This window comes from Chlorocebus sabaeus, chromosome 7 (genome assembly GCF_047675955.1).
Source record: "Chlorocebus sabaeus isolate Y175 chromosome 7, mChlSab1.0.hap1, whole genome shotgun sequence".
NCBI lineage: Eukaryota > Metazoa > Chordata > Mammalia > Primates > Cercopithecidae > Chlorocebus > Chlorocebus sabaeus.
In genome coordinates this window covers 20,837,778-20,909,866 of record NC_132910.1, presented here as the reverse complement: position 1 = coordinate 20,909,866, position 72,089 = coordinate 20,837,778, and the positions used below count along the sequence as shown (strand labels likewise).

The 72,089-nt window shown below is 36.9% G+C and overlaps 1 protein-coding gene across 1 annotated transcript; it reads left to right on the top strand.

Annotated features, from left to right (window-relative positions):
• The first annotated feature begins 20,687 nt into the window (after positions 1-20,687).
• On the top strand, positions 20,688-53,971 carry SULT1B1 (sulfotransferase family 1B member 1). Its single transcript, XM_007998761.3, has 7 exons — positions 20,688-20,886; positions 21,158-21,286; positions 26,237-26,334; positions 42,614-42,740; positions 43,377-43,471; positions 46,199-46,379; positions 50,146-53,971. The coding sequence occupies exons 1-7, from the start codon at positions 20,739-20,741 to the stop codon at positions 50,265-50,267; spliced, it is 900 nt and encodes a 299-aa protein (XP_007996952.1). The 5' UTR covers positions 20,688-20,738; the 3' UTR covers positions 50,268-53,971.
• The last annotated feature ends 18,118 nt before the right edge of the window (positions 53,972-72,089 follow it).

Here is a 72,089-nt window from a genome sequence, read left to right as displayed (position 1 = left end):
GATAGGTACAGGGTGTATATTAAACCACCTATGTCAGTTCAACATTGTATAGCCAGGTGACACAAAATTAACTCCAGACTCACCTCTTTGTTTCTTTAAAAATATACAAAAACCTAAAAGTTCTCATGTATCTTAAGTTATTTAATGTAAACTTGGAAAGCTCAACAGCTGTAATACATAATATCGCCTTAATTTTACTCAAACTGAAATAAATCATTATATCTTTCAAAATAATTTTATTTCCTGTGGGTAAATAAAAGCAGTCATTTATTTTGTTTTTTAAATAATCATAAAACAACCATTTTAGACTAGTCACTCTTTGATAAGTTTACCTCATCTAGCTAGGAAAGTCAAAATTCTCAAAAGATTTAATACAACTTTTAAGAAGTAAATGAAGCTAATCATCAGCAAAGGCAATTTGAGGAAAACTTAGAAGGCAGATGGATAAAAGGCAGCAAGAATCTCTTCTAATGACTTGTTCAGTGGTAAAATAATAATTTCTAAATATGTTTTTAAAAATTGATTTGGTGGTATTTTGATTCATTTGATGTATGTACAAATAACTACATTCAATCTAATACATAAACCATTCTTCGTTTGTTAAAAATTACATGAAGCAATGTATTCAATAGGGACACTGACCTAGCTGCACACTTTGATATAGTTTGGCTGTGTTTCCCCAAAATCTCATCTTGAACTGTAGTTCCCATAATCCTCACGTATTGTGGGAGGGACCTGGTAGGAAGTGATCATGTCATGGGGGTGGTTTCTCTCATGCTGTTATTGTGATGGTGAGTTAATTCTCACGAGATTTGATGGGTTTGTAAGCATCTGGCATTTCCCCTGCTTGCACTTCTCTCTTTTGCTGCCCATGAAGAAGGATGTGTTTGCTTCCCCTTATGGCATAATTGTTAAGTTTCCTTTGGCCTTGTCAGCCATGTGGAACTGTGAGTCAATTAAACCTGTTTCCTCTATAAATTACCCAGTCTTCAGTATTTCTTCATAGCAGCATGAAAATGGACTAATACAGTACATTGGTACCAGGTCGTGGGGCACTGCCATAAGGATGCCCAAAAATGTTGAAGTGACTTTGGAACTAGGTAACAGGCAAAGATTGGAACAACTTTATCAGGCTGAGAATGGATGAGGATCAGAGATGTGACCAGTATCTCCAAAGGTGAAGAGTTCACAGAGGAGGGGATAATGGGGTAAAGGTTGGAGATATTAAAGTGCAAATTACATGTTAATAAAAATATAATTTTTATGTTTTACTGAAGCCACCTAAGAGATCTCAGTGTAAAACATACTCTTTTAAGAGAGCTTTTGTTGTTTCTTTTTCATGAAATGGAAACCACAGGCAGATATATGGGCAGTGGAGGCAGCTGCTCACCTTTCCTAAGGCTACAAAAAGAATAAAAGGGCCATCTGTGTCTCCCCTTGCTTCTTTCCAACCTTGGCATAAAAAGGAGAGGTAGTCTTGCAACTCAATCCCTTTTATGGTAAAAAAGAAGCAGGTGAGCCTCCCTGTATTTTTGTAAGTTAGAGTGTGCATGTTGGTCTGATTCCCGAGGAAGTAGTAACTCTCTTATCCTCTTTTATTCAGCCGAGAAAAGGATTGTGAGTGTATGTGTGCTGTAGGTAGAATTGGGTGTGTATAAGTGGGGAAAAAACATATCTGTAAATGAGCATAAGGTAATTAGCTTTGTTATTTCCTTCTCCAGGGGCAAGAAACAGGCCAGAAGTAAATAGAAAAATTATAGTCCTCAAACAGGTCTTCTTTCTTTGGCAGCTAAGAAAGTAAGCACTCAGGTAATTCCCAAGATTACTACAATTTTGGTAGTGAGACATTCATTGTCTAGTGTTCTATAGACTTATATTTATTAACAATGAGAAAGAAAAAAATACATACCTATCTGCTTAGCCCCAAGAATCTTGTCTTGCCTAACCGGATACATCTCCTTTTCTTGAGAAAAAAGTGAATATATTGGTTGGTGGCAGTTGTGTATGAGAATTTAATTTTGTGCTCATTTTGGATTCCATTGTGTTCACACAACAAGCAACAAGTAAGTTGGAGAATCTTGATTTGAACTCAAGTCTTTTCTTTCTGATACTGGAGTTCATGATCTCACCACTGTACTACATTTGTATTGAAAGTTGATTAGTTGGTTTGGGGACAAATAAATAATTAGAGATGAAACAATTGTGATAACAATTACATGATTGTATTTACCAAGTACAATTGGCTGAAAATTCCTATTATATGTCACATAACTCTATGATTATTAACATATACCTAAAAGCCTTTCATTCAGAAATACCTTTACTGAGTACATTCTAAAGGCTAGGATCAATGTTAGTCTATAGTACCAGTGTTACAGAAAAGGGGTCCCAATCCTGACCCCAAGAGAGGGTTCTTGGATCTCACACAAAAAAGAATTCAGAGCTAGTCCACAGTACAAAGCAAAAGAAAGTTTATTAATAAAGAAAAGGAGACTGGGCTTTGGTAGCTCACACCTGTAATCCCAGCACTTTGGGAGGCCAAGGCAGGTGGATCACTTGAGGTCAGGAGTTTAAGACCAATCTGGCCAACGTGGTGAAACCCCATCTCTACTAGAAACACAAAAAATTATCCGAGCGTGGTGGAGCATGCTTGTAATCCCTGTTACTTGGGAGGATGAGGCAAGAGAATCGCTTGAACCCAGGAAGCAGAGTTTGCAGTGAGCTCAGATCATACCACTGCACTCCAGCCTGATGACAAAAAAAAAAAAAAAAAAAAAAAGTTTTTTTTTTTGTTTGTTTTTAAAGTGAAGGAATAAAAGAATGGCTACTCCAAAGTCAGAGCAGCCCTGGGGGCTGCTGGTTGCCCATTTTTCATTTTTATAGTTATTTCTTGATGATACGCTAAACAAGGGGTAGATTATTCATGCCTCACGTTTTTAGAACATATAGGGTAACATCCTGACATTGCCACAGCATTTGTAAACTGTCATAGCACTAGTAGGAACATAGCAGTGAGGATAACCAGAGGTCACTCTTGTCACCTTCTTGGCTGTGGTGAGTTTTAACTGGCTTCTTTACTGTAACCTGTTTTATCAGCAAGGTCTTTATGAACTGTATCTTGTGCCAACCTCCTGTCTCATCCTATAAGTTAGAATGCCTTAACTGTCTGGGAATGCAGCCTGGTAGGTCTCAGTCTCATTGTACCTAGCTCTTATTTAAAAGGCATGCTCCAGTTCACATGCCTCTGACATTTACCCCCTCCCCTTCATAGGAGAACCTTTTATCTTAAGAGAGCAGAGGGATGAAGATCCATCTTATGTAACTTTTTCTGCTGAATAAAGGTGATGATATTCCTGCCTAACCATGAGGGTCTCTTCTGTTTAGAATAGAGAGAAGCTCAGTCAGAAAGTGTTGGTATGGCTAGTGCCATATATAACTCCGAGTTCTGACAAAAGATGATATCTGGAAGACTAATAAGTATTCTATATAATAAAACATTCAGTAAGCTTGTCCTGAATACCTATGCAAAGAGCAAAACAGCAACATATTCCACAACAATAAAGCAAAATAAGTAAAATTATCCCAAGTAAACTAAATCATAGGGCTTTCCATGAATTGGGCAACTTTTGGAACCAAGCTGATATGGGGTTGCTAGGTGATTCCAGCATATGCCCAGGATAAGAGTACTGATCCAGATTTTTCATTACCCATCCCTCTTGCTTCTTCTGAGTAGCAGTTAGAGATCACTGGTTTGTTAACAGGAATACTCAGGATTACCATAAATTTCAGAAACATAAAAACAACTGAGGAGACTAGAATCTAAAAGCAAATATAACATAGTTCTTGAAATGTAATATTTCTCTCTCTAGTTTCCCATTTTTACTAAAGACAAATCATGGTGAGATTGATTTGCCTTATTATACTTTGCCTGATTATTTGTATAAAGTGCAGCAAGAATAATTATTTTTCATATAGGCTTTTTAAAATTGGTTTTGATGAAACCCTGTTCTATAGAAAAAAAATCTGAGATAAGACATTTTTGAAGTTGAACCCTGCTATTTGTACCCTCAAATGCCTAAGAGTTGGGTAAATTCCTCTTCCCTTGGGTCCCCAGATAACTTGGGGTTGCTGGAACTGTTCAAAAGTGAGATTCTTGGTTGGGCATGGTGGCTCATGCCTGTAATCCCAGCACTTTGGTAGGTCAAAGTGGGCGGATCACCTGAGGTCAGGAGTTCGAGACCAGCCTGCCCAATATGGTAAAACCCCGTCTCTATTAAAAATACAAAAAATTAGCTGGGCATGGTGATATACACTTGTAATCGCAGCTACTCAGGAGGCAGGAGAATTGCTTGAACCTGGGAGGTGGGGGTTGCAGTGAGCCTAGAGTGCACCACTGCACTCCAGCCTGGGTGACAAGAGTGAAACTCCATCTCAAAAAAAATAAAAATAAAAGGAAAAAAAGTGACATTCTTCACTTACCACAGTTCGGAAACCCTGTACAGAAACTGTGTAGGCAAGGTATGAGGCCAGTTCCCCAAAGGGCTTTTATTGACTTTACAACTCAAGTTTGATTCCTTAAAGGAAAGCACACCATTCCAGTCAAAGCCTTGGTAAAATGATCAATTTCTCTGTGTCGCGTTGAAAACAAAACAAAACAAAGCAAAAAACAAAACAAAAGAGATTCTTATTGCACTTACGCAAATAATTATAGTGTCATAAATTAAGATACTCACAAATAGTTACCAAATTCTGGAGAAATCAGGTAGAGAGAAACAAATATACTTCAAATTTGGTTTACAGAAGTACACTTTACTCAATTTCTACAAGCTGTAAATAGCTCAAAACTTTCCTTGACTCTGAAGAAACAAAGCAAAGGATCAGCAACATTTTAAGCAAAAAAAGTTAAAAAGTTTACTTCAGTTTTCTATTGGTTCAGTTAATTCAGTTTACTCTTATTCTGCTTGATATTCATGAACATTTCAGCTTTCTTTGAGTATTGAAAGTTTTCCCCTCTATTTTAATGTCATAATCACCAAAGATATCAGAAACCTGCATTCAAGAACACCTGCTAGAGTTTCATAGCTGATTATAAACCCACCCTCTAAAGAGGGTTAAAACAATTGTTTGTAGAAGACAAAATATCTTAGGACAGTCACTATTAAAGTCACAATTGATAAGGAAATTTGGTTACTTCTGTGGCATATAACAATTTTACATAACAATTACAACTATTAATAATATACCCTAAATCATATTAGAATTATAGGAGTTTCCCATTATTATGGAACAATACCAATAACATATTTATACAAATATAGTCCAAAGAAAGCCAAACATCATTTCATATTTGGCAATGCTTCTTGTATGATTTTTATGCCAAATAAGCCAAATTTCACTGTTCTATTAGTGCATTATTTATGTCAAACTCAATTCTTAATAAAACTTTATAGATAAATCTGTCCAAGCTAAATCAGCTTGACCATAAGGTAAGATTCTCATAAACTTTTTATAAACCTTTAAAATTTTTGTTAAAGAGTAGATCATAAGCAGATTTTTGCTCTCAGAGAAACCTGTTATGCTTTTATTTTAATGTTCAGTTTACAGAAAAACTGAATAATACCCCTTTAACTTTAGCCAATATGTTCACAGAAAGAGTTTCTTTTACAATTAATTTTTTTCATAAACCTTCCACAACTTATGCACACCTTTAGCTTTATTCTATTTAACCTAAAACCATCCTTTAACCTTTTAATTTAGGCAGGAAATCCACATTCCCATGCCTTCTTATAATCTTTTACCAAAAACACACTTCACTTTCCTTACGTGCCCTGCATGCAGAACTGTTTCTTTGGTAGTCTTAATTGTGTGTTACACTGTGAGCTCTTAGTGACTTTTACATTTAGTGAAAAGCTGTTAAGTTCAGGATTTTAATTACCTACTAGGTATGGAGCCTAGGACAGCATACGGAAGTACAGGTAAGGCCTACTCTTTCTAGTGTTTAACTCCATGTGTCCCAGGCCTTACCTAGCTGTAAAGCAGGCAGGTTGTACAATTAAGGGTCATAGTGGCATTTAATTAAACATTTAGGAGGCTTAATCACCTTTAAATTGTACAACATTTCTTGCATAAATTCCCTTTTTTAAAACAACCAGTTATTTTACTTTAAGACAAGAATGTGCCATACAAGATCCTTTCTTATATAAAATCTCTTTACTGTACAAATCTCTTTGCATAACTAGGAGGCATGGCTAATTCCCTATGTCCCCAAGCCTTATCTAGAATATAATGGTCTGAAATAAATTGAACAATTTTCAAGAGTCAAAGAAGCAGTTTATGACTTTAAAGTATTTAGCAAACCTAATATCTGAGCTGCCTAATTTAAACCAAAAGTTTACATTTTTGAAGATACTTCTATTTTACCAATAATCTTTAAAGGTATCATTGTTTACCAAATATTAATTAAGTCACATGAGCTAAATAAAAGGCATCACATTTTTACTTTTCTGACAAAATATTTGATTTAAGCTTTTATTATTAAACCAATTAAAGCTTGTTCATATGTAAACATCACACTCATAATACATAGAAGACAAAGGATCATCCCCTAAGCCAGGAATTGAACCCTGAACCAGAGGGACACCACATATACTTTATACACACACACACACACACACACACACACACACACATGCCAGAAGTCTGTCTGGTAAGAAATTCTTACCCTTTGACCAGCATGCCAAGCTTCAGGGTTCCGTTTCTCTGACCCTTCTGGGGTCCTACTGACCCTACTCACCCTTCTGGTTGCACCACAGCCCTGGAGGCCGAGTCACAACCCAAAGGAAAGTTATCTCTTTCATTTCTGGCCAGAATAAGATATCTGTGACAAAACATATACATTAGCCACTCTTCTTAGCACCCAATATCAAGCTGGCAAGGCTCAAATTTGCCCCCAGTTGGGCCCCCATCATCATTAATCCAACCTCGGACCAGGAGCTTCAACATGTGATCTCTGGGAAAGAAGGTTACCCTGAGTAGTAGAAAAGAAAAGAAAGGGAAAAGAGAGACAGTAAAGATTTGCCTTGGCAGGGTGGGGTAGGCAAAGCACTCAGGGAGGCCAGAGAAAGGCCTACCCATTGCAGTGACACTTAAATTTCAGTTGGCTGCTTGTTGGTCACAGAGGGATCTTTTCCAGCAGTCCCATCAGCTCTCAAGTTTTCCCTTTTAGGGAGGCAAAAGCTCCTCATGTCTCACGATCCTGTGCATGCCTAATCCTGTCACTCATAGCTGTCAGCAAAAAGCGCAAGGCAGATCAATCCAGAGAGAACAGCAGTTAACATCCCAGAGTGCCAAACCCATTCTCAGCTGAAAGACTTTATAGAGAGGGAGTTTACCGAGAGGAGCCTCTAACCACTGAAATTTTTGAAGGGACTCTAACCTTCCTAAGTTGGGCCTCTAACCCAAGGTCGGTGAAGCCTCCTTACCTTTTACTGAGAGGAGCCTTTAACCCACTCTGTCTTAGGAGACACTCTCTCTCCCTTAAGTTGGGCCTTTAACCCAGTCCCATCTTTTACCCGGGTACATCCACCCCACTTACCCAAAGTCATTTAATCAGTGCTGCAGTCTATTTCCTTTGGGTCGGGGTCTCCTCAGTATTGTCCCTTCAAGGCTTGCCAGAAAGATGTTACTACATCCCACCAGGTACTCAAAGTTAGCCTTTGGGTCAGGGATTTCCTTAGCATCGTCCTTTCCGAAGATGTTACAGGATAGGGGTCCCGATCCAGACCCTGAGAAAGGGTTCTTAGATCTCATACAAGAAAGAATTCAGGGCAAGTCCATAGAGTAAAGTGAAAGGAAGTTTATTAGGAGAGTAAAGGAATAAAAGAGTAGCTACTCCATAGGCAGAGCAGCCCCGAAGGCTGCTGATTGCCCATTTTTATGGTTATTTCTTGATGATATGCTAAACAAGGGGTGGTTTATTCCTGCCTACCCTTTTTAGACCATATAGGGTAACTTCCTGACATTGCTACGGCATTTGTAAACTGTCATGGTGCTGGTGGGTGCACGGCAGTGAGGATGACCAGAAGTTACTCTCATCAATCACCATCTTGGTTTCAGTGGGTTTTAGTCAGCTTCTTTATTTCATGCTGTTTTGTTAGCAAGGTCTTTATGACCTGTGTCTTGTGCCAACTTCCTATCTTATCCTGTAAGTTAGAATGCCTCAACTGTCTGGGAATGCAGCCCAGTAGATCTCAGCCTTATTTTACCTAGTTCCTATTTAAGATGGAGTAGTTCTAGTTCACAAGCCTCTGACACCAGCACTTATGATTGTGCATATTGTGCACTTCACAGTTCCAGGAAGTAAATTTCATATCACAGCACACAACATAGTGTCCCTAAGTGGGATCTTGAAAACAGTCAGTATATGAAGAGGAAAAGTCAGAGGTGTTGCCATGAAAGGACACTGAGCTAGTGTTGAGCAAATAGATTCCTTTTCTTCTGAACATATCTCAAGAAGGAAGATCCAAATTCTATGAGCCTACTTTTGAATATTTCACTTATTTTCTAATGTCAAAATTTTGTTTATTCTGGATATTACTTTATCTAACAATGTCCCTTTGCTGTTACCATCCTTCTTCCTCATTAAAGATAAGTCAGGGCATACACGGAGATCAATATTTAGATGAGAGACTTCAATTGTGCAAAAGGAAATGAGAAAAAGCATTCTGGTGACACCTGTCAGTGGAACACACCTTCAGAGAGAAAAGTAGATTCATCTTCATTCTAATCCCTGACTTCTCAGGTGGATGAGCTATGATGAAAAAAGGGAGGTCAAGGATGTGAATCTTACCACTGTTTCTATCTCAAGAGAAAAATGATAACCCTGCGGACAGGAACTTATAAGAATGCAAATAACTGCATTAAAAAATGTCTGCTTCTTTGAACTCACACATTCAGAAGAGGGGTAACTGGAAAAAAAAATGCATGTAGAATTTCCTGGTAAATGAACCAATACATTTGGAAAATTTACACATTCTATTATTAAAATGCATGTCTCTAGATGAGAAAAGTAAAGCAAATGTCCTCAAATTATAAAGTAAACTAAGAAAAACATTCTTTCTCATGTTTAGTCAACTCTAAATAGATTTTTTTTTTTTAATTCCTAGAAATTTAGTGATGTTGAAAGAATCCAAACTTCTTAAATACTTCTGTGTAGACTGGATGATATGCATTCCGGACCAACTATAGAGAAAGAAATGCATTCACTGTGAATCTTTAAGTCTTTAAAAAATCTCTTCTGTCTGTATCATTTTATTTGTTAAGCCTACATGACTTAGAAGTCACAAGTAGTTTTCTGAGCTTGACTTTTTACCTAATACTGATAAGATCTTAACCAAATCCCTTAGAATCTCTGAATATGTTTCCTACAGGTAAAATTTGAGCTATTAACAGATTGAGAATGCTGTCAATAAATTATTATTTATGAGAAATTATTATTTATGAGTTGAGGGACAAACCCAATGCCTTTTCTTCCTAATGTAGTATCTCGGAGCTGGTAAATTTGGTAACTGAATGAACAAATACATGAAAGAATGATTCATGAATGAATTAACCATAGAAATCTTTGAAGCAAGAGTGATTTTTTTATTTGTGCTTCTAAGTATGGTCCTCAAACTGGTATCTTACCATCATTTGGGAGCGAGTTGGAATTGCAAATTTTCAGAATCTTCCCTAGACCAACTGAATCAAAAACACTGAGTATCGGGGGGAAGCAGAATTCGTATTTTATCAAGCCTTTCAAGGTGATTCTGAAGCATTCTAAAATTTAAGAATCTCTTCTTTAGGTTGCTTTTCAATACTGATTTGGAGTTTAATTAGTTAATTAATAATGTGGTTTCCAGGTAACCTATGTACATTTAAGTAGAATTTTTATGTGACTAATACCTATGTCAAAGTTTGCAAACCGCACCTCCTCATGTGCCGTACAAAAGTGTTTGTCTGGTGCACGTGCTTGGTTATCAATACTTTAACACTTACTGTATGCACACTTCTCATGAAGAATCTAAATCTTTAAAATGTTGCCTTGTTGTTCTTCATGACAAGAATATGCTGGACATGGCTGAGCACAGTGGCTCACGCCTGTAATCCCAACACTTTGGGAGGCGGAGGCCGGCGAATCATGAGGTCAGGAGATCAAGACCTTCCTGGCTAACACGGTGTGAAACCCTGTCTCTACTAAAAAATAATTAAAAAAAAAATAGCCAGGCGTGGTGGCGGGCGCCTGTAGTCCCAGCTACTCGGGAGGCTGAGGCAGGAGAATGGCCTGAACCCAGGAGACAGAGCTTGCAGTGAGCCGAGATGGCGCCACCGCACTCCAGCCTGGGGGACAGAGTGAGACTCCGTCTCAAAAAAAAAAAAAAAAAAAAAAAAAAGGAACAAACCTGCATGTTGTGCACATGTACCCTAGAACATAAAGTAAAAAAAAAAAAAGAAAAAAAAGAAAATAATAATAATAAAAAAAGAATATGCTGGACTTAGCCTCTCCAGTATTATTACCATATTATTCTCCCAAAACGGAGACCATGTATCAGTTTATTGTTTTATTGTTTTGCTTGAGCTATTACTTTTCTTAATCTCAAACTGTTTCATGAATGTTCCATGAATGGATGGGCAACCCATCCTCCCAGTTTTTTTGAGGCCTAGTTTACATCTTTTGTCACCACATAATTACTCATAGCCTCTTCCTTATTCCCCAAAATATCTTGGTTCGGATGATAACTGATGGGTCACCCTATTCATAGGCATGTGTTTTTGCAACTCCAGACTTAATGTCAGCCCTGTTCAAAGTTAATATTGAAGATACTCTCTCTAATTAGAGATGAAAGTAAATGTGACTGTAGGCACGAGGAAAGGAAAGAAGAAAAGTTAAGGGGCATAGCTCAAATGACCTGTTCAAGAATAATATTTTTTGAAACATTGTATCTTTTCTTTAAATCTATGTAATATTTCCTTCTGTATTATTATATTTACTCTAAAATTAAAAGACCAGCTTTAAAATGAGAAACATAAAGGGAAAAATGTCTTTAAACTGTTTCAATCAGTTAAGGAAATGCCTTTGCACTAAGTATATTTTAAAAATTTGGCATGAATTGAAGAATAATAAACATCAGATTAAACTCCCAATCGATTTCACTTCCTTTCTTTGTCAGCACAATATCTTGAGAACCGTGGCTTTTATGAATATATGGATTAAAAATGCAATATTGTTTTCACTGGTTTATTTGTCATAAGAAGCCCTAAACATAAATGTTCACAATTTTCACAATTTTGCCAAAGACTATGCATAGCTACCAGGTGGAGGCCTTTTGGGTAGTTTCCTGATGTTGCTGAAAGGTTGCACATAAATCAGTTTGTTAGTTTTTTTTAGATATATTTATAATATTTTTCCAGCGTGGGAACATTGTTGATAGTAACATTGTTTAAGTGACACTGTAAATCTAATTTTGAGCTTCTTATAGTTTCCACAGTCAATTTTCTTCTTTCAAATATCTTAATTTGTTCTCAGGTTATTTTCTTATATAAATAAAACCATGTAGGTGTGCATTGCAGCAGTTTAGTGAAATTTTATTTTTTAATGAAAGCTCAATATGTATATTTTCTAAAGAGAAATTAATTTGTTTCCAAGAGTCTCTGATGGAAGATTATTTTTCTCATGAATAAACCCTACAATTCCACACAAATAAGGAGACCTTATAAAGTTACCATCAGTGTAGTACAGCAAGTGTTCAATGTTATTCTCATTAAAAAGAAAATAACAACAACCACCAGGATTTATATTCCTTTTTATAAAGTGTTGCTTGATTTTAACACATGTCTGCACATGTACACACACAGAGATACTACTTTTACATTTTAAATGAAATCAAATAAGTAAACAAAAATAACAAAAGCCTAATTATTGTAAGAGAAATTTCTTCATTAGGGCTTTATTTTTGCTGTATGTATTTGAGATATGCAGTTGACCTAATTTTTAGTGTCCTTGCATAACGACACATCTTTCTTTTTTGCCCAGACAGCATGGTCCATATCTGCAGCATGAAGCCTCACCATTTTCTTCCCTAAGACTCTGTGATATAACAACTCATCTTCCAAGATGATTTTAAATTTCACACCAAGTAAGAATTAAGTAATTTAAACATATTTTTTGCTAGAATTTGCTTATCCTTAAATTCATTCTAAACTTGATGCTCTCTTTTGGGTTGCAAAAGATTATTACATACTGTATGCAGGTATTAAAACTTCATAGATACTCTATAGACATAAGCATATAATGTAGTATAGACCCATGAAAATTAAATATACTTTTTAAAAATTCTACTGTTTCCTTTAAGCTTTGTAGATTGTATCTCATATGCTGCTGCTAGAATAATCAGATATAGGACTTTCTCACAGGACAGATGCTAAGGTTTCAGCTCATTTGTATCTCCGTAACAATAAACACTATATTTTAAACAAATTTTTAATTATAATGACTAAATTTCTTTGAAAGAATGTGATGGATAGGATATGTTCTAAGCGCAATATTTATATTAACTCATTTAATAATCAAAACAAGTATGTAGACAAATGGGAACTGTTGTGCATTGTTGATGGGAATGTAAAATGATATAGACAAGTAAAACAGTATGGTGGTTTCTTTAAAAAGTTAAGAACATTCTTGCAATAGTTTGCTGAGAATGATGGTTTCCAGCTGCATCCATGTCCCTACAAAGGACACGAACTCATCCTTTATTATGGCTGCATAGTATTCCATGGTGTATATGTGCCACATTTTCTTAATCCGGTCTGTCACTGATGGCCAAATACTGCATGTTCTCACTCATAGGTGGGAATTGAACAATTAGATCACTTGGACACAGGAAGGGGAACATCACACACGGGATCCTATTGTGGGGAGGGGTGGGGAGGGGAATGGGATAGCATTAGGAGATATATCTAATGTAAATGACGAGTTAATGGGTGCAGCACACCAACATGGCACATGTATACATATGTAACAAACCTGCACGTTGTTCACATGTACCCTAGAACTTAAAGTATAATAATAATAATAACAATAATAAAAAGTTAAAAACATAATTACCAGTAATCCTACTTCTTGGCACACATCCAAAGGAAATGAAAGCAAGCAAGATCTCATAAAAAAAAATTTGCATGCTCCTGTTCATAGCAGCATTATTCACAATAACCAAAAGGTAGAAGCTACCCAAGTATCCACTTTATTTTGATTACTTTTAAGAATTATAGTATCTGTAAAATATTCAGTCCTAAAAAGGAAAAAACAATCTTACGCAAGCTACAACATGAATGTACCTTAAGAACATTATGTTACATGAAATAAGCCAGTTACAAAAGGACAAATACATTCTGATTACACATTTATGAGGTATTTTGAGGAATCAAATTTATAGAAACAGAAGTACAATGGTGGTTACCAGGGATCAGAGGGAGGATAAGTTGTTCTTTAATGGGTATAGAGTTTCAGTTGTACAAGATGAAACAGTTCTGTAGATTGATTGCACTGTAGTGTGAATATACTTAACACTGCTGAACGTACACTTAAAACTCATTAAGATGGTAAATTTTATGTTATATGTATTTTCTCACATTCAAAAGAAAAAGGAGAAAACTGAAACAACTGTATAAAGAAGATGCTATTATTCCCAGTGGGGCAATGGAGGCACAGAGAGGCTAAATTTTCTGTCCCTCTCACAAGGCTGGTTAATGATTGTATTTGGGATTTAAAACCCAGGACTTGTGCTATAGCCCACCCTCTTGCTCACTAGTCCTCTCCCACTGCCTTCAGTGTGTTTTCCTATCTTCACAAATTGTGGCTGGGTTAGAATAATCACCTTGTTCACTGATAAGTTTACTTAAGAAAGCCTGAGGTACAATTCCACAGGTTTTCAAAATTTGTCAGATTTCAGGCTGTCTGAATGTATTTTATTATCTTGCCTATTGAATTGGTTGTAAATTTACACTGTAAAATAATTTTCAATAGCAGATTTATATACTCAAATGAAAATATAATTTGTTCAGCTTTTGTTTTCAGTAGTTCACTACTGCACAAAGTTGACCTATACAGACTCTACATCTATGGAATGTGTCAGTTGACTGCATGAAGGTTGGTAGGAAGGGGAGGTGGTCTGTGGGAGCCAATGGCTTTATGTGTCATCAAAAGGAGAAAAGAAAATCCTAGTTTATAAAATCACAAAATCATATTTAGAAAATAAACAAGTTAGTCTAGAAAGTTAACTTTCTAAGCTAGGGCATCTCAGAAAAGTCAAACATTTCAGGTTCTCAATCAGAGATAGATTGACATATGACAGTCACAATGCCCTCCATGTGCCTGTTACCGATTCATTTGGAGGCATAATGCTTCCCCATAAGGGCAAAAAAATACAACTATAATAGGTGAACATAAACCCCTTTTCTCTGTATTCTCTCTGTAATACACTTCCACCCTCTTTACAAAATGAAAATAAAACAACCCTGGCTGGTAAAGATTAGGAATCTGTTGGAAGCATCTTTTAAGAAGAAAACAGGCTTTACATTTCTTTAATAAATTTAAAAGTTAAACTTATGGTCTAAAGGAATGTGCTAGTTTCCCTCTGGTCTTCTTGACTTTCCCAGGCCTTCATAGGTATAACTCAGGGGCAAGAACTTGGTGGTTGTAGTTGTGTGTAAGTTTGAGACGAGCGTTCTTAACAAATGGATTGATTTCCAGTCATTTCTTGTCTATGTGATTCTGCATACCAAAAGAAGAAAAAGCCAAGAGTTGTGGAAATGATTAGAGTATTTGTGTTTCAGGTGCCAAAGTAATAAATCATTTCATCTTTAATACGTTTGATATTTAATGATATTAGAAACTCACTTTTATTTCAGATGGAAACATACACTGACACATGCACACAAACATGCAAAACCAATTTTTATTTTTGTTATGGCCAAAATTGTTAGAAGACATTCTTATAAGATATAGAGAAGCAACAGTTTTGATCCACTAACCCTTCATGTTCTTTCCCTCTGCATTTCTCAGACCCTTTGAAGCTTGCAGACAGCTTAAAATCTAAACAACCTGTGCCTGTGCTGACTTACGGCCACCACCCTGATCCATTTCCTGTCTTCCTGGCTTTGCTGGCTGTTGAAACAGTGGAGCTTGCCTCGTGTGTGTGTGTGTGTGTGTGTGTGTGTGTGTGTGTGAGATTGTGGGTGTGGGTAGTTTAACCTTTTTATATCTTAGCTGCCTGTAAACTCAGTGATTGCTAGGTTCAGATCAAACCTTGAACTTGTTTTTTTCCTGGCGCCAGGAGCCTTCCTGGGCTCCCCATTCCCTGCCGGAACCACTGCCATTTCCCATGGTTACTCTACAACAGCTTCACTGGCTGAAAATGAAAACTGAACAAAGGGATTAAATTGTGAGGTAAAATTTGCTTTTCAATTTCTTTCTTTGAAGTTTTGTCCTACCCCCACAGAATATTGTGTGCCTTAGAACAATTTCTGTTTTGAACATATTTTATAATTAGCAAGTCTTTGGCATAATTCCAATTTTCTTATAGAAAACTGTTGTTTATGCTGTCTAACATCTCTGAAGCTTTCAATGTTCAATTTTAGTTGTCTACATTTAATGGAACTGAAGCATGCAAGGAATGGAGGTCTTCTCATGAAACTGTAAACCACTTACGGAAAAAGAAATCTTTTTCAAGTTTTCGTTTCTCTGCTCCCATCTTTCATCCAGTCCCACTCACATGCATGCATGCACATACACATATGCACATACACACACCTTTAAGGTGCATTCCAGAATATAAAATATGTCATTTACTACATTTATTTAAGTAGCTGGATTTGATGTGTATCAGATAGAACTAAACTTTGTCAGGGTATGACAAATGGAAGAAATTGTTTTTTTCTAACTGAAAGAAAAATATAGTTTTAATGTTAAATGACTCAATTTCTTCTAAAACAGGCATTGTTTTTTATTTTTCTCTTTTGTTCCATTAATATTCCTTAAAGTCAATTGTAGACATTTTAATTTTCAGCCTATGGCTCATCTTAAATATGAAATCTTGAGATCCCATGTATAATTTACAACTACTTTAAATTGCCTGCTCCTTTCCAATAGAGTTTAAAATATTTTATGAACTAATTTTTAGATTTTAAAGCAAATGTCATTCATAAATCATCTTTCAGCATATCTATTTTAATTATATCAATTATTTGATATCTTCCAGTCCTCCTCTCCATACCCTTCTCCCCATATAATTCAGAACTCATCATTTATCCACTGGTCATAACGAGGTAATGCTAGTTCATGCCTAATACCCTGTAGCTTCCTGTATTGGACACACCCACTTTCCAGAGGTGACTAGCATATATTCACAATCAGTTGCCTTATTTTCATCTTCTTACTCATTCTATTCTTCTCCAGCAACATTTTTACAGCATGAAGAGCCTGACCTTTTTGTCACAGGGGATTTTCATTGTCAAAGCAAAAATCTCTTCCAATTTCTAAACACTCTTGTTTGAATGAGCTAAATCACAGACATTTTTGACTCTAGGTTGGGCCTACAGTAAATTTTCAGTATGATCACATGAACAGAGCTGGACAAACTAAAGTCTATCCCTGGGTTGCCACTCCTTTTCTGTGCTTCTTTGAGCAGGGCCTCTGAAGATCTGTTTCCTAATCTTATCCACAGAATGAAAGTAAGACTGATCTTTTCAGGGTAGGTAATGATTAGAGATCATATACACGAAGCACGTTCAACACAATTTGTTTTAAAAGACACTGAATTCATTTTGATAAATCATTTACGTGCACCCTGTATCATTAGATAATTAAAGGTAGTTTAAAGTCATTTTCTCAAGTTTTAAGTGCAAACAAATTAGTTGAGGATCTTACTAAAATGTAGATTCTGCTTCTGGGTTGAAGCCTGAGATTCTACATTTCTAACAAGTTCTCCTATAAGGCCAATAACACATGGGACTTGTACATGGACTGTAATTTGAATAGAAATTGTAAATCAATTTTATGCATATAAAAGAATAGAACAATTTAAATTAAGATGAATAAATAAAGAAAAGGCAAAGGATGAACCAAGACATGAAATGGAACCAGAAATGATGCTATAAGTATATAATATAAGCTACTTGCTACATGGGGAATAAATTTGTCTACATAATTTTAGTAGACAGTATGAAAAGGGTATCGGCTCCATCAATATTCTTTCACTTTTGCATAATATGTATGCGTTATAAGAGTTGATAAGCAAAGTTATACTGCTACTAAACATTACATTCTCAATTAATTCAGAATAGACAATTTTTGAAATGAGGTGTACTATTGATTTTTACCTTTAGATAATTTGGGAAGAAACAACTTGTTAAGAAGTTAATAAAATAAAATGTTTCAGAAAGAGCTATTTCATTTATCATGTGGAAATCAAGTCTGATATCTGAATGTACTATGTTGACTCCTGTGGGCACTCATTCCTTTATATCCAAACAGAGAAGGGGCACTATTCTTGAGATATCAAAAGATTCTGGGTGAGAAGTGGAAATCTCATCATTCATTCATTTCTTCATTCAATTTATTCAATGCAAACTTCATCCCAAGTACACTACTTACAGACTTACTTTCTTTTCTTTCAAATTCCTCCTTCTGCTGACTCCTTGACCATCCACATTAATTGTTCCTTTCTTGAGCTGCTAACATGTTCCACAGTATTTCATGCTGGAGAATATTTTCTACAAGACTATCTCCACTAACGAAATATTATAAAGACTACCTGACATTTTACTGGAAATGGAGGATAACTAAGAAGCATGTAGAAGATAAATATTTAATATAATTTTCCCAAAGGCTCCATTCACTCAGCTGTCATTGGCATCCTTGCCCCAGGGCCTCAAATGCTCTAAACTTGTCTGTGTCTAATCTATTTTGAGACTGCTTCTCCATTAATATCTTCTATTCCAGATTTCTGAGGCCTACAACTCCATTACTCAATAAACAGTATGAAAATGCAAAATTCAAGATATTTTTATTAATTTTCACTCTATTTGTAGCATAAGATGCTACATGTTTCAGGACAAACCTATTGTTGAATAATGACTTTTACTGGAAAAACAAAATAACACAGCATTTTTGTGTGAAACACATGAATGATAGTGTATAAAAATATCGTATGTAATACATGTCTTACAATATAAAATGAAAAAACATTTGCCCAGATTTCTTCCTCCTAGATTTGTGTGTGTGTGTGTGTGTGTGTGTTGATGGGGGTAGTGATGGTGGAGGAGTTGGCTTTGAAATACAAGGCTGTTATCATAACATGTTCTTCCTAGTCAAAAGCATACCTCTTTCTGTACAAATTAATGTTAGGTAAACTAGTTTAAGCTCCAACTAGCTGTTAAGTTAGTGAGTTTTGTATGTGGGTTCACAAATTACTTACAAAATATTTACCAGAAACTGTTATGCTTAATCAATTAAGAACTTTTGATTGGCAATTTTTAAAGTTATTTTACTAGAAGTAATACAATTTCCTCTAAGATATTATGCAAGTTATGCTGCAATTAGTTCAAATTCTTTCTATCCATACAATAGTAAATGTGTTCTATGTTATTAAATTAACAGGTCTTAAGAAATAAATGGAACATCGATTATGAAGGAATCTATAAATTGTAAAATAAAATAAAATTGATGTAAAATGAAAACCATTATTAAAAGCAAGGCTATGGTTTTACTTATAAAGTTCAGTGGAAATGAAATGGAAAAAATAAATAATGAGTAGATCTTTGTGATGTTAATTTTATGTGTCCAATTGATGGGGCCACGGGAAACCCAGATATTTGATCAAACATTACTTAATGTGCATGTATGTGTCTGTGTGTGTCTGTGTGTGTGTGTGTATGTGTGTCTGTGTGTGTGTGTCTGTGAGGGTGTTTTTAGATGAGATTAAAATTTTAGTTGGTAGATTGAGTACAGCAGATTGCCTTCCCTAATGTGGATGGGGCTCATGCAATCAGTTGAAGGCTGAATAGAACCAAATGGGTGACTCTCCTGGAGGTAAAGAGGAATTCTTCCTGTCTGACTGCCTTTGAACACATACATATATGACATTATTTTAGAGGTAGGTATGCAGGCATATTCCAGGATATGTAGGGTGAGCTGGCAAACTGGAGACCCAGGAGAGCTGATGGTTTAGCTCTAGTCAAAAGGCTGGCAGACTGAAGATCCAGGAAGAGTAATGTTTCAGTTTGAATCTGCAGGTAGGAATAAACAAACAAACAAAAAACAACGATGTTTTCGTTAAAGCTCAAAGGCAGTTAGGTAGAAGGAACACTCCTAGGAGCATCACGCTTTTTGCTCTACTCAGACTTCAACTAATTGGATGAAGATCACCCCCTTAGGTAGGATAATCACTCAGTCTACTAATTTAAATATTAATCTAGTCCTAAAATACCAATACAGAAACACTCTGAATAGTGTTTGGCCAAATGTCTGGGGACCCCATGGCACAGTCAGGTTGACGCAAAAAATTATCAATGACAGTTTCTAAGCAAGCAGAAGTAACAGGAGCACCAAGCATCCAATAAAAAAATTATCAGACATTTAAACAAGGAGAAAAAAGATTACCATAATGAGAAAAAAAAACCAATCAACTGAAAACAACATAGAATTACGCAGATGTTGCTGTTAACAAAGAAAAAAATTAATTAGAACTGTATTTAGTATGCTTTAAAAATTGAGAATAAAAAATATAAGTATATTGAAATTGAACATTCAGAGACTAAAACTACAAAGCCCAAGATAAAACATATTGGAAAGAAGTAAGGACAGATTAAGCACTGCAAAAGAAAAGGTTAGTAATTACAGAGACATAGCGAGAGAGAATATCCCAAATGAAACACACAGAAAAGCTTTTTAAAAAACTAAATAGATAATCTCTCAGCTGTGGGCAACTTCATATGGCCTAATATACATGTAATTATAGTCTCAGAAGGAGAGAGAGATAGAAAAAATATTTGAAGAAATAATGGCTGAAAATTATCCAAATTTGATGGAAACCATAAACTCACAATTCCAAGAAGCTCTATAAAGCTAAAATGTGCACGTGAGTGCACACACACACACACACGAAAATAACCACACCTAGCAACATTATAATCCACTTGCTCCAAATAAGTGATAAAGAAAATAATCTTAGAAGCAGACAAAGAAAGAAGATGAATTACAAACTGAAGATCAAAGGTCAGAATGACAGCAAATTTTCTTTAAGGAAAAATGAAGTATAGCTGAAGTCTTAATAATGAACGGTGGATTTATTTTGCCTTAAGTCCAGATTGTTCGGATTGTTTTTGGCATATTTCTGTGAAACATGCATTTTAACTCAAAGAAAGAGATGTAGTTTCATTTCTTTCCAAAACATCCACTACAGACCTTTGTCCTGCTTGTCACAGAGCCAGTTACTGCTCTTGCAATCTACTGCACCTAATGCCCACAAAATACGCCCTTTGTACTTAGATCTCCATGTGCCCAGAATGTAAAAGGCCAATTTTACTTTGTGACAAATTGCGGTGTCTTAAGACCAACATTAGTTACTCAGATTCTGATTTTTATTCTCTATATTTCTCCAGAACGACTGTCAATCTATTATATATTTGTACAATCTGGTATTAAAATGCTTTCCCCAAAAGATATTCTGCGAAAAGATCTGAAGTTGGTCCATGGTTGTCCCATGACCTGTGCTTTTGTGAACAACTGGGAAAAAATTGAACAGTTCCATAGCAGACCAGATGACATTGTGATAGCCACTTATCCTAAATCAGGTGAGTTCTGTGTCCTGACAAATTCAAGTCCGACCTCGATTTTTGTTTCCTGGAAATCAGCTTGTCCATAAAATAATTATCATTCTAAATAAAGTTAATATTCATTTAGTGCGGTCACCTATTTTAGTATATTAAAATTGGCATTTGGGGCATAGAAAGGGGAATTAAGTTTGTAATAGAACGTGTTAAAATGGTAGTGTTTCCAATAGATTCTTCTCCCTCTCCTGTGCAATTTGGGTAATTATTTTGAAAATGTTGCCTTTTGTCACAGGTACTACTTGGGTTAGTGAAATTACAGACATGATTCTAAATGATGGAGATATTGAAAAATGTAAGCGAGGTTTTATTACCGAAAAAGTTCCAATGTTGGAAATGACTCTCCCTGGATTAAGAATATCAGGTAAATTTAACCCACTTGGAATTATTATTTTGTAATATTATTTACACAGCATATGCATTATTGTATGTGTGACTTTCACTGAAACTGGAGTAGATTTGTTGACATAAAATGGAAGCTGGAAAACAATGTAAAACTGAGGAATATGAAGAAACTTTATTTTTGTCTGTTGTATATCCAGGTATGATATCAAAGATGAGAGTCTTACTGTACAAAACAATTACAAATTTGATTGATAAAATAAATAATACTTTTTCTATCTCATTGACTTTTGTTGGGTAGAATTTGTCAGATTAGATCAGTAAGTTCCTAATTTAGGACATTGTTGTAATTAATAAACAAGGAGCAACTTTTCTTAAAACGTAGAATTCACTAATACTATTAATTTTTCTTCCACAAGTATTTATGGAATGCTTGTAAAGAATTATTCACTGTGCTATGGTATAGATACATAATGATTAGAAATTATATATTGTATCATAGGGAGCTTACAGTAATATTGTGATGTTAAAAAGTAAATAACAGTATGTCAATGTTAGTAGTCTTGCACAGTCAAAGAATAGGGTTCTGTGGAAGCGAACGATAGGAAAGCTTACTTTAAATGGGTAATAAAGGAAAAAAACTTAGACAAATTAAAGTAAACAAGTTTAATTGAGCAAAGGACAATCACAAATCAAGCAGCCTCTTGAGCCCAAATGGCCTCAGAGATTCCAGAACAGCTACATGGTTTACGGAAGGAAGGAATGTGACACACAGAAAACAGAATTGAGATATAGAAACAGCTGGCTTAGTTACAGTTTAGTGTTTGACTTATTTGAACACAGTTTGAAGAGTTGGCCACCTTCGATTGGCCAAAACTTGATGATTGGCACAAGGTAGAATGTAATATGTTTACACATCCAGTTAGGTTACAATTCACTATGTATAGAGAAACCTTTAAGCCAAACTTAAAATGTGTAAGATGACAGCTTTAGTGTAAATTTAACAAGGGGTATCTACTCCCAATTGAATTTAAAAAGTACATACTTGGGTAAAGAATATCCCAGGATATAGTCCTGGAAAGCATATTCCAGGAAGATCTTGATGTAGCCCGGGGACTAAAATGATCCATGAAAGAAGGAAAAAGTGGGATGCAAAACAATTGGAAATTAGGCTAGGATAGATCATGTAGGACTTGTAATTATTAAAATATTTTCTCATTTTATTCCAAGAACATTGAGGAAGACATTGAAGGGTTTTATGCAAAGAAAAATTATAAGGTTTTTGTTTTTTTGTTGTTGTTTTAAATACAAAGATTCCACAAGTTGCTTGGTGGAGGCAGAATTGAGGATGCTAGAGAAGATATATTTTTGACTTGTTGATGGACTGTCAAGGAAATATGAAGGAAATGAAAGAATCAAGAATGACACAGTTTTATTTCATCAAGCAAGTGGACTGTGGAACCATTTGCTTGCAAGGAAAAGTACTTGGAGAGGAACACATTTGGGTGTAGGGTTATTAATATTTTAGTTGTGAAATGGTAACCTTGAGATGCCATTGGATATTATAATCAGTTAAAATTATAGTGAATTAAAATGATGGTATTTGGAGCTTATTAAAATATATTCATTAGGCAATGCTCAGCATAATTGGACATTGGAATCAATGTGATTGCCCAGGGAAAGCCTGTGGAGCAATATGAGAAGAGAAGGACTGAGCTGTGAAAAACATCAACATGCAGAAGTTAGGTAGAGAAAGAGCGGCTAGCAAAGGAAACTGAAAAAAAATGAGCTAAGAGGGAATGGAAGAGTATGGTGTCCTGTAGATAAATGAGAGGGGTATTCAAGAAGTGAAGCTTGACTGTCTAATGTGCTGGAATCCTGGGATAAAAATAAGTAGTAGGATGGTGATAGACCTGTATGACAATGTAAAGAGAAATATCCAAATCCTCTTCTGTAATGGAGGTGCCCCTCAGCAGACTGACTGAACTAGTTACTTCCACAGGCAGAGATGGATCAACTGGCAGGATGTCAGTCCTTCTATGTCATTGCCAGAAGTCAGAGAGCAAATGCCAATTTTTGTTTTGTTTCATGTTGTTTAAAAAATAGATTCAATTTTTCAGAGTTACAAATCTAAAATCCCAGTTCTTTCCTAAGCCATTAAGTTCAGCTTATAAATATTATTATTTTACTTATACAACAAAAAGAGTTTAATATTTGATCCAAGTTATATTTAATTAAGCTCCTTTAAACACTTGAGTGGCATTTATATAATTAGTATATTTCATTTCCTTGAGTACTTACTTTATCTGATCAAGACAAACCTTCCCAAGTACTTATACTCCAATAAATTAAGCTCATAAATACAGCAAATCTTAGCCATTTTAAATGTTTCAAAACTACATAGAAACTTAGCAATGATTCCACCACTGTACTCCAGCCTGGGAGACAGAGCAAGACTCTGTCTCTAAAAAAAATTTTAAAAAGAAAATTAGAAATTTAGCAAGATTTCAACTTAAAATTCAAGTATAAATACTCAACATTTTTTACTTAGCATTACAAAGCAAATCCGTTACTCTCACAAAGTTGTTACTCTTACATTTGTCAAGGACTTAAAATGCAAACTGCAAAGATTCTTAAAGCAAATGGTTATGATGAGATGTTCTTAAACGTGCCCATGTTATGGCTTGATGTTCTTAAACATGTCTATCCTTGGAAAGCTTGGAACTGAGGGATTATGCTGGGAGCAAGGAACCCAAATGAGTTCAAGAGTGAGGCAAGACTTCAGAGCCATAGAAAGTATGAAATGAAAAAGTGACAGAACCAAAGTAATCAGAGACGTGGGAGTAAGGGATAACAGATGGAAGGCAGGATTGGGGATAGAGAGGGAGGCTATGCAGCTTTGCCTGACAGTGAATGGCTGGAGTTCAGCAGGTGGATGAGGGTAAACTGCATCATTTAAATCTACTCTAGACCGGGCACAGTGGCTCACGCCTGTAATCCCAGCACTTTGGGAGGCCCAAGCAGGTGGATCACGAGGTCAGGAGATTGAGACCGTCCTGGCTAACATGGTGAAACCCCGTCTCTACTAAAATATACAAAAAATTAGCTAGGCGTTGTGACGGGCACCTGTAGTCCCAGCTACTCAGGAAGCTGAGGCAGGAGAATGGCCTGAACCTGGGAGGCAGAGCTTGCAGTGAGCCGAGATTGCACCACTGCACTCCAGCCTGGGGGACAGAGCGAGACTCTGTCTCAAATAATAAATAAATAAATAAATAAATAAATAAATAAATAAATAAATAAATCTACTCTAGAGAGTGAACATAGATAGTTTTATTGTCTTTACACATTGCTAACACTCATACTTGTGGATATAAAGGGTTCATTTAGAAGACTCACTTAGCAAAATGATCGCAAAACAGGGGAAATTGAGAAATCTTTCAGGGAAGCTGAATGCGGAAAAGTGAACAACAGATGTGAGAAAAACTTCTTAAAAGAAACAGACATAAGTTCATGTCATGGCCATTAAGTAATATTGAGTTGTGGAAGATTACAATTTCTCATTTTTATATGCTGGGTAAAGTGACTATAGTTGCTAGATCAGTAGAGGCATAGTAAAATCCCTGGTGGAGTTGTACGGTGATTTATGTTTACAGTCATTTATATTTGCAAATAAAATACAGGACAATTAATTAATTTGAAATTCAGATAAATATCCATTTTATTAAGTATAAAAGTACTTTTCAAATGTTGTATGGGAAATATTCATGCTAAAAACAACCTGCTATTTATCTGATAATTCAAATTTAACTTGGATTTTCACATTTTTAAATTTCCTGTCTGCCAAACCTGCCTCTACTGACGTTAAATAGTCTTCTTCATACTGACCATGTGCTAGTCACTATTCTCTATGGACATTTATTTATGAACAAAACAAGTTACATCTCTGTTCTTATGAAATCTCCATTTTAGTCTATGTTTAGGAGTGAGGTTGGGGAAGGGACATGTGGACATACAGTAAACAAACAAATAATTTAAAAATTTACTAAGTCAAAATGTGTTTTATAGAACATTAAAAGAAAAATGTTGTAATAGGCTGAATGACTTCTTAGCATATGCAGTGAATTATTGTGAACATTTCAAACAAACTATTGCTTTCAATGAGTGAGTCAGATGCAATTTTACGTGGGTTTGCCTTTGTATTCAGCGATGGCAAGATGATTTAAGATTATCAGGTATTTCAGAGTTAGACTGCGTATAAGTAATACTGTGGAACAAAAAAGAATGCATAAGAAGTTTATGTATCATCTATCTTAAGACCTTAATTTGAAACCAAGTTCTACCATATATTTGTTGTATGACTTTAAAGAGCTAAGCTAATAACTAAAGATTACACATTTTTCCTGTCCATACATATATGGAGAGACATATGACACATATAGAATATAATGAAAATATAGATACAACAGCTGATATTACACGCAAAGTTAATGTCATCTATGCTACAGTATCTGATACAACACAATAGCCAGTTTTAGACTTACTAGTTATTGATTATCTCTTTGGCATGAAGAAAACATTTAAGAAGTCATTTATTGCAAAGGTACAAAACATTTAAAAAGTCATTTATTGCACAGGTACAATAAAACTCCAAACTATTTAAGAGGGTATTATTATCTCTCGTTTTGGAGATGGGGAAACTGAAGTACAGAGATTCTGAGATACTTTCAAAGTGTCTCACAATGCTTAAGTGACAGAGTCTGCATTTGAATTCATAGTGACTAACCTCAGAATGTGTACCCTTGAATGTTACACAATACAGACTCTAGTAATGTGGTGAAATGCCTGTGATTGGTTCAGAATTTAGCTGCATTACATAATGCTCAAAAATGTCTTGAAAAACTGGTTGGCAAAATAAGGAAATGTAGCCTTTCTGGAGACTCTAATATTTCTGTATACTTAACTAAATTTCTAGGTATAGAACAATTAGAGAAGAATCCATCACCCCGGATTGTGAAAACACATCTACCAACTGATCTTCTTCCTAAGTCTTTCTGGGAGAACAATTGCAAGGTATACTCCAGACTCCAAGTCAGTTTTTTAGTGTGACCCTATCCCTTTACCCACTCACATAGTTTATTAAAAAAAAAATTTTTTGTTTGTTTAACCAAATACTTGCAACAATCTATACCCACTCACATTGTATGTAAATCTTCAGAAGTCATTTACTTGTGACCATGAAAACTGAGCTACATTGAAATATTTCCATTAAAAATTAAGTTTTAGTCTGAGTTTATATACTCAAGTTTTCCGAACTTGAGCAGCAACAGAATCAAAAATCTCAGCACAATATTGCTACTTTTATTTCCCAACTCTCCATAGATCGTCAGGCCTTCTGTAAAAACTGAACTTAAGGATGTGAGCTCTTATTTGAAGATTTGGTATAAGTCCTTGGTGAAACATTTGTTCCTGCTTATCTGCTTTGGGGGAAATTTTATATTTCAAATTCTATTGCTTTAATAGTTACAGTGCTATGTAGATTATGTGATTTTTCTTATCTGACTTTTGATCATTTGTGATGTGTGAGAAACTTTCTTAAGTTGTTGACTTTATGAATGAAAAGTTGTTCATATTATACTCATTATTATTTTAATGGCTGCAGGATTTTTTCTGATACCGTTTTGTTCCTGATCTCAGTTATTTGTGTCTTCTCTCTCTTATCTTTGTCAGTCTTGTCATAAGTATATTAATTTTATTGTTTTTTTAAAGCTAGTTTTTTTGTTTTATCAATTATTTCTGTTATCTGTTTTTAGTGTCATAGATTACTGCTTTTTTTCTCTATTATTTTTCTCCATCTACTCGCTTTGGGTTTATTTTACTCTCCTTTTTCTAATCTCTTTAAGCAGGAACTGATATTATTGATTTGTTTCTTTCCTACTTTCTAAAATAAGCATTTAGTGTTGTAAATGTTTTTCCTCAGTAAAGCTTTAGCTGCATCCCACACATTTTGATATGGCATGCTTTCAATTGCACTCAATGCTATGTATATTTTTATTTTGTTTGAAATTTCCTCATTTACTGCAAGATTTTGAAGTGTATGATTTAATTTCTAAGTGTTTGAGGATTTTTATGTTTTCTTTTTGTTACTGATTTCTAGTTTTATTCCATTTTAGTCAAAGATCATACTCTACATAATTGCAATTCTTTTACATTCCTTATGGTTCATCTTGTTCTATCTTGTTAATGTTTCATGAGCACTTGAGCAGGCTGTGTATTCTTCTTTGTAGGTGGATGTACTCTCTGTATTTTTATTACATCCTCTTGACCAATAATGTTGTTCAGTTCTTTTATATCCTTTCTTGTTTTCTGTCTAGCAATTCTGGCAATTGCCTGAGAGTGGTTTGTAAACATGCTCAACTATAACTATTGATTTGTCTATTCCTACTTCAGCTTTACTGGTTTTCATTTCATGTATTTTGAAGTTCTGCTGTTTGCTATTTGGAATTCAGAATTGCTTTATCTTCTTAACAGATTAGTCCTTTTATCATTATGTAATGCCCTTTGTAATTTTTTTTCCACTGAAGTATATTGATATAACCACTCCTAGTTTCTACTGATTGTTTGCATTACATATTTTTTGCTACTCTTTTACTCTCAATGTATCATTGTCATTTTGTTTGAAGTGTGTCTTTTGAACAGCATACAGCTAAGTTCAGTTTTTATACACTCTGCCAATTTTTGCCTTTAGATTAATATGTGTATATTACATACATTTAAAGTAGTTATGGAATAGAGCCAAGATGATTCACTAGATGAAATCTGGAAGAGCTTCTCCCACTAAAAAAGATAAGAATATCAAGCATACTGGCACACTCCAAGAAGATCTTTGGATAAAAGGCATTCAGAGTGAATAGAGGGAGAATGCAGATGCTAGAGCTACAGGGGGAGGAAGCTAGGAATTCTGAGTAGGGTTGTTGAGCACCATGACTCATTCTTGGCCCTGCACAGTTCCTAGAGAAGGAGTGAGTGAAACAGGCATGAACAGCCCCCTCTTACCATGGACCTCCAGGATCCTAGCTGCAGGAGACTCCATGACTCCCAGAGACGTTTTAGTTGGCAGGGAGAACTTCCCAGAGAATTGGCAGAGACAGTACTCTACTCTATGTGGAATCCAGAGGGTTTGGCACAGGAATAGCTGCAGTGGAACACGGCCATAGGTGCCCATCCCCCAAGGCTTTCCATATTTCTTTAGGTGGCTTTAGCTTTTGTTAGCTCCCAGGTCTGGAGAAAGCAGGTCTGTCTTGCACATGGGCCGGGGCCAGTCTGATCTGACTGCTCCTCTCTGTGCTGGCTTCTACTAGGGCCCCTGCATAGCCACACTCACTTAGTGCATAGCCTCAGTTGCCCTACTGAAGCTCTTGCCAGCAGCTGCTGTCATAGTTCTTCAACCAGCAGCCCCTAACTTCCAGTTTTTAGCCCAGGTTTTGCTTTTGCATATGGATCCTTACTGGAGCAGATTCACTTTCAGCCTTCTCCCACCAGTGCCCAGTAATCTGCAGCCTCCTGCTACCCTATGAGCAAGTAGATGCATGTGGCTGCCCCATCACTACATATGTGCCTCTGGCCCCCTGCTTCCCTGTTGGATTACACTCTCTCATGTCATCTCCAATGCCCCACTGAAGCACTTTTGCCAGCATTCCTGATTGGAATGTTGTTGCCAGTAGTCTGGGAACACAACAGCACCTCCAGCAGAGCAGGTGCTTGACCTCAAGGGGCCAGAAAGCAAAGTAGAGGGTCTTGTTCTAGCTCCCTAGAGACAGAGCACATGGCCCTGGAGTGCTGAATTAAGCCTTGGTCCCCTAAAACCATCCAAAAAGGAAAACAATCTAATAAACCCAAATTTACACTAGAGTCAAAACCTCAAGGACAACAAAGAATATAAAAGCAAAAAGCACCGTCCAAAAAAAAGGAATTTCAAAGATTAAAGAAACATTAGCCGTCACAGATGAGAAAGAAACAGCTCAAGAATTCTGGCAACTCTAAAAGCCAGTGTCTTCTTGCCTGCAAATGACCTAACTAGCTTGCCAGCAATGGTTCTTAACCAGATTGAAATTGTTGAAATGATAGACATAGAATTCAGAATCTAGATGTCAAGGAAATTCAATGAAACATAGAAAAAGGTTGAAACCCAATCCAAGGAAAATAGTAAAACTGATGAAGAGCAGAAAGAAAACATAGACACATTGAGAAAGAACAAAACAACTTCTGGAAATAAAAAAATCACTAAAGGAATTTCATAATACAATGGGAAACATTAATAATAGAATAGACCAAGCTGAGAAAAGAATATCAGAGATGGAAGACTGTTCTTTTGAATCAAAGCAGGCAGACAAAAATTTTTAAAAGGAATTTAAAATAATAAACAAAACCTCTAAGAAATATGGGATTATATAGACACCAAACCTGTGACTCACTGGAATTTCTAAAAGAGATAGAGAGAGGCAATTAATTTGGAAAACAAATCTGAGGATACTGTCAATAAAAATTTTCTCAACCTTGCTAGAGAAGTCAACACACAAATTACATAAGACAACAATTCCCGAAATATAGAATGAAAGAGGATCTCCAAGGTCAACGTGAAATAAGAATTCTTAAAGACAGCTAGTGAAAGGGGCAAGTCATGTACAAAGGGAACCTCATCAGGCTAGTAGTGGACTATTCAGCAGAAATCTTATAAGTCAGAAGAGATTGAGGGCCTATATTCTGTATTCTTAAAGAAAGAAAATTCCAACCAAGAATGTCATATCCAGTCAAACCACCTCATAAGTGATGAACAGATAAAATCCTTTTCAGAAAAGGAAATACTAAAGGAATTCATTCTCATCAGACTTGCCTTCCTAGAGGTCCTTAAGGGAGTGCTAAACATGGAAACAAAAGACGTACCAGCTACCACAAAAACATACCAAAATACACAGAACATTGGCACTATAAATCAATTACATAATCAAGTTTACATAATAACCATCTAAGAGCACAATTACAGGATCAAATCTTCACATATGAATTTTGATCTGAAATACAAATGGGCTAAATGAGCAACTTAAAAGGCACAGACTGGCAAGTTGGATAGAGAAGCAAGAAGACTCTGCTGCCTTCAAACTTCAAGAGACTCATCTCATATGCAACAACACCCATAGTCTCAAAGTAAAGGGATGGAGAAATATATATCAAGCAAACAGAGAACAACAACAACAACAAAAGCGGAAGTTGCTATTCTTATTTCAGACAAAAGAGACTTTAAACCAACGATCAAAAGGACAAAGTATCATATACAATGATAAAAGGTTCAGTTCAACAAGATGATTTAACTATTCTAAATACATATGCACCCAACTTTAGAGCACCTAAATCCATAAAACAAGTTCTTACTGACCTACAAAGATACTTACATAACCATATAATATTAGTGAAAGGCTTCAACACCATGCTGATAGTGTCAGATCATCAAGGCAAGACACTCAGGACTTAAACTCGACACTTGACTAAATGTACCTAACAGACATCTATCCAACAACAGAATATACATTCTTCTCATCTGCAGATGGCACATATTGTATGATTGACCACAGGCTTTACTCAGCCATAAAGGAATTCTCGATAAATATAAGAAAACCAAAATCATACCACCCACACCGTTGGGCCACAGCACAATACAAATATAAATTAATGCCAAAAAGCCCTATCAAAACCCTACAATTACATGGAAGTTAAATGACCTGCCCCTGAAACAGAGTAAAGAATGAAATTAAGGCAGAAGTTTTAAAAAAAAGTCTTTGAAACAAATGAAAACAGAGATACAAAGACACAACATACCAGAATCTTTGAGACACAGCTAAAGCAGTACTAAGAAAGTTTATAATACTAAATACCTACACCAAGAAGTTAGAAAGGTCTCACATTAACAACCTAACATTGCACCTACAGGAACCCGGAAAATAAGAGCAAACCAATACCGAAAGTAGCAGAAGAAAAGAAATAACCAAACTCAGAGCAGAACTGAATGAAATTGAGATGTGAAAGTCCAGACCAAAAAATGGGCAAAAACAAAAGTCTGTTTTTTTTTTTTTTTTTTTTTTTTTTTTTTTTTTTTTTTTTTTTTTTTTGAGACGGAGTCTCGCTCTGTCGCCCAGGCTGGAGTGCAGTGGCCGGATCTCAGCTCACTGCAAGCTCCGCCTCCCAGGTTCACGCCATTCTCCTGCCTCAGCCTCCCGAGTAGCTGGGACTACAGGCGCCCGCCACCTCGCCCGGCTAGTTTTTTGTATTTTTAGTAGAGACGGGGTTTCACCATGTTAGCCAGGATGGTCTCGATCTCCTGACCTCGTGATCCGCCCGTCTCGGCCTCCCAAAGTGCTGGGATTACAGGCTTGAGCCACCGCGCCCGGCCCAAAAGTCTGTTTTTTGAAAGAATAAGTAATATATACCACTAGCTAGATTCATAAAGAAAAAAAAGAAAGACGATCCAAATACACACAAGCAAGAATAACCACCAACACCACAAAATTACAAGGAACCTGCAGAAACTGCTAGGAACACCTTTATGCATACAATCTAGAACACCTAGAAGGAAAGGGATGCGTTTTTGGAAAAATACAGCCTCCTAATGATGGCAGCGGCAAGGAGTCCAGAGTGGCTGCTGCCATCACATCAGCTGCAGTGGGGAGACATGGGTGGTGGTGGCAGGAGCGGCCGCAGGAACAGCAAAGGCAGCAGTGGGACCCCTGTGCCCCGTGACCCCACAGCAGCCTACTGCACCACCCTTACCTTTGCATGGCCGGGCAGGACCCACTTCCAGGCCCAGAGTCTCCGCTGTGTCGGGTTCCTTCGTAGAAAGTTGGCCAGGGCCGCTGCGCCTCCGTTGTAGGAAAACACAGAGAGGAGACAGGAGTCCCGAGAGTCCACCCCTGGGACCCCCCGAGAGGCTGCTGCCGTGGTATCGCCCTGCTACTGCGATGAGGCCGCGCCGAGTCACCCACTGATGGGGGAGCAGTGTGGTTAGACATGGAGGGAAGGGCATAGAGGGGTTCCAAGGCAGAGCTGGGCCCGGGGTGGTGCCCTGCTCCACGAAGCCAGTGGGAGCAGGGAGCAGGCAGGAGTCCCACCCTCCTGGGCACAGTTGCAGCAGCCCAAGTACTTGTGGTGGACCCAGGGCTCCCTGTGCTTTTGGGGGCCAGGAGCAGGCAGGAGTACTGCCTTCCTGGGAACATCTGCAGCCTCCCATGCGCAGCTGTTGACTGATGCATTTCTGCATTCTCGGAGGCCAAGGAAGGCCCCCACCTTGTTCCCATAGGCTCAGGGGTGTCTGCTCCCACTGTCTGGCCTCTACCCACTCCCGGAACACACTCCAGTATCGGAGAGTGGTTGACACCAAGCCCGGGTGCTGTCATAGCCCAGTTGAATGTGTGCACACTTGGGACAGCTCTGACACACCAGCCCCCTGCCACCTCGGTCCCCTCTGGACTTTGGGCACCCAGGACACAGGAGGGAAGCCGAGGGGCTGTTGAGGGCAGGTCGAAGCTGGCCTGCAGGCAACCCTTGGCAGTGACAGCCTTGGTGCTATGAAGGGTGGCAGGCGGTAGACAGGCTCCTGGGCAGAAGGGGGTGGGTCCCAGCTGAAGCCCCACCTTCAAGCTGGGGAGGGCGTGAAGCCTGGGAGCTGTACTGCTGGTCCTGTGGACCGCAGTGGGAACTTGTGGTGCTTTTTCTGGGCCCACCCATGGCTGCCCATGGACCACTGGGCCTGCACTTCTTCCCATCTGAGGCCCATAGAACGTCCTAGATTCAGACCAGAAGAGACAATGGGAGGAACAGCTACAGAGAGAAGCTACTCACCCCAGGGTCTGCTCTCTGTTGAGAGCTGAACACTCATCAGGAAACCCTGACTACCATGCTCAAGAAAGCTCCTCGTCATCTTGCTCACCTCCATTTGTCTGCATACCTCATTCTTCCTGTATGCAAGACAAGAATGTGAGACCCACCAAATGGCAGGGCTGAAAGAGCTGGAACACAAACAGTCCTGAAACAGACACCTTGCTCACCACCTTGTGTGCGACAAGAAAGACAGAAGAGAGAAAGAGAGAAGAGCTGTGGCCCTTCAAGGAGCCCAGACCTAGGAGTACCCTGAGCCAGGGCTGTGACACCCTCTTTAGGGCTCTGTGTTTCCTGGTGTCTCCAAGCTTCTGGGTGCCACTGTGTTCCCTGGTATCAGCTGTGGAAGTTGTTTATGGTGTGCCTGGTCCAGCTGCAACTTTGCAGAGAGCTGGTGCCATGAGGCTGGGGCCATGCTAGTGCCTGGAGCTGCCCACCCCATTGCAGCTGGTGTGCTAGGCTTTACACAATGGCCAGACTACAGGCTTGCTTACAAACCCATTGCTGCTTCACACCTAGCTCACCCTCGGCAGGCATGAGATCCAGGCTGGTAGCATAAGCCAAGCGCAACCTGCAAGGCTGAGTGGTCAGAATGAGTCCAGAGGGCCGGAGAAAACCTTGAACAAACGCATCACTGGCCACAGAAGTTTCCGGCTGGTAAAGCAAAACCCCAAGGATCTCATAACACTAGGATTGAAACCTCCATAAATTTAAATCATGAACAGACCAATAGCCAGTCCTGAAAATGAATTAGTAATAACAAACCTACGAATCTATCAAAGCCCTGGGCCAGACAGATTCACAGCTGAATTCTATCAGATGTACAAAAAAGAGCTAATACCAATCCTACTAAAATTATTTCAAAAAGTCAAGGAAGAAGGACTCCTCACAACTCATTGTATGAGGATATAATCATTCTCATACCAAAACCTGGAAGAGACACAACAAAAAAGAAAACTTCATGGCAATATTCCTCATCGACATAGATGGTAAAATCCTCAACAAAATACTAGCAAACTGAATCCAGGAGCACATCAAAGATCTAATCCATCATGATCGAGTAGTCTTTATTCCCAGAATGCAAAGTTGATTCAACACATGTGAATTAATAGGTATGATTCACACAGCAAGTACTAAAAACAAAAACCACAAAATCACTTCAATAAATTTAAAAAAAAAGGTTTTTGATAAAATTTAACATCCTTTCATATTAAAAACCTTCAGTAAACTAGTTATTAAAGGACCACACCTCAAAATAATACAAAATAATGAGAGCAGTCTATGACAAACCAACATTCTGAACAGGAAAAAGCTAAAAGCATTCCCCATGAGAACTGGAACAAAACAAGGATGCCCACTTTCACCACACCTTTTCAATATAGTACAGGAAGATCTAGCTGAAGCAATCAGACAAAAGAAAGAAATAAAAGGCATGCAAATAGAGAGAGGAAGTCACATTATTTCTCTTCATAGTCAATATGATTCTTTAGCTAGGAAACTCCACAGTTTCTGCCTAAAAACTCCTAAAACCATTAACTTCAGCAAATTTTCAGGATACAAAATCACTGTATAAAAATCAGTAGCATTTGTATACACCAGTGATGTCCAAGCTGAGAGCCAAATCAAAATGTAATCTCATTCACAATAGTCTGAAAAATAATAAAATACTAGGAATATAGCTAATCAACGAGGTAAAAGATCTCTACAATGAGAATTACAAAACATGGCTAAAACAAACCAGAGATGAAAAAAATTAATGGAATAACATTTCATGCCCATGTATAGGAAGAATGAATATTGGTAAGATGACCATACTGCCCAAAGGAATTTACAGATTCAATGTTATTCCTATCAAACTATTAATTATATTCTTCACATATTTAGAAAAAAACTATTTTAAAATTCATATGGAATCAAAAAAGAACCCAAATAGCTAAGGAAACCATAAGCAAAAAGAACAAAGCCAGCAGGATCACAATATCCACCTTTATACTACAAGGCTGCAGTAACCAAAACAGCATGGTACTGGTACAAAAACAGACACATATACCAATGGAACAGGTTAGAGAGCCTGGAAATAAAGATGCACACCTACCTACAACCTGCTGATCTTCAACAAAGTTGACAATAATAAGCAATGAAGAAATAACTCTATTCAATCAATGATGCTGTGATAAATGTCTAGTAGTATGAAGAAAATTGAAACTGGAGCCCTTATTACCACATACAAAAAAATTAACTGAAGATTGATTAAAGACTTGAATGTATTACCCAAAACTATAAAAACCCAGAAGAAAATTTAGAAAATACCATTCTGGACATAGGCTTTGAAAAAGGTTTCATGATTAAATCTCTAAAAGCAATTGCAACAAAAACCAAAATGTCGAAGTGGGACCTAATTAAATTAAATAGTTTCTGTATAGAAAATGAGAGAAAATATTTTTGAACTATACATCTGACAAAGATCTAATATACAGAATTAAAAGGAACTTAAATCAATGAGCAGAAAAAAACTCTATTAAAAACTGGCAAGAGACATGAACAGCACTTTTCAAAATAGGACAATTAAAACAGAATTACCATGAATCCCAGCAATCCCATTACTGAATAGTTACCCGAAGGAATATAAATTGTTCTACCAAGAAGCACCTGTACTTGTATGTTCATCATAGCACTATTCACAACAGTAAAGGAATAACCTAGATGCCTGATATGGATTGGTTCTGTGTCTCTACCCAAATCTCACCTTGAATTGTAATAATCCTCATGTGTCAAGGGCAGGACCAGGTGGAGGTAATTGAATCATTGAGTTGGTTTCCCTATGCTGTTATCATGATAATGAGTGAGTTCTCGCAAGACCTGATAGTTTTAAGTGTCTGGCATTTCCCTTGCTAAAACTCCCTCTGTCCTGCCACCCTATAAAGAAGGTACCTGCTTCTCCTTTGCCTTCCACCATGATTGTAAGTTTCCTGGGGCCTCACAAGCAATGGGAAACTGTGAGTCAACTAAACTTCTTTCCTTCATAAATTATCCAGTCTCAGGCTGTTCTTTATAGCAGTGTGAGAATGAACTAATACAATAAATTGGTACTGAGATAGTGGGGCACCACTATTAAACATACCAGAAAATCTGGAAGTCATTTGGAACTGGGTAATGGGCTGAGGTTGGAACAGTTAGAAGGGTTCAGAAGATGACAGGAAAATGTGGGAAAGTTTGGAATTTCCTAGAGACCTGGAGGGCTCAGAACACTGGAAGATGTGGAAAAGTTTGGAACTTCCTAGAAAATTACTGAATGGTTTTGACCAAAATGCTGATAGGGATATGTACAATGAAGTCCAAGTTGAAGTGGTCTCAGATGGCGATGAGGAACTTGTTGGGAACTGGAGTAAAGGTTACTCTTGCTATGCTTTATCAAAGAGACTGGCAACATTTTTCCTCTGCCCTAGAGATCAGTGGAACTTTGAAATTTCTAAGTGGCAAAGCATTCAACAGAAATCACCACATAAAAGTTTGAAAAATTTGCAGTCTGATGGTGCAGTAGAAAAGAAAAACCCATTTTCTGGGGAGAAATTCAAGCCAGCTGGCTGCAGAAATTTGCATAAGTAAAAAGAAGCCAAATGCTAATCACCTAGACAATGTGGTAAAGGTCTCCAAGGCATGTCAGAGACCTTTGCAGCAGCCCCTCCAATCATAGGCCCAGAGGCCTAGGAAGAAAAAATGATTTCACAGGCCAGACTCAGGGCCTCCCTGCTATGTGCCGCCTAGGGACTTGGTGACCTGTGTCCCAGACCTTCCAACTGTGGCTAAAAGGGGTCAGTGTATAGCTTGGGCCATGGATTCTGAGGGTGCAAGCCCCAAGCTTTGGCAGCTTCCACATGGTGTTGAGCTTGTGGATGCACAGAAGTCAAAAACTGAGGTTTAGGAACCTCTGCCTAGATTTCAAAGCATATGTGGAAATACCTGGATGTCCAGGCAGAGGTGTGCTTCATGGGTGGAGCTCTCATGGAGAACCTCTGGTAGGGCAGTGCAGAAGGGAAATGTGGGATTGGAGCCCCCATACAGAGTCCCTACTCAGGCATCACTTAGTGGAGCTGTGAAAAGAGGGCCACCATCCCCCAGACCCCGGAACAGTGGATCCACTGAGAGTTGCACTGTGCACTTGGAAAAGCTGTACACACTTAACACCAGCTGTGAAAACAGCCAGGAGAGGGGCTGTACCTTGCAAAGCCATAGGGGTGGAGCTGACCAACGTTGTGGGAGCCTATCTCTTACATCAGTGTAATCTGGATGTGAGAAATGGAGTAAAAGGAGATCATTTTGGAACTTTAAGGTTTAATGACTGCCCCACTGGATTTCGTCTCGAATGGAGCCTCTAACCCCTTTTGTTTCGACCACTTTTTCCCATTTGGAATGGGTGTCTATACCCAATGCCTGTACCCCCATTGTATTTAGTAAGTAATAACTGACTTTCAATTTTACATGTTCATAGGCAGAAGAGACTTGCCTTATTTCAGATGAGACTTTGGACTTGGACTTTTAGGTTAATGCCGGATTAAGACTTTGGGGGACTATTGGAAAAGCATAATTATGTTTCAAAATGTGAGGACATGAGATATGGGAGGGACCGGGGCAGAATGATATGGTTTGGCTCTGTGTTCCTACCCAAATCTAATGTTGAATTGTAATAATCCCCATGTGTCATGGGAGGGAACATGTGGAGGTAATTGGATCATGAGGGCAGTTTCCCCCATGATGTTCTCATGATAGTGAGTGAGTTCTCACAAGACCTGATGGTTTTTTAAGTGTCTTGTGTTTCCCCTGCTTGGACTCACTCCATCCTGTCGCCCTGTGAAGAAGGTGCCTGCTTCTCTTTTGTTTCCGCAATGATTGTAAGTTTCCTGAGGCTTCTCCAGTAATGCAGAACTGTGAGTCAATTAAACCTTTTTCCTTTTTTTTTTTTTTTTGAGGCGGAGTCTCGCTCTGTCACGCAGGCTGGAGTGCAGTGGCACGATCTCGGCTCACTGCAAGCTCTGCCTCCAGGGTTTACCCCATTCTCCTGCCTCAGACTCCCGAGTAGCTGGGACTACAGGCGCCCGCCACCTCGCCCAACTAATTTTTTGTACTTCTTAGTAGAGACAGGGTTTCACCGTGTTAGCCAGGATGGTCTTGAACTCCTGAACTCATTATCCACCCACCTCGGCCTCCCAAAGTGCTGGGATTACAGGCTTGAGCCACCGCGCCCAGCCCTTTTTCCTTTATAAATTATCTAGTCTCACACAGTTCTTTACAGCAGAGTGAGAACTTGTTAATACAATCCCCATTAATGGTGGAACACATAAGAAAATGTGGTGTGTATACACCATGGAATACTACACAGCTATAAAGAAAAGGACATCATGTATTCTTCAGCAACATGGATGCAGCTGGAGGCCATTATCCTAAGCAAATTAATTTAGGAGCAGAAAACCAAATACCATATGTTCTCACTTACACATGGAAGGTAAACCTTGAGTATACTTGGACACAAAGATGAGAGCAATAGAAACCAGGGCATAATTGAGGATGAAGGGTGGTAGGAGGGTACAAGTCAAAAAAATGCCTTTCAGGTAATATGCTCACTACCTGGGTGACAAAATCATTTCTACACAAAACCCCAGTGACACATAAATAAGCAACAAATCTGCACATGTACCCACTGGACCTAAAAGCTAAAAATAATAAATAAATAAATAAATAAATAAATAAATAAATAAATAAAGACATTATTGGCATTTTAGGACTTATGTCTACCTGATCATCTGTTTGTTCTTTCTGTATCTCATTTCTTTTCTTTTTCTTTCTTTCCTTTGTTATACCTAAACATTTTGGAAATAATTTTTACTTATTTCTAGTATTTTTGAATATATTTTTGCATAGTTTTCTTAGTGAGTGCTTTAGGTATTGCCATAAATATACATAACTCATCACAGTCTAATGGTGTCAACATTTTCTCACTTTAAGTGAAGTGTAGATATCTTACTTCCATTTAGGCCCCTTTACTCTCTCCGTATTTTCAACATAATGGTCCCGAGTGATCCTGTACATAAACTGAACACCGCATCAGATAATGTAACTTTTGCCTCAACTGTAAAATATGACTCAAGAAATTCATTAGGTGAGTGATTAGCTATTATATTTACTTCTATTTTTACCCATTCTCTTTTTCTTTTTCCTTTCTAAAGTTTTCATCTTTCTAGTGTCATTTTCTTTCTGTTTGGAGAACTTCCCTTAGCTATTCCAGAAGAGAGGTCTACGAGCAATTGATTCTCTTAGTTTTCCTTTTTCTGAGAATGTCTTTTTCCCCTTCTTGATTGAGAACAGTTTTACTGTATATAGGATTAGGAATTGACAATATATTACTTGCTACACTTGAAAAACTATTGTGCTATTTCCTTTTGGCCTTCATGGTTTTAGATGAGAAACTTGTCATTTGAATTGGTGATCTTTATTACGCAATGTGCTGTATATCTGGCTTTTTTCTAAGAGTTTTATTCATCTTTAATTTTTAGAAGTATTTTTATAATGTTTCTTGACATCTTTTTTTTTTTTTTTTTTCCTTTTTGGAGTTCACACAACTTCTTAGATATATTGATTTGTTTATTTCAACACTTATGGGAAGTTTTTGATCACCAACTCTCCAAATACTGTTTCAGTTCCTTACTCTTCCACCTATAAATGTGTAACTCTAAATATACAAATGTTAGGCCTCTTGTTATTGTCCCACAGATTCTGAAGGTTCTCGTTATTGTCTTTATTCTATTTTCTCTGTGTTGTTAACATTGAGTAAATTCTATTGATATGCCTTTATGTTCACTGATTCTGTCCTCTAACATTGCCATTACACTATTCGGTCCATCTAGTGATTTATTTATTTATTTCAGTTATTATATATTGCAGATCTATACTTCCCACATATTTAACTCTACAAATATAACTCAAATTTCTTTTCTATGTTTTCACTTGTTTTTTTTTTTTTTCAATTTTTAACTTTTGTGGGTACACTGTATGCATATATATTTGTGTGAATAGGAGCCTCATAACTCAGACTGGTACCTTATCCTACTGTGGCTGAGCTGGTATCCAAGATGTAAGATAAAGTCCTCTTTGCTCTTCCCTCTCCTCTGCTCAAGTGGAAGGAAGGGATCTCTTTTGAATCTACCAACTGTGCAGCCTGGAGTTTGGGGAAGGGTGGTACAAGCATTCCCTTAGTCTTGTATATCGCAGTACGACTTGTAACCCTCAAGTCCACTGGTTCTGAGGCCATCTCAGCACTGGAATATGCCTAGAAGCATGTGGTCTAGACTGTCTTTCAAGTTTATTTACAGGTGCAGAGCACTGTAGCCTGTGTGGTGAGGCTTGCTGAAACTCATATTTCTATCACTGGGATGTGTGATTCCCTCTAGATAGGATTGGTCTATATGCTTCCTTCATGGAAGGCTGCCAGCTGAGTTCAATCTGGTTTTGCTTTCCACTGTGACAGGGCAGCACTGAGTTCAATGCAATGTCTCATAATTACTGTGCTCTCCCTCTCCCAAGTGCACAGATTCTCGCCATGCCACACAGCTGCTACTCAGGGTTGGGGGAGGCGTGGCAATGGCAATTCTAAGACTGTCTTTCCTGTCATCTTTGATGGCTGTTTTAGTGAAATGAAGTTAAAACTAGGTACTGTGAGTGCTCACCTGATTTTTGTTTCTTATGAAGGTACTTTCTCTGTGTAGGTACTTGGCAAATTTGATATTCCTTTTGAGGTGTGGGGGATGGTTGGTAGAGCCTTCTATTCAGCCATCTTGGTCCACCCTCCAAGACAATTTTTAATGGAATGTTGAAGCTCTTTTATGACAGCTCCTTTAAATCTTTGTCAGACAATTTAACATTTGATTCATCTCCGTTTTGTTTTTCTTGCTTATTTGATTTCTGGGGCTGCTGGACATACTGTACCATCCCTGCTGATGCCACGTAAAAGGGGTATAAGGTACTTTCCTGGACTTCCTGCTCTTGTTGGCTGACCATTTGAAAGTAGGAGAGAAGCCTTGGGGCCTGGGAGAAACAGGGCTTCTCTGATGTTATCACTGTGAATGGGTGGGACTGCCCATGAAGCCCCATTTGTATCACAGGAGTTTGAATGGCCCAGTGCTTCATTGCCACTACTGGCAGTGAGTTAGTTCACCTACAGGGACCCCGAGTGTGGAGCAGAGTTTGGGATTCTCTACTATGTCTCTGTTGGGTTTCCTCTTTCCTAATCCTTTGACCAGGGAGAGCAGGTTTTTCTAGATTTTGTTTGTTTGTTCCAGGTCACAGTCCTTTTTGCTGCCCAGTCCAAGAGTATACAGGAGATAAAAACGACACCTAGGAGGAACTCACCACATTGGCATTACTCAGCTCTTTATCCAGTATGCCTTTAGAGTTCTTGTATCATTGTATGTTGAATAATTTCCAGGGCTTTAGTGATATTAAGAATAGAGAAGGCCAGGCGCAGTGGCTCACGCCTGTAATCCCAGCACTTTGGGAGGCCGAGGCGGGCGGATCACGATCTCAGATCATTGAGACCTTCCTAGCTAACACGGTGAAAACCCGTCTCTACTGAAAATACAAAAAATTAGCCGGGCGTCGTGGCAGGCGCCTGTAGTTCCTGAGGCTGAAGCAGGAGAATGGCCTGAACCAGCGAGGCGCAGTTTGCAACAATAAGCCGAGAGATCGCACCACTGCACTCCAGCCTGGGCGACAGAGTGAGGCTCTGTCTCAAAACAAAACAAAACAAAACAAAACAAAACAAAACAAAACAAAACAAAACAAAAAAAGAGTAGAGAAGTAGCGAGGCAGAAAATAGTGAGTCTATACCTTCTAGTTTCTGAACTGGATGGTATAGTTATTTTAATGTCCCAAACTTATTTTAATGTCCTTTACTATCTTTACCTTCTTTTCCTTTCTATATATTTTTATCAGCACCTAATATTTCTCTGGGTATTTAACTGGTAGAAATGAAAAGTGAAAACTTTTATTTTTTTCCCCACTATTTTGTTATTTTCAATTTGCTGGTATTCTCTCTACTCACAGTGTCATTTTCTTGATAATGTGTGTTCTAGAACCTTGCAGTTCTTCCAGAAGACACAGTAGTCTGTTTGTGCTTCACCGTGTCAAGTGGCCAGAAACTGAAATCTTTGTTTCAAAACCTCTATAGCTCAATGTTTCTAATCTCAAAAATTCATTGCTGTATTGAAAATCACTTGAATTGATTCTGTATTTTAGCTGCTAATAGAAGGACCTTCTGGGCCCACGATTTCCAGTTGAAAAAGTACTGTGCTATTTTACATGCTTATAGGTTAATTTTTTCCTAAATAAAATGTCTTTTGTTTTATTTTTTTCTCCTACCCCCCGCCTCCTACTGCAGATGATTTATCTGGCTCGTAATGCCAAGGATGTTTCAGTCTCATATTACCATTTCGACTTAATGAATAATTTACAACCTTTTCCTGGTACCTGGGAAGAATATCTGGACAAATTCATAACTGGAAAAGGTACATGGACTTTATCTCAAAATTGATAAGTATTTTTTAATTTTAATAATACTATTAACAATAACTATTATGACTTTCAAAATATTTATTTTTCCAACCCAGTGAAAAGTGTGTTCAAATATTATCTAAAAAAATTAAATCTAATGCATCTAATGTTTTACCACGACATTCAATTTATAAAACTAGTATTAATCATTGGCATATGAAAGTATTCTATAATCTGTTCTCAGTTGCTAGAAATCCATTCTCAGTCCCTGCTCGCAATAGACATTATTTAACTTGCTTAAGCAATTAGTTAGATCTGTTAATGCATATGTTATATATTTATAATACTTAGGTAAATAGTTGATATGAGTACTTTGTAAGATAATGGTTTTCTTCTTTATGAGACTAAGCATAACTTTTTGGAGGTCAGAGTATTTTTGTCTGAAATGCTTTCTTTGTCCTTGACATTAAAAAATATCTGATGTTTATATATCCATAACTAGCTAATTTTACTTTTTAAAATTGGCCTCATATTCTCAGTTCATTTGGTTACTAAATTCCACAAAATATTTTCACAATTTGATTTACTGTTCAGACAGAAATATTTAATTTGATGAATGTTTATGAAAATAGACTTTTATCTGGTTTTAGTGGCCTATGGTTCCTGGTTTACTCATGTTAAAAACTGGTGGAAAAAAAAGGAAGAACACCCAATACTTTTCTTGTACTATGAAGATATGAAAGAGGTAAAGTGATAGATATGGATTCTGCATAATTTCCCTACTGCATCATGGTGTAAAAGGATTGATATTTGCTTTTCAGCTTAGTCTATGGAGTCCAAAATGCTGAATGCTTTGCCTATTCACAATGTGTTTTTACCCAAATCTTGCTATAATTAATGACTTTCTAATTGTGAAATCAATTATTTATTTTTATTTATGTTATATCTTAGCCACTGCATTGTAAGTGACCACTCTTTCTTCTGCAATTATTTCTACATTTACCAGGATATCACATGCTTATGGTTATCCTCTAGATGTCTACTCATTAATATTTTAAAATTGTTTTTTAAAATTGTTTGCTATATTTGAGTTACCCCTTTCACATTTACTGTTTTTACAGCTATTTATGTGCTAATCATCTGTTATCTGTGCCTCCATTTTTACTTCTACCTCGATTTTCTAGCCCATGCTTGTATTAAATTTAACATATTCAAAATTAAACTTATTTTCTTTCTCTCCAACATGTAATCTTTTTTCTATTTTATTCTCTCTCAACAATAAAAGTTATTCTTATTCTGTTTCCTATATTTCGCACATTCAGTTGGTTCAGATAGTGTATCTACTGTATCTTTCAAAGTATTCCCTCCTTTACTTCCTCACTACCTCATTCAGTGTAGAAACTTATAATCATCTACCTAGTATGAAGTAGTATTAATTAAATACAGCTACAAATTTTCATGCCACCATTATGGAACTCTTCTACTTAAATTGGCCAAATACACACAGAGACACACACAACAGGAAAACATGTTGAAATTAATTCCTTTACTTATAAAAGCCTGAACATACAAATTAGAATACTTTCAGATCTACAACGAAAATTACAAAGTTTGTCTTCTTTGTAACTACATCCCAGTACTTAATACAGTGCATACCACATAAACAGGGGCTCAAAGTTACTTGCATGGATCATTGATTGCTTCAATAAATAAATGAGTGAGTAGTAATATCCAAAACTTTAATGGCATTAATGCTACTTTGCATAACACAGAAATTTGACTCCATGTGAAATATTCCTTGCTTTAGTTCGTTTTGAGAAACTCCCAGGGGTTTCTTGTATCTTAGCACAAAGAATCCTCTGAGTTTTTATTCACTGCCCAAGTTTTCATTCTCCATCACAGTTGTCCACATCCCATAAAGAATCTGTGATCTATGTCTTATCGTTGTCCCTTTATACATGGTTTGAGATTATTAATGTTAATTTGCTCACACCATACAACTGCAAAACCTTGCATGGTTTATGAAACTACTGTAACAAAGTGATACGTCTCTTGAGAGTTTGTTTAGCCAGGGATAAGTTATAAATTCTTCATAAGAGAGAAAATTATTCCAGATCTCTAACAAATATCTCTCTTCATGTTTTGGATAGCAGAGCAGCACTTAAAAGCTTTATAAAAAGAACAATTTTAGCTTCTGGCAATAGTCCCTTTTCTCCATAAGACTAAGAAATACATTTTCTCTGTTTGGCTGTTATTCAAATTCCAAATCAACCATTACACTGTTTCCCACATAATATTTGAGACCATTTCTGTCTTTATTTAGCTAAAATGTTTTATTTAAATAAACTTACTCATTTTGATTTATAGTCTAACCCGGTTACCTTTTTAAGCATATCCATATATTTTCAGTTTCCTTCAAACTTGCAACATACATTGCATTAACAGACAATATTTTTCTTCTGCCATACAATCATTTGTAGATAATGTTATAGAGAAGTTTAATACAACAACAATAATGGAAGAAAATTATACAATATACATCAATAATAAAATTTGAAAAAAAAATCCAGTAATTTACAACATGTTTATAAGTATCTACATAAATTCCTAATAAGTGAGGTAAAAGAGTAACAGATCAGGGGAAGATTCAGACCAGAGCCAGGTCTCTTTAACTTCCACTGGTCTATAGACTAACACAGAGGTTCCCAGCCTTTTTGGCACCAAGGACCGGGTTTGTGGAAGACAATTTTTCCATGAACAGGGTGCAAGGGGGCTGTAGATGGATAGTTTCCAGATGAAACTGTTTCATCAGATCATTGGGCATTAGATTCTCATAAGGAGTGTGCAACCTAGATCCCTCACATACTCAATTCACAATAGGGTTCATTCTCCTGTGAGAATCTAATGGCACCACTGATCTAACAGGAGGTGGAGCTCAGGCAGTAGTGCTTGTTCCTCCACCACTCACATCTTCCTGTGTGGCCCAGTTCCTAACAGGCCACTGATTGGTACTGGTCTGCGGCCAGTGGGTTGGGGACCCCTGGACTAATATCATCATTCATATTTTAGGATTAGCCAAATTATTCTCCAGATATTTTTGACCCCAGAAAGAAAATGTTCTCTATTTGCCTGTCCATCTATGTGTTTTCCTAGCACAACTACTATCTTTTCTTTTGGGCTTATATCTACTATCATCACGTCTGCTCTTTTACTCATTCTAACCACTGACACACCTTAAGTTCTGATCTCATTCTTCTGTCAGAGAGGACTGACATAGAAAATAAAACAGATATTCTTGATTTTTAATATTTTATGATTAGTTTATTTAAAAATTGAGAAAAATAAACCCAAACAAATATGGATTTCCTATATTATTCAGAGTTAAATTTAGAAAAACAGATTATAAATGTTTTGTAAGTATTCACATTGTGTGAGTTACTTGCTTATTTTCTTGGGTTTTACCCACTAATAGAATCCAAAGGAGGAAATCAAGAAGATCATTAGATTTCTAGGGAAGAACCTGAATGATGAGATCTTGGATAGGATCATCAATCACACCTCATTCGAAGTGATGAAGGACAATCCTTTGGTAAATTATACACATCTACCAACTACAGTGATGGATCATAGCAAATCCCCTTTTATGCGTAAAGGTAAATGCTTTTCTGGGTTTAATTTCCCTTTTGTACTTTCTCATGAATTATCATGAGCTAAGGATTAGTTCTGTGATCTCTACTAAGTTGCTTAGCCTGTTTAAGCTTCACAGTAAATACATACCACCAAAAGTTGCTGAGATTCAAAATTATTAAATGAAACAATTCATTTAAATCTATTACTAGAATACCTTGAAAATTTGATAAATATTTATTCTCCTATTTACTACTGTGCTAAATGAGAGTGCTTTTGGCAATTCTGATGTGAGCAATTCCAAATTTGTCCTTCTTACTCCCTTAAATCTTTAAGATGGCATAGATAAGCTTCCTTCCACTACTCAGTGAAATACTAATTTCACTTAGTATAGTACCATAGTCTTTGAAGTCCCTATATCACTTAGAAAACCATGGTAATCGCATTAAAATTAATTCATCAATAGGAGAAACTTTTATTTGACTTTACAAGAAGTTTTAGTCCTCTGCAAATACTATTTAAACTATTAGTAACATAGAGTCCAAATTTAAATTAGAAGAATATGGCATTTACTATTGAAATACATTACTTCCATTTAAGTAATCTGTTTATTGTGGCTCATTATACATAATATATATCAAAATTGTGTTAATAATAACAACACATTTAACAAATTATAAACTTAAATAACTTTGAGAAGTTATCTACCTAATAATGCCACAATCGGTTTTCAATATCCTTAATTGAATTGGAGGGAGAAGGGTAGAATTTCAATTTATATGCTAGGAAGTAAGCATAACCTTAGGAATGTATTGTGCATATGAACATATCAAACAAAACCACTGATTTTGAGTAATATATAGATATTTTTTGAAAAGTCGTTTGTTAACTTATTAAGGTAGCAAATAGTCCTAGTGTTTTCAAATTATGCTTTTTTTTTTTTTTTTTTTTTTGAGATGGAGTCTTGCTGTCACCCAGGCTGGAGTGCAGTGGCTGGATGTCAGCTCACTGCAAGCTCCGCCTCCCGGGATCACGCCATTCTCCTAAATTATGCTCTTTCTTTTCTAAAAGCAATACATTTAACCTATTAAAAATAGCTTACAGAGTATGAAAGCAGGTATACTTTTCATCAAAAATTGTATGCATTATAAGTTTGAGCAAAGAAGACTGATGTATGTATATCTCATCTGTATGCTTATACACAGATGTAAATGTATGTGTATGTACAGTCATCCCTTGTTATTGTGGGGAATTGGTTCCAGGAACTCTGCCTCTGAATGTACTAGAACCTGCCTATGTGAAAAATTGGCACTCCAAACATGTGGGTGGGTTTCTCATCATGCAACTACTGTATTTTTTATAGCTTTTAATTGAAAAAAAAAAATGCATATGAGTGAACCTGGCCAGCGCCAAGTCTGTATCGTTCAAGGGTCAATTGTGTACATGTACATATATATTCTTTTTCCTGGTAGAAGAATCAGAAAATAAATCCTTATTAAACATGGCAAATTCTCACTGTGATAGATACGTGAATATAATTTCCCAGAAATTTTATCTCAAATCATATGAAAATTGATGCCATTTCATGACATCTAATTATGGTGTAGACATAAGACAAGCTCAGTGTAATCCCAGCACTTTGGGAGGCCGAGACGGGTGGATCACAAGGTCAGGAGATGGAGACCATCCTGGCTAACATGGTGAAACCCCGTCTCTACTAAAAAAAATACAAAAAACTAGCCGGGCAAGGTGGCGGGCGCCTGTAGTCCCAGCTACTGGGGAGGCTGAGGCGGGAGAATGGCGTAAACCCGGGAGGCGGAGCTTGCAGTGAGCTGAGATCCGGCCCCTGCACTCCAGTCTGGGCGACAGAGCAAGACTCCGTCTCAAAAAAAAAAAAAAAAAAAAAAAAAAAAAAAAAAAAAAAAGACAAGCTCAGTATCTGGATTCTATGGCTTCTCCCACCTCAACAGAAAAAAAGCACGTGCTGTTCTAATATTGAAGGCAGTCTTTATGTCCCCTCTCTAGGGTGTTAAGAACATACTTTTGTGTTCAGATTGATCTGAGGTTTATCCAGGCTATGCCATTCCCTGAACCTATTACCCTGAATACATTAATTAACCTGCCAAAGCTCTGATTACATTACTGGCAAAATAGATAATATAATAACACCTGTGGCACAAGTTTCTGGGGAGGATTATGGTAAGTGATATGCAAGTATTTAGGATATTTTCTCACAATAAATAATACATACAGAAGTAAAAAGTATTATAGTCTAAATAGTTTGAGAATTCCTTCTTCCTTCCGTCCTTCTTTCCTTCCTTCTCTGATGTATCCAGTAAACATTTAGAGTACTCATTAATTAATTCACTCATTAATTCATTAATAAGAAAAACTTCTTCATGAATATCTACATACAGCACATATTCTTTAAAAGATTCAAAAGTAAATGATGCATATCTTTGACTCAAGAAGCTCACTATGTAGTGCAAGGGGCATGTACATAAATGAATGCTGAAAGAAGTGAAGTATGAATAAATGTGCCAGGTACACTGAATTTTGAAAGATGCTATATTAGATAAATCAATATTATTATTATTATGAGCATGGGATAGATTATATCCAATGCTTATTCATATGTCCTAAATTATAACAAATAGAAAAACCTGGCCTTTGACCAGCATTTATCAAGTTTTTTTTGTGAAGCAAATGTGTTTGTGTATACTATAAAATTTATATGCAGATCAGATCACTGGAATGATGTATGTATAACTTTTAATTGCTTAAATCTGTGTTCTCCTCTGTTTTTAATGACATCCTTATGAATGCATTAGCCCCAATATGTTTACGTTGAACCCTTATTCAACCCTATGTTGAATTCCAGAGCTATTGACATCTGGTGAACATAGAACAAAATGTAACAACTAGGGAAACAACCATATCTATAAGAATGTTTTTCTTTTAAAAGACTTGGAAGTTTTATCAAACCACTGTGGATTAATATAACTTGTAATTTAATATGATGTGTTACTATTTCATAAAATATTAAGATGTTTTTCTCTAAAAATATTGGCAGTACATTAAAAGTTTGTTCATTTTCCAAATACGTATTTATAGATACCCAAGTATGAGATATTAAATTTAATTTTTTATCCTAAAAGATTTACTTTAAAAAACATGGTTCCAGGATGTTGTGGATGTTGTGTATTTGATATTAATGTTATTATTCCCACCTAAATTACAAATAAAGAACAAGCCTAGTGAATTTAGGAAAAACAACTATCATCTCCATATCATAGCATCCTTGTTTATAAATTCCAGGAAGTGATACTTATCAACTTTTTATTTCGCAGTTTTGTTGTGCTGATGACTAATTTTTTATCTAGTTTCCAAAAGTTACTTTATGAAATAAAATATGCCCTGACTATTGATCCAAGTGCTCAGTGATAACCTCATGACCCACGGCCAATAGAAACAGTGAAATTATCACTCAGGAAACTATTGTAAAGCCCAGGAATTTAAACAAGAAAATTAGTCTTTCTCAGAATGCCTCTTCAAATGTCAGACTCTATTTAGTTATAAGCCACCTTTCCAGATGGAAAAAAATTATTGAATTTTTAAAAGGCTTAAAAATTTAAAGCTTAATACAATTTAAAGGCTGTTTTAATTCATTCAAATAAAATGAAAGTCTTTCTTTAGTCCTTCTAACCTTTTCCTTTGGTATATACTGCTTTTTCTTCTTACGGAAATATTTTATTCTTTCCTATTTTTTTTTTTTTTTTTATTTATCTTTAGGGACGGCTGGTGACTGGAAGAATTACTTCACAGTGGCTCAAAATGAGAAATTTGATGCAATTTATAAGACAGAAATGTCTGAAACTGCACTTCAATTCCGCATAGAGATTTCACGTGTCTAAATCACAAATCTGAAGAAATAAGAGATTGTCTGTAGTTGATTGAAACGAGGGCAGTTATGAATTGATTTGGGCAATCAAATGAATTTATGAAGCAGAACAATATGCTTTTAATATGTTGATTCTTTTCAATGTCATTAAACAGATCTCAATTTTGTTCCTTTGATTCTGAGGTTCCAAATTCTCTAAGGCTAAAGTTCATTGTTAACTTTTTGTAACAAAGGAACAGTGTAACCACAGGCTCTTCCTGCCTTTTTCTACACTAGAACTAATAAGAAAGAAGGGATTTATTTTACTTAATCTCCCATATATTATGATTTAGAATTAAGTTCCCCTCCCTAGTACCATGGTCCAAGAAATGCTGTTTTCATAATGAGACTGTATTTCTTAACTCTGCCCCAATTTCCCTTTGCTGAAAATTTGACCCAGGACACTGTGTTCCACTGCTGTCTACCGAGTTTCAAGTTGTTCTCTGAGTCATAGCTCATCTTCCTGCAGTGCCTCTATTTGGATAACATAGTTCATGTCCCCGATCGTGTAGTTAAGATTTTGGAAATGTTTTTTCTATATCGTGCCTAATGTCTAAGTCTCCCAAAGGCAAACACCTACAATAGTCTCTGTAGGATTCTTTCCTGGGAACTGGGGCTTTGTTCTGAAAACCAACCCTGAGGGCTGTGACCTGCTTCCTATGGCGAGTCCTCTTTTTCCCAACAGACCCGTTTGAACTTCAGAGAAATCACCTACTGCTGTGTTCTGGTCACCATTTGGGAACTTCAGTTACTTAATCTTATGTTTGAATAGATATGGATACTTTAATAGCACATTTAATACCCTAGACATCATCATAACCTCTGTAGAATATTTCCCAGTCTGGTGCCCAAGGAGGACTCTCTAGACTGAATCTCCACTCTGCCCTCCTGACCCAATGTTCCTTCTACTTATTATTACGTGCTTATGTCTATTTGTTTGGTCTCTGATCTATGGTTTTTTTTTTTTTTTTGACATTTGTTCATCAACTCCAGCTTTGCATTAGAAGTAGTTGTTTATATATCCATTTGCAACAAAGTATTTTTCCTGAGATCAGATCACAAGTGCCACGTTATATGCCAAGCCATGGTTCTCAAGCTGAAGGTAGAGTACCCTGGGCCCTTACTTGTTCTGAAAGGGGTGGTGATGGTGGTTCAGACACATTGCTAGACTTTCTGAGTCACAACTGAGGTAGCTATGGCTTATGGTATTTTGACTTCACAGGTGAATCTCTGCTGTCAGCCAGGAACAGCTAAAATAGCTCCTTAAGCTGTAATGTTTCTCTTTTCCAACTCCAGCAAAGGATTTGTCTAATGTTAACCACAAACCCTATAGAAGTAGTACACCTATTATTCTGGAGATAGTTGCTTCTATAGATTTATTACAATATGTATTATAGAGTATTTGAGTATATAATTTGTGTTTGTTTTCCACAGAAACATATTTTATAGTAGTTAATCGTGACTATCTAAAGGTATTGTGAACTAGTTGCAGTTTTCTCCAATACCCTTGTCCACAAGAAGTAAACTAAAATCATGTATCTATTTCCTCTATTATCTTTATTAAATAATAAGTTAATGTGGCCTGAATATATATGGATTTCTGATACTATAGTCTATTACTGGGGAAAAAACACCACTAAACTATCCTCTACTCTGTGGAGTAGATTAGCTACACTTTCTTCACTAGCAAGATAAAATAATTTCCACTTTTTCTAGTTTTACTATGTAGAAATAAGTCTCTGTAATTCGACTGTATTCAACAACAACTTAGTGAGTTGTAATTATGCCTCAGGTATGGTTCTATGCACTGAGTGAAGAGTGGAGATAAAAATAGAATTTAGATTTTCCTGTACTTTTTTAAATAGGTTGTTGCCTTTTATATATTTATTCTATGATGCAAATGTCACTATCCTAATTCCTCAGTTTATGTTCAACATCACACAGTGGCACTTCTATGACTCAAATACATTTGATATCCTTTGAAATCATTCAGAATACTTCACAATTAATTTTTCTAAAACAATGCTTTTATCATTATTTCTCCTATTGAATCATCAGTACAATTTCCAAATGAAAACACTTAATCTCATATTACTATCTTTCTCTAATAGAACCATGATGTAAGGACAGTGATAACAAATATCTGACAATGATATGATTATTTCCTCATCCATGGAAATTCTCCTTAATCAACTAAAGGGCTATTTTCTAAAAAGCCAAAGCATTGCTTCCAAGAACTTTTCATCATGACATGGATAGACATTCAGATTCAGACACTCAAAGGAAAGTGTCAAGTGTTCCCTTTCACTCCACTCTATTCTATTGTGTTATCTTCCTAAATTATTTTCTATCCACATTCTTCACTCCCTTTCCCATTGACCCTATGTTCTGTGTGATAAAAATTGCATCATTTGTGGCTTTTGAAGGTTAAGTTTTATGCCCCATTTCACCATTAATAAACATACAACTCTACTCCATATTTTGGAACTCCTTTCATACACAGAAAAAAAAGTAAAATTTCTTCAAAATGCTTGATATTGATGATATATGGGAAAACAATTATTTGGTGCAGTGATCTTCAGATAACTGGGAAAGGCCAAGGCAAAAGGAGAGATACTGGTGGTGATCAATGGACCCGTGTATAAATTGTTTTTATTATGTAAGCTATCTTCACACATGTTTTATTATGTATGATCATTAGAACTGTTTTATATATATGTAAAATTTCCACATTATTTAGGCATTACTTTCAGCAGCGAAGTAATCCTTTTTTAGCTGCCACTTAATAAATACAATACAATATAATTTATTGTATTTTGCTATAGTAAACCTATTGATGACTATTTGTGTGCCATTATGACATTTAACTGGCTTATATTTTGAAATCTCATGTGTGTTTTTTGTGGCTATTTTAATTTTCCACCCTCAAAATATAGACGAGTATCTTTGTAGTAGGAAAATCATAAAAATTAACAGCTTCTTCCCTAGTTAATAACCCTGCATATTATTTTTGTGTATGGAGCAGGGGATAAATCAGGAGGGTATTTGAGGCAACACTGAAGACCAAGCAATACAGAACAAAAGATAAGAGCACAAAATCTGTAATTATAAAGCCATTTTAGAATTAGGTCTTTGCCACTTTCTAGCCATGAAAGCTTGAGCAAATCACAACGTTTCTGTGCTCAATTCCTTATCTGTACGATGTAGACAATGAGTATTTCTTGCAAAGATGAAATAATGTATAAAACAATTAGAACAGTGCCTAGCATACTTCAATGTGCTCGTTTAATATTAGCTGCCATGAAGGTAATCACTGTGAAAATCCTGAAATTTTATTTATTTAAATGGGATTGAGGCTTCGGATTTCTTGTTCCACACTGCTAGCTGGCTTCAAAATGTACAGATGTTTTGCAAATTACTGGGAGGCAAGGAGGTTTCTGGCTTCATTACTGTTTCCATTGTTCTTTTGTTGTTTGCTACCAAGTTAAATTTTTCACATGTGTCAAGTACTCCTGCTTAATGCATTACTTTCAAGTACTTAATATTTTCAATGTGTGTCAATGATCATCGTTCAATAGAAAAGCACAACACTGTAACGATTGGAATAACACTGCAAATGATGTATAGGTTGTAATAATCCAGCTATTGGAAAAAATAAAGATGAGTTACCTACTGTGACATAGGTGGATTGAAATTTCTCAGTGGGAATTTTATTACATGGGGAAGCCTATTTTTTAAATTTTAAATTTTTATTTATGTAATTTGTAGAGCAGGTTTTTGTCGTGTCGCCCAGGCTGCTCTCAAACTCCTGAACTCAAGTGGTCCTCCAGTCTCGGCGTCCCAAAGCACTGGGATTATAGGCATGAGCCACCGTGCCTAGCCATAAAATCTACATTGTCAAACTTAGCATTTGGGTGTCATGACATTCACATATATATTCTATCAGTAATGCTTTGTAATCATTTTGGTAGCAATTGGGAAAGGCCATGTCTCAGCATTTTTTAGAAAATTCCAGTGGACACATAGAAAATGATTTTCAAATGTGTTTGAAAATCTTAAATACAAGTTTTCTTGGCCCTATTCAAATCATAAGTTTGTTGGTCAGGAATGTGAAAATGGCTAAACCCAAATGGGTTCTATCTCTTACTTTATCATCTTACCTAAGGCTGATCACAGCCTTTTCTCATTAGTTTACAAGAAGAAATATTTTTCTTAATCATTATAGAATATGATAATAGAATTACATACACACAATTGTGTAATTTAATTCAACATTAATATGATATGTAGAATGATATATAATTACTATATTTTATATTTTATTACCATTTTAACTGATAATTTATTAGATATCAGACAATACTGTAGAAGCATCAATATATTCCATTTTAAAGCAAGCAAACTGAGACTTAGAACTGGGATTCAAATATAAGTCTGTTTGTCTTCAAAATGTCATTCAACATTACATAATACTTTGTAGAATTATATGTAAATAATCAACTTCAGATATTAGATTACCTCTCAAACATGTCATGGAAATAATTAGGTAATGGTGCCTAAGCTGACAATGCTAAATTTACAAGTTCTGTTCTCTCTTAGAGACCTCATATTGCAAGGACACTGCCTGAGAACTTATGAAAATTAGATTCGTGCATACTTTTTCTCTATAAACTATGTCATAATTGGTGCTTGTTTATAGTCTTAAATAGTGATGGCAATACCATAGTTCAAACTCATCTAGGTTAATTTGAGTTTCAAGTGTTGATTTTAAAACTTACTCATTAGAAAGGAATGTCTCTGGTAAAATGCATAGAGTCCCAACAAATGATTAATAAGATAATGCAGTCTATTCATAAGAAGGGCACTAACTGTACCTTGTCCTGTTCTTTTCTATTGAGAGAAAGAGAACAAGATGTCACAAATCTTATGAAAAAGCTTCTCCTGTAACTTTGAATATGGGAAAAAAGGAGAGGGAGCAAACTATTTTCTCACAACTTGCATCCTCTATATCCCCTCCCTCCCCTTCTCTGGAACTATTGGCAAGAGTATCAAAACTGCTGTGCATGTTAGAAGTTTTTGTAAAAGAAAGATTCTTGTAGCTCTCTCTAGAGATTCTGATTAAGAAAGCCTGGAGTGGTACTCTAATTTACACGTTTTATAAGACACCAGAGGTAACTCAGTAGCTTTATTATATATTGCAATTTCCAAGTGATGAAGATGAACTACTCATTTTGCAAGTAATAGATAGATAGAGAGCCAGATTTAACAGCTACAAAGTAGCTCCTTTTGTACGAATGAAATTCATATTTAGAAATGCAGAAAAATAAAATAATGGAAACATAAAACTTAAAGCCAATGTCTAAATATAATTGAAGGGAAAGAGGAAGTTAAGTGAATCACATAGCTTAAAACTGGCCTTTAGACAAATATGCAGTGTGTTTCAAAATAAAATAAATGGGCAACTCTCCCAGTACAGTTTGCTTAGTGTGTATACTATTCATTTGCTTAAACAATCAGTATACATTGGGTTTCATTGAGAACATTTTTTTCTTATTCCCTGGGTAATTATTCCTTCCACTTTTTGAAAGGTAAGTTTCTGAATAGATTAATATGTGATAAAACTATATTCTACCATTGGTAATGCAGAAGCCTGTGTTGTTCTTATTGTCATATTTTAGGGTCTTCGACTTGAACCACACTGGGCATCTGCAACAAAGCCAAAATGTAAGGAAAGCAAACCAGAAAGGGATAGCAACATATAATAAAAATAAATAGATATGAAGTCTGTTCAGAGCAGCCTAGTGGTCAAGGTGTATTTTAGGGGTACCAAAATTTCATCTCAATATCTAAATTTTTCATGATCATTGAAGTTTTACCTTTTTTTAAAAAAAGTATAGCATACAGATAGAAAACTCCAAAAATCATAGGTATACAGAGAAACCTTCCAAATAAACACATCCGAGTAACCAGATTTCATATCTCTGTTTAATCAATGTTTAAGAAATAGAACATTACCAGCATACCAGAGCCTCACCCTTCCTGTCAATGTTACTCCCGATGGAAACCACAAGTCTGATTTCTAACACTATGGATTACTTTTGCCTTTTATTTTGAAAGTTATGCTAATGGAATCGTACAGATGGACTCTGTGGACTTTGTGACTTTTTTCGCTCAACATTGTATTTTACTGATTTATCCATGTTGTTGCATGTAGTTGCAGTTTTTATTTTTATTATTATATAGGATTCCATTGTGAGACTATACCAGTATTTATTTGCTTTTGATAAGCATTTCAAAATTTTCAGTTTGGTTTACTACAAATAGTACTACAGTGAACATATTATTTACATTTTTGGTATATATATTTTAGGTGCATTTTCCTTGAGTGCAGCCTAGGTATTGATTTACCAAATAATGTGATGTGCATAAGTTTAAGATATACCACCATATACTTTTCCAAAGTGGTTATATTGATTTAAAATTACACCAGCTGTACAAAAGCATTCCAGTCACAGATTGTATACTCATCACCTATTATTTTATATAATTTTCATTTTAGCCATCTTGGTAAATGTGTATTAAGTTCTGATTATAATTGATATTTCACTGCTGATAAATTTTGAGTCAGTTTTCACATTAATTCGTCATATTTCTTATTTGTTATACCTCTTTTGTGAAGTACCCATTCAAATCCTTTGTCTAGTTTTTTATGTGTTGCCCTATTTTTTTCACTGATTTGAAGAATATGCATGTCTATTTATGAGTGTGCATGTGCATATGTTTGCCTACACATATGTACATATTTTTATGTAGGGCAATTATTTCTTCCACTTTTTGAAACCTAAGTTTCTAAAAAGATTAGTATGTGATAAAACTGTACTCTCTCATTGTTTCACCTGAATTGTTCTTATTGTCATATTTTGGGGTCTTGGGCTTGAACCACACTGGGTATCTGCAACAAAGCCAAAATGTAACGAAAGCAAACCAAAAAGGGATAGCAACATATAATATAAATAGATATAAAGTCTGTTCAAAGCAGTCGGTTCAAAGATATATATATCTTTCCTTTTTAAGATTTTTAATATCTTTGCTCTTGTCAAACATCTTTCTTATTTTCATATTGTCTATAGAAATATTAGTGATATTCCTATTTCATCCTCAATATTGATGCTTATTCTCGCTCTCTTTTAAAATATATCTTGCCAGGTGGTTGTCAATTTTATTACTCTTAAGAAACACAAAACTGTTGGCTTTTTTGCTATTGTATCTGCTATTTCATCTGCTTATTCTATGACTTGAGTTTTTAGTCACTTAACAGTGTCTTTTGGTATTACTAGTGTTAATATTGTTCAATTAATAATTTTTTTCTGCAGAGTAAGCATTTTGTACCCCACATAAGAAATATTTGTTAGCAACGAGGTAATAAATATGCTTTTTTAAAATACAGGATTTATTGTTTACATTTCACATATAAATCTAAAATATATCTGGAATGAATATTTATATGGTAGAACTCCAGTGGTTTTCCCCACCTAGAGATAGGTTGACTTAGCACAATTTACTAAAAAGGCCATTCGTTCCTCACTTTACTGCAGGCACGTTCGTCATACATCAGCTGTCCTTATAAATGTGGGTCTGTATTTGGACTATTTTATTCCATTGGTCTTTTATAAATGTTTACACTAACACTATATTGCTTTAATTAATATAGCTTAACAATGTGACTGCATGACTGATAGTAGAACTCTTTCAATTTCATTTTTCCTCAGGAATGCCTGGTCAATTATTGACCTTTTGTGTTTCCATATACATTTTATAAGAACCTTGCCAATTTCCCTCAAAAAAAAAAAAAAAAAAAGAAAAACCTGCTATGATCTGTATTAGGATTGCATTTAATCTATTGATCAATTAGTCAAGTAATTACATGATTACAAAAAACTATGGTTTTATTTGGGAATTATTTGCTTCCCTCTAATAATTTGTTGTTTCAGTGTAGAAATCATATACTTCTGTCAGATTCAGTTCTCTATATTTGACCTATGTTGATCATTTTAAATGATGTTTTCTTTAAAGGCTATTTTATGATTTTTGTTGCTGGTATATAGAAATGCAACTGATTTTTTGTTTAACCTTTTATCCAGAGACCTTATTAAATTCATTTGTTAATTTTAAAAGTCTACAGATTCTATCAAGTCTTTTTACATACAGTATAATGTCAATTATCAATAATAGTTTATAATTATTCCTTTAAAAACTTTGTATTTTTTTAGTTCTTCTTGTGCTGCCTAGGACATTTAATAAAATATTTAAAAAATAGTGAATTTAGAACTTAAGCTTTTGTTTTCAGTCTCAGAAGTAGAGCTTTTAATATTTTATCACTAATCCTATTTTTTATATTTCGAAAATTGAAATTCTTCAATTTGTTAAGGAAATTTTGTTTAACTGTGTGTTGCTAGAATTGTATCTTTATGCATATATTGATATTATTTAATTCCCTTTTATAATTTTAATAGAGGTGAATGACTAATTTTTGTAAAATAACGTAAAATCAGTATTGCATTTTTGAAATGAACCCGCCTGGTTGTTGTGGATTATCCTGTTTATTCCTACATTCAATTTACAAATCTTTGAGATATTTTTTTTTATATTCGTGAGGCTAATATATAATATTTTTTCCTATATTTCCCACGTTAGATTTTATATCAATTTATGGGAGTCTCATAAAGAGAATTTGAAAGTGTGTATCTACTCCTAGCCTATAAAATGTGTGAATAAGATTGACGATATTTCTCTTTTAAGCTTTGGTGAAGCCATTAGTGACTGGGATTTTCTTTGTGGAAAAGTTCTTAATAATAATTTCAGCCCTTTCTGGCTCATGGAACCCATCCACCATTACCTGCTCATGTTGCTTTGCAGGTTATTTTCTGAAATCATTGTCTGGACCTTGGTGAGCGCATTTTCCCATCCCTTTCACCTACAGAAACAAGTGTCTCAGAGGTCAGGTAAAGAGAACTGAAATAGAAAAATATCCAGGCTCTTTTAACAGGTCGATCAAATAAATGCACAAGAAAATAGCTCCAGTAACTAAGTTTTAATTTCTCTTTATGGGTCCCAAACTATTATATTTGTTAGGGAAAATTTTATCCAAGGTAAGCACCATCTTTTGAGGACAACAAGTTGAAGTGTGACCCCTCTGCATACTTACCAGTTTTTACTTATGACTTTCCTTTTTCCCCTTGGCCATTTGTTTCCTGTGTGGCACCGGGTTGAAGTTCCCTTTACCTTGGAGAAAAGGTTGATGCTGTTAATAGGGAGGATCACTGTGCCCCTGCAGCTTTCCAGAGCCTGCAGGAGGTTCTTCCACCAGGGTTCTGAGCAGAATAGAAATTAACCTCACAGTTAGGGTCAAGAGCCAGGGTTGCAGCAGTGTCATTTGGTAAAACGAAGTAGCAGAGGGAGATGGTATAGTGTAGAGGAAAAGCACAGGCCTTCATGTCAAACACACCAGAGTTTGGATCCCATCTCTGCCACATACTAACTCTTTCATCTTATGCAAGCTATGACTGTTGCCGAATCTCAGTTTCCTCAACTGCATGAACACCAGGACAAACAATACCTCTATCAAGGATAGGTCATAGGATCATAGTATTTTGAGGATTAAATTAGATAATAAAACCTCAGTTGAATCTGGTCCTTGAGAGGGGCTCGATAAAGACCTCTTTCTCCTCCTTTTCTTAGAAGAAGGCTTATCTGCCTACCAACACATGACCCAAGGAGGTAGGGATGTGTATTAGTCCATTTTCACACTGCTATAAAGATACTACATGAAACTGGGTAGTTTATAAATAAAAGAGGTTTAATTGATTCACAGTTTCACATGGGTGGGAAGACCTCAGGAAACTTACAATCTTGGTGGAAGGTGAAGGAAAAGCAAGCACGTTCTTCACAAGGGGCCAGGGAGAGAGAGCGAGCCAGCAGGGAAAATGCCAGATGCTTTTCAAACAACCAGACCTCCTGAGAACTCACTCGCTATCAAGAGAACAGCATGGGAAAAATCGCACCCATGAGCCAACCACCTCCCACCAGGTACCCCCTCAACACGTGGGGATTACAATTCTAGATGAGGTTTGCGTGGGGACATGGAGCCAAATCCTATCAGGGAGGTTGAGCAGTAGGATTTGACCACTCTGAGATGAGGCACAGGTGTATGGTAAATGCACCTGATAGCAATAACTAAAGTATATTCTGAGAATGACCCTGCATGGTACATGCACCTGAGTGTGTGTTGTGAGCTAGAGCTAGAGAATCTTGGAGTAGCCATCCAGAGATTTGTTTCTTGACTATGAGGAATATCTAAGGCCCTGGCTTCTCCTATGGAACATAGGACATACAGGGGAGTGAGTTTTGGGTTGCATAAACGTTGTCAGGTGGAAATTGTTAGGGAAAGGGTACTATGTGAAAATGCTGTACAAACTGCTTTCCTTTTGGAAGAGTTTCAGTCTTCTGCCCAGTCCACCACCACTGGGCTATGTGGTTGGTTCTCCTGTCCAGCCCACTAATACAGATTTTTAGGCATGTAGGTAAGTCCCCAGTAAAACCTGATGTGTCATTTGCTGATTCTGGTCTCTTCTTTGGCCTCTTGAACCTGGTGCCATCCTTACTGGAGTAGACAGGAGTTCTGCACAACAACAGCTCATACTGAAACTCTTGGCAAGAAATCTTTCCTCAATAAATTCATCTCTGACGACCTACCTGTTTCCATCAGTTCATTCATTCATTTGAGTTAGATATTGCCCTCCATCTAGGTTTTCTTTTTCTCAAAAAAAAAAAAAAAAAAAAAAAAAAAAAAAGATAATTATTGTATTTCAGTTGTGAGATAGTGGAGCTGGGATTCTATGCTCTCCTGCCTCTTCTCCTAGACCTCAGTCTCTTCTCATGAATTCATCTGTGCACATTAACTGCTTCCACACCTCTCTTCCCTGGAATACTGGGAATTCCTCACTCTCTCCTTAACAAATTGGTGTTTCTCTCTACTTTGAAAACTTTATGTACAAAATATATAAAAAGTGTATTTTACTTACTTTGGATTCCTAATATAATAGCTAGCTTTTGAAAATGAGGTGTTGATTATTGTCTGCAATGAAGAGGCAAGTTAGAATTTCTTCACTGGAATTTGGCTTTGGAAGTATTCTATTTGGCCACTCAGGTATTTGTTTGGCATTTACTTTTTTAAGAATTTGAGTATCTTTAGCTGGGGGCATATAATCTCCAGTTCAACATAAGCCCCACTATCCTTCTCAGTCACTCACATTTATGTGACTTGCCTACGACATTGAAAGCATTTTAGTTTTTGGCTATTCCAGAAAAATCTCACCTAATTTCTTCCCCAAAGTATATAATTCCCTTCAAAGCAATATTTTCTGTCTGCACAATTGGTTTTACATTCAATCGTTTAGTTGAAGCTGAAATATATTATTAAACCATCCACATTTTTCCTGTTATTATCTCACACACAGAGGAACATACACAAATATAAAATAAGTTACAAATAGAAAAAACAGCAAGTTAGAAAAGTAAAATGAGCTTAGTCATTCAATTAAAATGAAAATAGGTTGATATGGTTTGGTTATGTTCCCATCCAAATCTCATCTTGAATTGTAACCCCCATAATTCCCACATGTCCTGGGGGGATCCAGGTGGGACGTAATTGAATCATGAGCGTGGGTCTTTCCCATGTTGTTTTCATGATATTGAATACATCTCAAGAGATCTGGTGGTTTTAAAAAGGGGAGTTTTCCTGTATAAGCCCACTTGCCTGTTGCCATGTAAGATGTGCCTTTGCTCCTCCTTTACTTTCCACCATGATTGTGAGGCCTCCCTAGCCATGCAGAACTATGAGTCCATTAAACTTCTTTCCTTTATAAATTACCCAGTTTCAATTATGTCTTTATTAGCAGCGTGAAAAGAGAGTAATATAGTAAACTGGTGCCAAGTAGTGGGGTGCTGCTGTAATGATACCTGAAAATGTGACTTTGTAGCTGGGTAACAGGCAGAGATTGGAACAGCTTGGAGGGCTCAGAAGAACAAAGGAAGATGTGGGAAAGCTTGGAACTTCCTAGAGACTTGTTGAATACCTTTGACCAAAATGCTGATAGTGATATGGACAATAATATCCAGGCTGAGGTGGACTCAGATGGAGATGAGGAACTTGTTGGGAACTGGAGCAAAGGAGACTTGCTATATTTTAGCAAAGAGACTGGCAGCTTTTTGCCCCTGCCCTAGAGATTTGTGGAACTTTGAACTTGAGAGAGATAGTTTAAAGGCATCTGAATGAAGAAATTTCTAAGCAGCAAAGCATTCAAGAGATGATTTGGATATAACCAAAGGCATTCAGTTTTATGTATTCACATATATATGGTTTGGAATTGGAACTTATTTTAAAAGGGAAGCAGAGAATAAAATTTCAGAAAATTTGCAGCCTGACAATGCAATAGAAAAGAAAAACCAATTTTCTGAGGAGAAATTCAAGCCAGCTGCAGAAATTTGTGTAAGTAATTAGGAGCTAAGTATTAATCATCAAGAAAATGGGGAAAATGTCTCCAGGACATGTCAGAGGCCTTCATGGCAGCCTCTCCCATCACAAGTCTGGAGGCCAAGGAGGAAAAATGGTTTCCTGGGCCAGGCCCAGGGTCTTGCTGCTTTGTGCAGTCTCAGGACTTGGTGTCCTGCGTCCCACCATGGCTAAAAGGGGCCAACATACAGCATAGGTCTTTGCTTCAGAGTGCAAGCCCCAAGCCTTGGCAGCTTACAGGTGGTGTTGGGTCTGTGGGTGTGTACAAGTCAAAAATTGAGGTTTGGGAACCTCCACCTAGATATCAGAAGGTGTATGGAAATGCCTGGATGTCCAGGCAGATGTGTGCTACAAGGACAGAGCCCTCATGGAGAACTTCTGCTAGGGCAGTGTGGAAGAAAAATGTGGGTCGTGAACCCCGACACAGAGCCCCTACTTGGGGGCACTGCCTAGTGGAGCTGTGAAAAAAGGGCCACTGTCTTCCAGACCCTAGAATGGTATATCCACCAACAGCTTACACTGTGCACCTGGAGAAGTCACAGACACTCAATGCCAGCTTGTGAAAGCAGCCGGGAGGGGGACTGTACCCTCCAAAGCCACAGTGACAAGACCATGGGGACCCCACTTCTTGCATCTGTGTGACCTGAATATGAGTCAAAGAGTCAAAGGAGATAATTTTGGAGCTTTAAGATGTGACTGCCCCACTGGATTTCAGACTTGCATGGAGCATCTTGTGCTTTCCTTTTGGCCAACTTATCCCATTTGGAATGAGTGTATTTACACAATGTCTGTACTCCCATTGTGTCTAGAAAGTAACTGACTTGCTTTTGACTTTACAGGCTCATAAGTGAAAGGGACTTGCCTTGTCTCCAATGAGACTTTGGACTTGGACTTTGAGTTAATGCTGAAATGAGTTAAGACTTTGAGAAACTATTGGGAAGGCACAATTAGTTTTGAAATGTTGGCACATGAGAGTTGAACGGGGTCAGGGGCCAAATGATATGGTTTGGCTGTCTCCCCATCCAAATTTCATCTTAACTTGTAGCTCCCATAATTCCCACATATTGTAGGAAGGACTCAGTGTGAGATAGTTGAATCATGGGGACAGTTCTTTCCTATGCTGTTCTAGTGACAGTCAATAAGTCTCATGAGAACTGATGGTTTTAAAAAGGGGGATTCTCCTGCACACATCTTCTTTCCTGCTATCATGTAACACATGCTTTTGCTACCCCTTCACCTTCCGCCATGATTGTGAGGCTTCCCCAGTCATGCGGAACTGTGAGTCCATTAAACTTCTTTCCTTTATAAATTATCTACTCTGGAGTGTTTTTTTTTTTTTTCTTCTTCTTAGCAGCATGAGAACAGACTAATATAGAGGTTAACATCTATATGTTCCCAATTACTAGCTCCATGGCCTTGGCTTGTTAGTTAGCATGTCTGATTGTATTTCCACATTGCTAAAAGTATTTCATAGCATTATGAAGACAATAAAATAAAATGACATATGCAAAATCTCACATAGAGTACATAAAAAGTATATAAAAATGGCAATTACTATTATTATTTGAATTATTTTTGAAATTATATAATGAAGTAGTACATGAGAGTTAAGATTGTGGGCTTTGGCCGGGCGCGGTGGCTCAAGCCTGTAATCCCAGCACTTTGGGAGGCCGAGACGGGCGGATCACGAGGTCAGGAGATCGAGACCATCCTGGCGAACACGGTGAAACCCCGTCTCTACTAAAAAATACAAAAAAACTAGCCGGGTGAAGTGGCGGGCGCCTGTAGTCCCAGCTACTTGGGAGGCTGAGGCAGGAGAATGGCGTAAACCCGGGAGGCGGAGCTTGCAGTGAGCTGAGATCCGGCCACTGCACTCCAGCCTGGGCGACAGAGCCAGACTCCATCTCAAAAAAAAAAAAAAAAAAAAAGATTGTGGGCTTTGCCACTTTCTGGCAGGGTGATATGGGTCAGGTAGCTTAGCCTCTGTTTCAGTTTCCTTCCTTAAAAATGAGCACAATTATAGTGGCTACTCATGAGACTGTAACGAGGGTAAAATTAGTAAGCGTATGTCAAGCCCTTTGAAGTTACTCACAGATAGTAGGTCTAAAGAAATGTTACTCATCTCATTTGTAAATATCATTTTAGAGAACGAATATTATCTGTTGGAGACTAGCCTGGCAAAAACAAAGCTCTTAAAGCAACATATTTTTTTGTAAAAGCAAGCATGAGACAATTGTCTAAAAATTAGCGTGGCAGAATGGGAAAGGCGCGCACACACACACACACACAGAGCAAATATGCCTTGTATAAGTAAATTTTTTTCTGGTTTGTAATGGACAGAAATATATTTTTAACTTTAAAATGTAATATCCAAATGAGAATTTCAACCCTTATCATAAAATTGAATCCAGATGATTCATTTTGGGGGAAAAAAAAAGATCTTAATAGGAGAAACATGTAGAATATTGACTCATAGTCAATTTTGATGAAATTTGATGAATTTCCATCAAATTATTCTGTCACATGTATACCATGAAATATGAAATTAAATATCATTATCTGGTGTAAAGGCACACTTAAAAACACACTCAACAATAACAAAAAGAAGTAAAGAAAAGGAAAAAGGAGACAAACTACAACATGTCTAGAACTTAAAGGCGGTTGTAAATGTCTCCTGCCTTAGGCAACACTTTATTCCATAGCTCTGTCTATTCTGCCCCAGCCAGCCATCACAGGTGTGTTTAGTTCAAAGAATTTATAGAGGAAATTTCCCAGATAGTGAGAGCATTCTGACATGAGTAATAATGAGATAGTGTGTGATGTGCCAAAAACATGATTTTAGCATTGCCAAAAACAGTGCTATACAAGCCACGTTTAAGAAGCTCATGTAGATCCTCAGAAGAGTGAGTAAAACCCAAAGAAATAAACAGGAGCGTAACTTCATGTTTCACAGTTTTTTTATTAGAGACGAAAGAACTCTTGAGTCCTGAAAACCAATAAGACAATTTGGTAGTTTTTTTCTGAAGTGAAAATAATCTTACAAAATATAGAGTGATTAAAGAGGTATAAATAATTTTCAAACTAAATTCATGTATATCTTCTCATTTTGTCCAGATATTCAAAGATCTTTCAAAATTGCGTAAAAATAATACAGCTTAATAAGGGGTTTTGGTAAATATTCTAAAATTAAAAAATAAATTTGTCCTTTGCTCTCAAATTTTCTTTCCCACTCAATATCAGTATATTCTTACCTCTTTTATCTCACCATACATATGTTAAAAATAATCCCATTGACTTTATCACATTTTCCAGATAATTTTTAATTCAAAATCAATGCATGAAAATATTACAGGCAATCAGTAGGAAAATCAGTGTCCTTTCTTAAATGAATCATTTATCTATCGATTTTTCAAAATGCATTTTAATGAACCTACTTCTGAAATTTTAAACTTTGATAGATTAAAATACTACTAAGAGCTTCTATTTTGATGGAATTAAAAAGAATATCCTTCGACATGCAGTCGAGTTAGAAAGTCTGACTGACAAAAAATGAACAGCATGAATTGAGCAGAAACATTCAGAAGTGAAACCTGATTTCTAATTCTGCTTTAATAGCTATGTGATCATTAGAAACTCACTTTATTTTTCTTTGCCTAGCTTCTTCTTTCTCAGACTGGGCATAATCACATTTTATCTGAGTATAATTGTCCCAAATCACCAAACCGTCCTATTCATCAGAAGTATTAAAAATCATCAAATGTCATTCTCCCATAAGTAAGGGTTCTTTCTGGGGAAAAAAAAACATCATAATGTCTCCAGAGGAAGGAGATATTGGAGATGTTCAAGCAGATGATCTGCAAGGAAGTTAAAAGAAGTAAGTGAGGGCCGGGCGCCGTGGCTCTCGCCTGTAATCCCAGCACTTTGGGAGACCGAGGCGGTCAGATCACAAGGTCAGAAGATCGAGACCATCCTGGCTAACACAAACTCCGTCTCTACTAAAAATACAAAAAAAATTAACCAGGCCTAGTGGTGGGCGCCTGTAGTCCCAGCTACTCGGGAGGCTGAGGCAGGAGGTTGGCTTGAATCAGGAAGGCGGAGTTTGCAGTGAGTCGAGATGCACCACTGCACTCCAGCCTTTGCAACAGAGCCAGACTCCGTCTCAAAAAAAAAAAAAAGGAAGTGAGGTTTGGTTTGGTTAGCTCTCATCTCATACAACTATTAATGTAGAAAATGTCTCACCCTAAAAGCAAAGAAAATGAGCAGAACTGCAGTAGTATGTTTGCTTTACTTAGGTTATCTTCTTCTAATAATATAATCAGTGGCCAGTAGCAAATGGGAAGTGAGGGAAAAACAGAAAATAGAGATAAAAATAAATGAAGAAAATGTATAATAAAGAACTCTCCAAGGTATAAAGATCTAAATCAGATACTGTTGAATTGAAGATTTAAAGTCTTGTAAAGACCCCTGAAGATCTAGATTACCTAAGTAATTTCTATGCATAATAATCATTGTTTTATTTCTTTTTATTACAACTTTGAAAGGAAGTTTTGTTTTAAAGAATCTGTATGTGAGTACTTCTCAAACTGCTTAAGATTGAATAATCTCAGTTTCTTCTTCCCCTAGATGTATGTATTATATAATAAATGTTATTGAAAATGCCACAATGTTTTTCAAATTACTCTTTCAAACACTAATAAGATGAACACATGCAAAATATGTAATAATTTTAACGCAGCTCTACAAATGAATCCACAACTATAGAACTTTAAATGGGAAAAGTCAAGAAAGGTCCATGACACTTCATCCTTTGCAACAAAGTATTATACTAAGAGATTCAATTAAAAGTAAATATACAATGAACTCTATAATGAAATTTTAAATAGCTTTATTGGTTATTGTAATATTTCAGTATTTCTCATGTAACATATTTGTACCTATGTAGAACACACACACATGCACACACGTACACACAATTGTTAAAATGTTTCAGGTTATCTGCTTTTATGTAACAAACTACCCCAAAAATATAGTGGTATGAAAAAGCATATTTAAAAATACTGTGGATCAGGAATCCAGACAAGGTACAGAGAGATGGCTTGGCTTCCCTCTATAACGTTGGGAGACTCCACTGGGAAGATTCAAATGACTGGGTGCTGAAATGTTTTGGAGGTGTCTTCTATCACAGATTGGAAGTCTGGGCTGTGATAACTTGAAGACTATACTCAACTGGTAATGAACACCAGGGGGCTACCTGTGTTCCTTCCTTATGGCTTGGGCTCCCACACAAAATAGTGTCCTCTCCTTATACGGCAACTCAGGGCTCCAAGAGCAAGTATTCTGACAAAGGGATAGTTACACAGCATTTTATGACCTAGAATCAGGATTTAAATAGTGTCACTTTGATATACTCTTTTGATTGAAGCCTGTCCACACTCAAGCGGAGGTAACAAAGACCCTCTCATTAGAAGACTGTTACAACTTAACATCATTTAAAACTATCACCACAAATAGAACTAATAATTAACACTGAAACAAAATTTTCTATTGCAGTTGAAATGTTCATTGCTTTTTATTTCATTCATTGGAATACAAATATTATTCAATTGTAATTGTGACTACTTTTTTCCCTATCAATTCTATGAAACAGAACAACAGTGCAATCTCTAGGAAGCAGTGTTGATTGCTCCTCCCTTGTTTTTTATGTAACGTTGAAATCACAGAAAACAATGCCGTGAGTTCTTACCTGCCATGGAGGACAACTATAAGACAGCTGATTAGTACTGTAGATTTTTAAAAAGCAAAGTGTTGATTAAAAGCCTTAGTTGCTCAGGATAAACCCTGAAGCAATAGGGTAATTTCTGTAACTCAAATAGAAAATAAAAACACAAACAGTTAGAGGATGTCACACATGAAACCTTCCTTCACAACTAAGCCCACTCACCTCATCTCTCACCAGTCTGGGCATTTATGGTGCTATTAATATTTACTTTTTATCTCCTCCATAATCCTTATCCTATAAGTTAGTCTCATTTTGACTGAGAGAAATATGTCCCTAGCTGTTATCTGCTGACAGCCATAAGTTTCAGGGGCTCATACTCTGGCCTTTCTCTTGCTGTACCCCTCACTATGGACAAAAAGCCAGGGACTGTCCTTCTCTGTAGGCCATGTTTCAGGTGTCCCAAACTCAGAAATTCTCTGCCCATATGGTGATGGCCCACTACCAGACCTATGAGACTTTCTTCCCATGTAGCTCTTTGCAGGGAAGAAAGGGTGGGACAGAGCTTTAACTTGAGGTATGGTTTGTTCAAATATATTTATATGAGACCCTTCTGGTGGTGAGTGGAGTTGGGTGTTACTGTGGGCTAGGACTTCCATTCATATTCTTGTTTAGAACTCATAAATATTATGAGTGAGTCAGTTCCACGCAGTTTTTGATTTGGCAAAAACAGAAAGTGGTAAATTATAAAATGACAATTCCTTTCTATTCTCTCCAGATGTTTATAATTTTATTTTTCTGACATTTGAGTCAGTAGAGATGAAAATGTTCATTTATTTCAGCCTATGTGTATTAATATTTGTCTGAATAAAATGTGCAGGGTGTGCAGTCATCAAGAGGAACTAACAGGAACACCTACCACCCTCAACACACCAGGTTGGAACTCTAAGCACACACTGCAGAAAGATATAGTTGTATGTACATTCTATGTACTCTACATTGGGGCAGATAGAATAGTTTAAATATAACATTTCAAGGAGTTAATCATTTATAGAAAATGTGTTCAGGCCAGATTAATAACTATAAAACAGGTAAAACTAGAAAAATATTTTCTAAAATACGTAATTTACAAATTAGTTTCTTTAGTATTAACAATGATTTGTTTTCTTTTGAGACAGTCTCCCTCTGTTGCCCAGGCCGAAGTGCAGTCGTCCGATCTTGGCTGACTGAAACTCCACCTCCTATTGAGAGGTGGCAATGTGCTAGCAGCCCTGGCTCTCAGCGCCTCCTTGGCCTCGTTGTCCACTCTGGCAGCACTTGAGGAGCCTTTCAGCCTGCCAGGGCACTGTGGGAGCCCCTCCCTAGCCTGGTCGAGGTGCAGCTGCCTCCCTCTACTTGCAGGGAGGTATGGAGGGAGATGCCCCGGCCAGCCCCCAGGCCAGCTCGAGTTCTGGTGGGCGTAGGCGCGGGCTAGGCGGTCTGCACATGGAGCGGCCGGCTGGCGCCTCTGACCCAGGGCAGTAAGGAGCTTAGCACCAAGGCCAGCAGCTGCAGAGGGTGCTAGCGGCCGGCACTGCCCTTGAGTTCTCGCCCGGCCTCAGCTGCCTCCCACGGGGCAGGGCTGGGGACCTGCAGCCCGCCATGTCTGAGCCTCCAGTCCCCGTGGGGTTCCGGGCCACCCGAGCCTCCCCGACGGGTACCCCGCCTTGCTCCAAGGTGCCCAGTCCCATCTACCGCCCAAAGACTGAGCAGTGCAGGCACAGCTAGGGACTGGCAGGCAGCTCCACCTGCAGTCCCCATGCAGAATCCACTAGGTGAAGCCAGCTGGGCTGCTGAGTCTAGTGGGGACTTGGAGAACGTTTATATCTATCTAAGGGATTGTAAATACATCAATCAGCACACTGTGTCTAGCTCAGGGTTTGTAAATACACCAATCAGTACTCTGTGTCTAGCTCAAGGTTTGTAAAGATACCAGTTGATGCTCTGTATCTAGCTAACCTAGTGGGGATTTGGAGAACTTTTCTGTCTAGCACTCTGTGTCTAGCTCAAGGATTGTAAAGGCACCAATCAGCACTCTGTCAAAACGGACCAGTCAGCTCTCTGTAAAATAGACCAATAAGCTCTCTGTAAAATGGACCAATCAGTGGGATGTGGGTGGGGTCAGATGAGGGAATAAAAGCAGGCTGGCTGAGTTAGCAGTGGCAACCCGCTAGGGTCCGCTTCTACACTGTGGAAGGTTTGTTGTTTAGCTCTTTGCAAGAAATGGTGCAGCTGCTCACTCTTTGGGTCCATGCCGCATTTATGAGCTGTAACACTCACCTCAAAGGTTTACAACTTCACTCCTGAAGCCAGCGAGACCACGAACCCACCGAGAAGAACAAACAACTCCAGATGTGCTGCATGTAAGAGCTGTAACACTCACTGCGAAGGTCTGCAGCTTCATTCGTGTGAGCCAGACCATGCACCCACTAGAAGGAAGAAGCTCCAGATACATCTGAATGTCTGAAGGAACAAACTCCGGACATACCATCTTTAAGAACTGTAACACTCACAGCGAGGGTCCGTGGCTTCATTCTTGAAGTCAACAAGACCAAGAAGCCACCAGTTCCAGACACATGATGTTCAAGCAATTCTTGTGTCTCAGCCTCCCAAGTAGTTGGAATTACAGGTGTGTGCTACCACACTCTGCCTACTGTTGATTTATAAATGGTCAGTTACAATGAAATAAAGAGTAAAAGGCAAGTTCAATATTGGAAATTCTCCCAATTAAAATTGGACTATTTAATATGAATTCATATATGTATAGGAGTATTTCAGAAGACTAAAGTACAACAATGGGGAATGAAACAGTGCTACTGAGATTAAGTGAATCATTTCAGATCTGGTTTCAGGTGCCCCTGAGCTCTGTAAGATTACTCTTTAAGAGAAACTGAAAGACTGAATACATAGGGCTTTTAAAACTTCTACTGTCACTGCTTGTGTGGTGTCTTGTTTTTGAAAAATTGCTGAAAGATTTATCAATGTTTTGTCTTAATCATAAACTTTCTGAAAAATCCTAGAGCTAAGTTTGAGAAACAAAAGTTTCTTGATAAAATACAGTACCCTCTTGATAAAAGATGAAAAAGAAAGAGGTGTATATTTGGGAAGGCTGCAGACCCATTAGGTTAGTTACTTTTCAGGACAACGTTAAAGTGAAAAAGGTAGTGCTTTCTCTTTATCTCTATTGAAAGCAGTGGGGGAAAAGTACAAACTTCCACCGTCGTTATAGAGCACTTGTTGTGAAAGTAGTTCTTCCTCTTTCCTCTCATTTCTTTCTTTCTTTTTCTTTCTTTTTTTTTTTTTTTTGAAACACTGGTAGTATCTTTCACTTTTGTGCTTTATTTTGTTGTCTTAACTAATTCTCTCTAGTACTCTGGAGTTTATTCAGGGGCTCGATTTCTAATTAAGAGTTGTGAAGAGTTACCCTGGATAGTCCCCTGATAATTCTGAGTAAACTTGGACATCTTACC

Coding starts and splice junctions, on each gene's coding strand:
- SULT1B1 (XM_007998761.3), top strand. CDS start 20,739: ATGCTTTCCCCAAAAGATATTCTGCGAAAAGATCTGAAGTTGGTCCAT. Junction 20,887..21,157: donor AGCCACTTATCCTAAATCAG/GTGAGTTCTGTG, acceptor CTTTTGTCACAG/GTACTACTTGGGTTAGTGAA. Junction 46,380..50,145: donor ATCCCCTTTTATGCGTAAAG/GTAAATGCTTTT, acceptor ATTTATCTTTAG/GGACGGCTGGTGACTGGAAG.